General features: G+C 40.1%; 5 protein-coding genes across 16 annotated transcripts in view; 3 read left to right on the top strand and 2 right to left on the bottom strand.

Annotated features, from left to right (window-relative positions):
- Positions 1-6,745, bottom strand: part of LOC308390605 (myosin-4-like) — a gene marked incomplete at both ends in the record, with an annotated part of 15,062 nt that extends 8,317 nt beyond the window's left edge. Inside the window, 18 exons of the mRNA XM_080872795.1 lie at positions 278-401; positions 473-590; positions 686-773; positions 858-940; positions 1,032-1,338; positions 1,408-1,578; positions 1,657-1,806; positions 3,203-3,321; positions 3,515-3,653; positions 3,734-3,837; positions 3,933-4,031; positions 4,111-4,174; positions 4,254-4,346; positions 4,431-4,545; positions 4,628-4,655; positions 4,748-4,904; positions 6,225-6,368; positions 6,542-6,745. Coding sequence (XP_080728921.1) covers positions 278-401; positions 473-590; positions 686-773; positions 858-940; positions 1,032-1,338; positions 1,408-1,578; positions 1,657-1,806; positions 3,203-3,321; positions 3,515-3,653; positions 3,734-3,837; positions 3,933-4,031; positions 4,111-4,174; positions 4,254-4,346; positions 4,431-4,545; positions 4,628-4,655; positions 4,748-4,904; positions 6,225-6,368; positions 6,542-6,745 — 2,307 coding nt within the window. The remainder of the gene's footprint in view (positions 1-277; positions 402-472; positions 591-685; positions 774-857; positions 941-1,031; positions 1,339-1,407; positions 1,579-1,656; positions 1,807-3,202; positions 3,322-3,514; positions 3,654-3,733; positions 3,838-3,932; positions 4,032-4,110; positions 4,175-4,253; positions 4,347-4,430; positions 4,546-4,627; positions 4,656-4,747; positions 4,905-6,224; positions 6,369-6,541) is intronic.
- A 5,108-nt stretch (positions 6,746-11,853) lies between these two features.
- rsph1 (radial spoke head component 1) lies at positions 11,854-16,538 on the top strand. Of its 2 annotated transcripts, none has more exons than XM_080873583.1 (7): positions 11,854-12,020; positions 12,113-12,226; positions 12,517-12,622; positions 12,775-12,865; positions 13,167-13,302; positions 14,275-14,346; positions 15,301-16,538. In XM_080873583.1, exons 1-7 carry the CDS (start codon positions 11,970-11,972, stop codon positions 15,421-15,423), a joined length of 693 nt encoding a protein of 230 aa, XP_080729709.1. In that variant the 5' UTR covers positions 11,854-11,969; the 3' UTR covers positions 15,424-16,538. The 2 variants fall into 2 exon arrangements, with proteins under 2 accessions (XP_080729709.1, XP_080729710.1); XM_080873584.1 differs by having other exon boundaries at positions 15,278-16,538.
- Positions 16,539-17,220: 682 nt separating this feature from the next.
- adprm (ADP-ribose/CDP-alcohol diphosphatase, manganese-dependent) lies at positions 17,221-20,539 on the top strand. Its single transcript, XM_080873427.1, has 3 exons — positions 17,221-17,958; positions 18,293-18,415; positions 19,667-20,539. Exons 1-3 carry the CDS (start codon positions 17,385-17,387, stop codon positions 19,984-19,986), a joined length of 1,017 nt encoding a protein of 338 aa, XP_080729553.1. The 5' UTR covers positions 17,221-17,384; the 3' UTR covers positions 19,987-20,539.
- Positions 20,540-22,045: 1,506 nt separating this feature from the next.
- On the top strand, positions 22,046-33,668 carry map2k4b (mitogen-activated protein kinase kinase 4b). 5 transcript variants are annotated; one of them, XM_080872209.1, is made up of 13 exons: positions 22,046-22,265; positions 24,410-24,445; positions 26,000-26,032; positions 27,174-27,234; positions 28,003-28,177; positions 28,960-29,079; positions 29,194-29,313; positions 29,408-29,459; positions 29,552-29,679; positions 30,461-30,538; positions 30,630-30,778; positions 30,874-30,919; positions 31,099-33,668. In XM_080872209.1, the coding sequence occupies exons 1-13, from the start codon at positions 22,154-22,156 to the stop codon at positions 31,210-31,212; spliced, it is 1,224 nt and encodes a 407-aa protein (XP_080728335.1). In that variant the 5' UTR covers positions 22,046-22,153; the 3' UTR covers positions 31,213-33,668. The 5 variants fall into 5 exon arrangements, with proteins under 5 accessions (XP_080728335.1, XP_080728333.1, XP_080728337.1 ...); XM_080872207.1 differs by having other exon boundaries at positions 27,132-27,234; XM_080872211.1 differs by lacking the exon at positions 26,000-26,032 and having other exon boundaries at positions 22,047-22,265.
- Positions 33,669-33,945: 277 nt separating this feature from the next.
- On the bottom strand, positions 33,946-59,497 carry myocd (myocardin). 7 transcript variants are annotated; one of them, XM_080871926.1, is made up of 13 exons: positions 59,078-59,497; positions 52,735-52,800; positions 46,673-46,828; positions 43,194-43,378; positions 42,185-42,289; positions 41,458-41,795; positions 40,884-41,040; positions 40,244-40,786; positions 39,335-39,838; positions 38,440-38,586; positions 37,980-38,087; positions 37,258-37,315; positions 33,946-37,128 (listed from the first exon to the last, which is right to left on the bottom strand). In XM_080871926.1, exons 1-13 carry the CDS (start codon positions 59,130-59,132, stop codon positions 36,515-36,517), a joined length of 3,036 nt encoding a protein of 1,011 aa, XP_080728052.1. In that variant the 5' UTR covers positions 59,133-59,497; the 3' UTR covers positions 33,946-36,514. The 7 variants fall into 7 exon arrangements, with proteins under 7 accessions (XP_080728052.1, XP_080728053.1, XP_080728054.1 ...); XM_080871927.1 differs by having other exon boundaries at positions 33,946-37,050; XM_080871928.1 differs by lacking the exon at positions 37,980-38,087.
- Positions 59,498-70,113: the final 10,616 nt, after the last annotated feature.

The raw sequence follows: 70,113 nt of genomic DNA, 5'->3' as shown, positions 1-70,113 counted from the left end.
GTAATTTTTCTTATACAGATGAGGCCTTATTTCTGTACCATTATTTAATTCCAGAGGTTTTTAAGTAATTTTTTTGCACTTGTTGACTTGTAAAAGCCTATATGACATTTTTTATTTCACCATTTATTAACTGCACAGAGAAGGCATTGTTTAAATATGTTAAAAGTTCTTCATGACTGGGCCAAGTGTCCTCTTTTTTGGAAATCAAAATATGGTAACCCTACCATATGTCATTTCGAATATGGCGAAGCCTTCACTTACACTCAAAATGAATTACCTTGGTATGTCCGAACTTATACTGTGTGTGATCTACATCGATAGAGCCCAAGAGCTTCTCGGAAGCTTTCTTGTTGTCAATGAATTGTCCTTCAGGAATCACACTGGCATTCAGTACTTTGTACCTAAACAAAGAAATCTCTTATTACACACAATTTTTAAAGTATTCTCAGAAAAACAGACTTTTGTTGATTACCTTTGCTTGAAATCCCCATACAGGATCCGACTGGGAAAGCCCTTCCTGCAGATCCTGATTCCTTCTAACACACCATTACATCTCAGCTGATGGATGACCAGATGGTGTTCCATAATCCCTACAAGTCAGGTAGAGCCACACTGTCTTTAGGCTGTATTCAGGCTGCCATACATACAGTACAAGTAAAATAGTCTGAAATGTCACGAGGAATACCTGGAGTTTTAGTTTCATTTGGGATCAGGCACCTAACAAAGTGAGGATGGGTGCTCCTCAGGTTTGTCATTAGCTTTCCCAGATTCTCCTGTTAGAAATGATCAGTGATGATTTATTTTTTCAATCAGAATATTTTTTCAGACTATTGTTGATCAGATTTTCAGAAAGTTACCCTAAAGAGGGCTGACACAGTCTGGAACGATGCGCCCTTCTTCTTTGCTGCTTTCTTAACACCACCACTTCCACCTGTGTTTTCTTCAAAATAATCATTGTTTTTATTTATTTAGAATATTAAAAACAGGCCATTTTAATAGAGAATAAAATATTAGGTATTTCATACTCCTACCCTCAGAAGAAGCATAGTTAGAATAGAGGAAAGCCAGTAGTTTCAGGCTGGCTTTCTGGTAGAGTTGGACGACAGTCTCATTCAGCGGGTCCTTGTTTTTGTCTAACCAGCCTGTGATGCTGTAATCCACAGTCCCGGCATAGTGCACCAAAGAGAAATGAGCTTCAGCCTTGCCTTTGACAGACTTGGGCTTCTGAAAGTTGCTTGATTTTCCTAGATGCTGGTCATACAACTTGTTTTTAAAGGTCGTGTCTGAAGCCTTAGGGAACATACACTCCTCTTCAAGGATGGAAAAGATGCCCATTGGCTGTTGAAGATAGTGAGTCAGAAAATCCTGCTGGGATCACAGGGTCATATTGCATCTGAATAAACAAACCTTCTCAATGAGCTCGATACAGGCAGCCAGGTCCATCCCAAAGTCAATGAACTCCCACTCGATGCCTTCCTTTTTATACTCCTCTTGCTCCAGCACAAACATGTGATGGTTGAAAAACTGTTGCAGTTTCTCGTTGGTGAAATTGATGCACAACTGTTCCAGACTGTTATACTGCAAAACATGGAATTTACTGTAGAGCTTATTTATTTTTCTACAAATAATCAGATGGACCGTAGAAAGAAAACTTACATCAAAGATTTCAAATCCAGCAATGTCCAGGACTCCAATAAAGAACTGCCGAGGTTGCTTCGTGTCAAGCATCTGATTAATGCGGAGGACCATCCAGAGAAACATCTTCTCATACACTGATTTGGCCAAAGCGCCAATAGAATTGTAGACCTGTACATAATGACATTTTGTAGATTTCAACAGCAACTTTAATATCATCATGTTGTAAGGTTGTTGTGTGCAACACACTTCAAGACAATATCTATACACAGAGCAAGATTACTGTTAATTTGATAAAACTATGTTTGCTAGATGTTTAACTTATTTCACATGCCATTTTTAGTCCAGACGACACGTGCCTGCCGTCCTCTTTGATTAACACAAACTCCAACCCTGAGCTCTCCAAATACATACAGTTGTCATTTCAGAATGATCTACCAGGTCATAACAATCAGGGAACCAGAAAAAAGTAATTCTAGCACACATCAAAAACAATTAACCCACATTTTTCCAAGATGTTATTTTCCCCCCAAAGTACAGGATTAGATGTCAGAGTTCTCAGGACTGTAAGGTTAGAGTTTCTTGCTATATTCTTTTTTTTGGCCTTTTTTCAGCTTTATTTGATAGACACAGTGAAGAAATGACAGGAAAGCGGGGACAGAGAGAACGGGAAAGACATGTGGCTAAGGGCCAAGGGGTGGACTCGAACCCAGGCCAGGCACTCTCAGTCATATGGCATGTGGTTGCCCACTCAATGTACTGAGCTAAGCTATATTCTAGCATCAACACAACTGATGGATTCAAAGACATTAAGTGTTTGACAAGGCTTTCCTGTCATTTAACAATAAAAATGATCAATACACAATATGAACCTCACAACGCTGATTAAGTTAGTGCCAATAGTTTTTCAAAAACCTGTACCAAGGCAAACACTGAAGATAAAGCAGATAAGAGGATGAGACTGAACATATAACACCTGTTCTTAAACAGCTCCATTAGCTTCAAGTTCACCTCCGTGTCAATTTCAAGATCCTGCTTCTTAACGTCAAACCGCTTCATAACCACGCTCCCCCATATTTATTTGATCTTCTCCATATGCCCTCAGTCCCTCGTACACTCCGCTCTTCTTCAGCTTCCCTTTTGTTTGTTCCACCTGCTCGTCTGACTTCCATACGACTCAGAGCCTTTAGCTGTTCAGCCACCAGATCTCCGGACTACAAACTCTCTCTCCACTTTTATAATTGCACCTTAAAACCCTTCTATTCACAATTGCACACACTTCATCATGATTCCGTCTTAGTCTATTTTTACCTTGTTGAGTTTTTATACTTGTTTTTTTTTTTTTATACTAATGTAAGGTGACCTTGAAGGTCTTTAAAGGTGCCTATAAATAAAATGTATTATTATTATTATTATTATTATTATTATTATTATTATTATTATTATTATTATTATTATTATTATTATTATTATTATTATTATTATTATTATTATAGGATGAATTTCCACTTGTGCACCTGATATGAACTTTTCTATGTGTCCGTTAACACTAAAATTTGCAAGTTACCTGCTGAACAGTCTGCCCTTTGGTCACATACTCATTGCCAACCTTTACTCTTGGATAACACAAAGCTTTCAGCAGGTCTGCAGAGTTCAGACCCATCAGGTAAGCTGCTTTGTCAGCCACTTGTCAAAGAAAAAGAGAAGAGAAGAAAAAATAAAGGCAGAGTGTGATAAAAGAGGCTGAGATTCTAAGGTTTGAAAAGATTAAAATCTATATTTGCACATACCAAAAACAAACGATAATGAGCACAAGAGATATATATTTATATCAAGATAAATAAAATCATTAAGGTGGAACATTATGAATAACAATTACCCTCCGTGCCGTCTGGCTCTGCCTGCTCCTCTCTCTGCTTCTGCTTGAACTTCATATTCCCATAATGCATCACGGCACCTATCAGCTTATAGATGCCAATCTTCTCCTCTCCAGTGAAGCCCAGGATGTCGATAGCACTCTGAATGCACATGAAAGTAGAGCTGATCTAAGAGCAAAGTTAGCAGTGATGGAAAAGCAGGAAATGTTCATCTGACTTACATCAGTGGCCATCAATTCTTCACTGTCATCAATACTCGCCACGCTGATCTCCCCCTGGCTGACAAATGGGTAGTCATAGGGGTTGGTGGTAATGAGGAGAGTTTCTGGAAAGAACATAACAAGCCCTCAATTTGGTGCCTTGCACCATACACACATTGTGTATATGACTTTGTTGCAATGCTGTCGTTTCTTGTGTCACCTATGAGCTCAGGCCTCTTGTTGGACATTATCTGGTAGAAAATATGGTAACTCCTCTCTGCGGCCAGTTGAAACGTTACTCTGGATTTTTCCAGTAAATCTACCAAAAACACACAAAATTGGCTTAAATAAAGAATACAACAAATTCTGACAAGATTGTATTACTTATTAATACCCACAAGTCTCAATATCAGCAGAAGCCAGCTTTCCTGTGGTTCCAAAGTGGATCCTGATAAATTTGCCCTGAAAAATGAAAGAAACGTTATCTATGGAGAGCAAAAGAAGACTTGGAATTAAAATAAATAAAAAAGTCTTCACTTACAAAGCGTGAAGAGTTATCATTTCTGACAGTCTTGGCATTTCCAAAGGCTTCCAACAAAGGGTTAGCAGAGATGATTTGATCCTCCAGATTCCCCTTAAGTAAGACAATGAACAATGTAAAATATTAAAAATACAGACAAGGCAGCTGATGAATAGTCCATATATATTTAAATATTACCTGTAATTTTCCAGTGGCAGCAGCATCTTTTTTCCTGTCCCCGGAGCCTGCGATTGTCGCAAAGTACTGGATGACACGCTTGGTGTTGACAGTCTTTCCTGCGCCGGATTCTCCACTACAGTACATAAAGTACAATCAGAAATCTTTAATCAAGTAACAAATACAGGCTGTTGTACAATCTTTTAAATGCAGCTTACGTGATGAGGATGGACTGGTTTTCTCTATCTAAAAACAAACAAACAAACAAAAAAGCAAACAGTCATGTTAGAGAGGTGCACGGGATTACATAAAAATGGTAATATAACTTTTAAGCTTACCAGTAAGCATCGACTGATATGCATTGTCGGAAATGGAGAAGATGTGTGGTGGAGCCTCCTGGCGCTTCTTACCCCTGTAGGCTACCACCACTTCCTGGTTGTACACTGGGAGCCACTTGTAAGGGTTCACAGTGACACAGAACAAGCCAGAGTAGGTCTACAACCAAAAGCAACATCTGTGGTCAATATAAGCTTATTAGCTTTATCTGACAGAATAACTATTGCTTTTTAATTAGTCAGCCTGGTGAATTTAGTCTCAAAGGACACCATATATTTATGTTGTTGACCAGGCAGCTTAGGACACAGGTGACACTGATTCTCACGACACAGGCTGTGATGGATTATAAGGACAGGCGAGTAAGTGGTAACTATGAAGTCTTAACTCCAAAGTCAGAAGCAGTATATAAACAACATTTTAATTTAATTGGATTTTCTCTTTTTGTGTTGTTCTGTTTATGGTTCAAATGTATTGTTTTCTTTTTTCTGGTAAATAACACTGGATAGTGGGTTTTAGAATATGAGATGCTTTAATTCACACAGTGATCTGTCATCATTCATTAGATGACTTTAGGTCACGAGCAGTTGTCCAAGCATTTCACTACATATCGTACTGTGTATGACTGTGTACGTGACAAATAAAATTTGAATTTGAATTTGAATTTGATTTGACTTAAGTAATGTAATTTTTATATTTAAACATATATTTTACCTGGATGTTGGACTGGCTGCTATTTTGTAAAATTCCATCACTTAAAACTATGAGTATTGGACAAAATTAGGCCAAAACTGGGCCATATTATTTAAACGCTGAGGCTAACTATATTTATACAGGTGTTTTCACCTGTATTTTTGTCATGATCCTGGGCCTAACTTTGTGTTTTTGAGCTTTTTGAAGTTCATTTCTTTGTTTTCCAGGTGTTCATAGTTTTGTTTACTGTTCTTTATTTATTCTTGAGCATTCTGGGAACTTGTAGTTCTTGTTATATGTTACTCTTAATTTAGAGTCTAATTTGTTCCCTCATTGTTTATTGTTGTTGTCCTGTTGTGTGTTCCTGCATGGTGCAAGTCTGGACTCTGAGATCAGCCCGAATGAAGTTTGCTTTTTGCTTGAGTCTGTCTGCCAGTGAACTTGCATTTGGCCTGCAAATCATGAAAATTTCAGTGAATTTGTAAGACTTTGTTATTAGTTTGAAGAACATTTTAACATTAATTTATGTTTAGTTTCATTTATAACACTTCCTGAAAAAGAGAATAGGCTCACTTGTCCAGGAAGATACTCGAGGATCGATTTGGATATACACTTCTCTAGACTTTTTCTATAACCTCAAAGCATTAAAAAAAAAAAAAAAGACAAAAAGAAAAGAAAAAGTAGCTACTGTCAGACCAAATAAACCCTCAGCTGACTGCACCTCTGCTGTTGGTCTGCATGCTTCAGTTGAGCAGCAGCTTGTCAGGCATTATCTGGTGCAGTACTCACATAGATCATCCAAGCTGCGTAACGCTCTTTGAGGTTAAACAGCACAGCCGCCTCATTAAGGTGTGTCATCATGGCCATGTCCTCAATCTTATCAAACTTGGGTGGGTTCATAGGGAAGATTTCATCTTCCTTCACTGTTACAACCTGTGACGGTAAGAAAGACATCTTCATTAAGAAATATATGAAGTTAGAGCCTGCTCTCTATATTGCTTCTACAATGTAAAGTACATTAAAAAGCTCATCAGTGGACAATCTAAATAAAATGTGCCAACGATGCCTATAAATCTCCAGTATAGAGATACATGGAGCAGATGTACCTGTCCTGACTGAGTTTTAACAGTCGCCTTGCCACCCTCTTTGCTTTGAAATGTGCCTTTAACAAAGAGCTCCTTTGGATCCACCACAAACACTGCAGTTTTGGCATCAAAGGGCCTGTTCTGAGCTTCAATCCTCTCTCGTTCGGGTCTCCTCAGATATGGAGCGGCCTCCCCCAAAACAGCCATGTCAGCGTCTGAACTCATCTCTGCAGTGTACACCCCAGGGGACTAAAACATCCAGGGTTAATGTTAGAATTCATCTATTAATGAATTTGATCATCATCCTGATCAAATCTTACCCCAGAAAGTCAGCGTATGGCTCCTTCTAGAGACACCTGAATCAAAGCTCCTGCTGGTTAAGTCAGTAGCCGTCACAGCCAGAAGACAATGAAGCAGAAAAATGTACGAAGCGTTGGCGCTTACTGCTTTTATAAGATGCATTAGCATAGACAGCAAACAACTATATTTAGGTCAAATCCCCCATTGAACGTGGGTGGAGGAAAGTGATTAGCTTGGCATGTGATGTCATGCAGATGGTGCTGAGCTTTTGTTATAAATCCGTGCCGTGGAGCAACTGCAGCTCAAGAAAAGAATGAATGCCAAAGGAGGGTGACCTCTGCCAGAGATACAGCTCACACAGATGATAAACTTTCCAAGTGTTTGTTATCTTGGGCACTGATCTCCAAGATTATAACTGGATTTGACATTAAGGATGTGTCTAGACTTAAAAGCAGCTATTGAACAATTTAAGCTCAAAGAATGCATTTGTAAGCCAGTAATAGTTGGTGGTACACAAAGTTATTAAACGCAAAGCAGTCACTGCTCAAGTCTAATCTCATTACTGAAAATCATGTGAATTTTGATTTTATTTTACAACTGGAATGTCTATGTGCAATACACTACAATAATGCAAAGAAACCCCAACAATCAAATGACCCCTATGAGCAAGCACTTGGTGACAGCAGGAAAGAAAACCTCCAGCAGAACCAGGCTCAAGCCGCAATCTGCAAGTATAAGCATCGCCTGCTACTTACTACTACTCTTTATTCTTCTTAATTCATATGGAAGCAGTGAGGGTTACTTTTTTTAAATTAAATAAATAATGAGATGGTGTAAAATGTTTTGCTAATCTGAGGTTGTATTTATCTAATATTAAGACGTGATAAGGACCAAATGATTTTATTATGTCCTTATGAATAAAAAAAAGATGGTGTCGTTTTTTTTTTTTCTGTATCCAATTCAAGACATTAAGAGTAAAATACTGTAAGCTAACTTTTTACTTATGTGAAATTTTAAAATGGATTTGGCACTGCTCATTAGAACGCATAGCTGACTGAAAGATCTGTCATTTTCTACGGTTTCTATTGTGTGTGTGTGTGTGTTTGTGTGTGTATTAATTTTCCAGTTTCAGATGAACATGAATGTGGTATCACAAATATTCTCACAAATAAAGTCATGAAACAATTACATAAAAAATGTGAAACTGTGTTTTACAGGGTTTTATTTTATGTCCTGATTTACTTACATTCCTACATATTTCAAAAATTCATATGGTGAATACACTTCATATGTCATGGCAAGGATTTCTGTCTTCACAGCAATGTAACAAAATGCATTTTTCACTTATCTCCAAAGCTTATTGTTTTGAAATGTACCATTAATGGTGCGCGGTGACACTTCTGATAGTCATGACAGGCTTATAAATAAAGTCATAGCTGATAAAGCCCTCAATAGAAATTCCTCCAGGATCCTTCTGGGATGGCTTTAGAGATCACAGTGGACTAGCGGTCACATTAGAGAATCTGAGGCTTCTTTTTTTCCTGTCCCAAAGAATCTTGTCTGAGGGACACTTGATGACAGATGCAACAGAAACAAAAAAAACCAACCCAATGTCACTTTAGTGCAGAAAGAGGTTGCCTTAGCTTTAAAACGTTTTTGTTAAACCTTGATAGTACATTAAAAAATGCAAAAAAGTTTTCAATGACATTTTATTGGCTATTAAAAAAACCTCATGAAAAATATGTCAATTCTGGCTGAGATCAGAGGGCATACAGTGGAGGATATAATTCTTCAATCTCCTGCTAAATTTCTGCTTTTGCTCACAAAGAAATGAATAGTCTCTCATTTTTATGGTAGTTTCATTTTAATGGAGAGAGACAGGATAGCAAGCACAATTGAGAAAAAACACATGACATAAATGTTATAAACTACATGAAGAACTACAAGTTCTTTGTCATCAACTTGACCCGCTGTGTTTGGGGGAAGAGAAATGCTGAGTATGACCTAAAGAACAATATCCCCACAGTCAAGCACGGAGGTGGAAACTTCCTTTGAGTCTTTTTTCTGTTAAAGATACAGGATGATTTCATCGCATCAATCTTACAGAGAATCTATGGAGGGAGCTCCCAAGAGGCAACCAAGAAAACTAAAAGATTTAGAGTTTCTGTAAAGAGAAGTTGCTGTTTCCGTAGCGATTGGAGTTTTTACAGGGTGGGGTTGCTAGCCCCACGCCCAACCCTCCTCCTTTCTCATCCGGGCTTGGGACCGGCAATGGCAGAGTTCAGACTACTGAACTCTATCGTCTTCCCTACTGCACTTTACGCTAGTGAAACCTGGCGCTCAACAAGTGCAACTATTCAACACCTGAACGTGCTTCAACAACGTGGCTTGCGGCGAATCCTGAGAATTTCCTACCGGGACCGAATAACAAATGAGGAGGTCCTACGAAGAGCAGGCACCCGCCCATTAGCCGATGTTGTTGCAGGTACATTCCTGCTGTCAGCATGCCAATTGCACGCTCCCTCATTGCTTGTGGCATCTGTGGCATTTTGCTGTGAGACAAAACTGCACATTCCAGGGTGGCCTTTTGTTGTGGGCAGTCTGAGGTACACCTGTGCACTACTCATGATGTCAGATCAGCATCCTGATGTGGCACACCTGTGAGGTGGGATGGATTATCTCAATATAGCAGATGTGCCCACTACCACACATTTGGACTGATTTGTGACCACTGTTTGGGAGGGATGGTTATATTGTGTATCTGGAATGAATTTTAGGTCTCTACGTCCATCCCATGGGGAATGGGAGCAGTAACAAAGGTGTTGCGTTTATATTTTTGTTGAGTGTATTTTACGCCTACCCCCTCATCGCCCAGCTAAGATTGCCATGACATGGCGTCCACGAACTGGCAAGCGAAAGCAAGGCCGACCAAAGACCACATGGCGTCGAACATTTATGGACGACCTGAGAACTGTCGACATTGCCTGGGACGAAGCTGAAGCAGTCGCTGCTGACCGACATCGATGGAGATCACTAGCTGCCCGATGCGCCGCTCGGCGTAGGAGGAACTAAGTACTAAGTAAGTAAGTAAAGAGAAGTGTCCCAAAACCCCTCATGAGATGTGCACCAATCTAGTGACAAACTACCGCTGTGCTTGCCAACAAGGATTTCTCCACAAGTCATCTTTTGCTTGGGCATGCAAATCAATGTATAACTTTTATTTTTAACTAAGTTGTGCTGGGCAACTTTATCTACATCAGATATGTCAACATTTTAACATTATTGGTATAATGTTTCTGTATGCAGGCAGATGGTGCCAGGTGTTTAATCATGCCCAGGAAACAGGTCATAATAGGCTGTTAAACTGTCACTTATTTTAAAAACCAGTGACAGCGTCATGAGAGAGAGATTAGATGGATATAAATTGACAAGTGAGGTGCTAAATCTCGAACAAGCAGCCAGTGAACCCAGGTATTAGCTGCCCCTTTCTTAAATATGCACTGTTTCAGGAATTAATCAGGAGTGAGATATTCTTAGGAACTGTCCTCAAAGGGACAATGATGCCACAGAGATTATCACCACGGCCACAAACTGCCGTTCATTTATCTTTATTATGTATGTTATTGAATACCTGCTTCAGAAATTTTAAACGGCACCTTATGTTGAGTCACAGAGGGAACAGCTGAACACAGTGGATTACAACCAGAGTTCATTCTAATCTTTAATGCAACAGATGGCAAAATCTCAGGGCTTATGAGTTAATGTCAAAACAAGTTCAAGTTGTCTAAATAAAGAGCTGCAAAGGAGAGGTCATTAAGTTTATTATGTTGGTGTCATTTGATGGACATACTGATTTGCCAAGATATCAAGAAAAATGTTTTTTCATGAATCATTTATTGGAATGCTGTGAATTTTTTTTTTGATTGTGTGGTCATAAAAAAGCCCTTTGGAGCTTTGAAGCAGATTTTAAAAGAGCAAAACTGAACTAAGTTTGACACAATTTATTAAAATGTTAAACAAATTTCTTCCAGTCAGAGAATGCTGCATATAATTGAATTTTTGCTTGATGCATAAAGTTAAAAGATTAAAACTATTAAAACTAGTTTTATTAGATTTATTCAGGTTGTAAATCATGTTTTTAAAAAGTAACTAAGTAATTAGTAATCAGTAAAGCAACGGGATTGCTTTTGGGGGGAAGTAATCGGTAATTAGTTACTGATTACTTTTTCAAGTAACTTGACCAACACTGGTAGTTTGTAATACCTCATACCCTTCCACTGAGATTATTGTTGACGAATAGCTTTCAGTGCAGTAGCTCTCACATGCTGTGTCAAGCCCTTTTTCTGTCACTTTACAACATGACTGTCACACACTGTTGATGTTCTGTAGTTTTTTAGGCCTGCCACTTCTTCTTTCGTCCAGTTTTTAAGGTATATTTGTTGGCTAATAGCCCCTTGGGAATTACCTTGCTCATACAAAAATACTATATATATCTGTCAAGGTGTGATCTTTGACATTTTTCATAGATTCAATTAAATGGGTCCCAGTCATGTATTTTTGCCACAAGTAACAAAGTACCTGAATACATCATTTAAAAATGGTTCTTTGCGAAGTTATCTGTTAACTGACTTGAAAACTCTTCAAACCAATTAAAGGAAGAAAGTCCAATCCTGTGGAATTAAAATATAAAGAAATGAGGGGTGGCTCACCATGTTTACTGCTAGAATAACACCCTCCAAAATAGACTGAACTACATTGAATACACTCGTTGCTTTTCATTATGGAGAAGTGGGGAACTTGGCTTTAAAGTTTAATAGAGTAGAGATAAAAAGCTACTATCACATTTTAAAAAACCCATAGTAACTTACAACGTATTCTCCAAAATAAACATTTTTAGCTTGGAAAAAAAAATCGGAGTCAGACGGGCGCCCTCTTGTGGCTGCGTCCGTCCAGTACACAAATGAACATCAATACTGCGCAAGAGTCTTCTCAGGCAAGAGCGCGCCTGGGTCTTTAGCTCGCGTGACCGACGGTTGTCATAGCAACTGTAAACTAGTAGGCTAAAAGAGCAGGTGCAGGATTTTCCCCGTTTTTGGCGCTTCTGTTTCAACTAAAACTACAACACAGTCGTTCAGAAACTGACAGAAACATGTCGGACGTAGGATCTGAGGAGTTCGAGGATGAACAAAATAAACTCGGGGTGAGAGAATATAATTATCGTGTTAAGTTTGTTTGCTGCCGACGATGAACTAAAGCTAATGGTAAAACCCTATTTTGTTTTTACCCGAGCAGGAGTATGAAGGAGGCAGAAATGAAGCTGGAGAAAGGCACGGATTCGGGAAAGCTATTCTGCCCAACGGAGACATTTATCAGGGAGACTATCAGAACGGGAGAAGACACGGACAGGTAGGACGTTTGAGCTGGACCCCTGCAGTCCAAAGCACACAACATTCTGCATGTATGTGCATATCAGCACATAAAGACATTATCCTTTAGATATAGAAAAAGCTGCTAAATTAGATAACAGTGTGGACAGTGCGTGAGAACATTAAGCAGTTTAAAGCAGTCTTACCCTCTAATTACAATTTTATTTAAATATTTAGTCCCAAAGAAAATTCTTAATATTTCACGCTTTTCCCTGATGCTACTCGGGTAAGGACTAATATATATTTAAATATAACTGCTTTCTCCACTAGGGGACATATCGCTTCAAGAATGGGGCGAGATATGTAGGGAACTACCAGCAGAACATGAAACATGGACAGGGAACCTTCTACTATCCCGATGGGTCCAAATATGAAGGTATAACAAATGTGCTTTACATGAGTGTGTTGTGTACTTCTACCAATCAAAATTATTTTTATACAGTCCTGAGAACGTTTTTAAAGCCAGCTGAAGCTCTGATGTTGGTTTCTGTAAGCAAAACTCTTACCACTGCCTCTTCTGACTGCCAGGGTCGTGGGTTGAGGGTATGAGACAAGGTCACGGTGTCTACACCTACCCCAACAAAGACACCTATGATGGAGAGTGGCTGCAAAATTTGAGGTATGTCACAAGAAATGCAATCACAATTGCTATAACAACTTGTAATGCCAGAAGGAGTCAGGGTTTATATTATATATACACTTTTTTATGTTAAGATAATTTACTTTGATTCAACAGTATTAATACTCTAGAGAGCAGGACTTTTTTCATGTTGAAATGTAGTCCCAGAAATGCTGTCACATGTCTTTAACTTCTGAGATGTTTGAACTTTTTTTTGCACCAACATGCTTTTACTTTGAAGTTAGCTGTAACTAGATATGTTAAAAGCTACTTGAATCTTTGCTGTTTTTGTGATTTCCAGGCACGGACAGGGCATTTACCACTACCAAGAAACTGGCTCTAAGTTCAAGGGCACTTGGGTGAACGGCAAGATGGAGTCAGCTGGAGAGTACCTCCATACTAACCACAGATTCATGGGCAACTTTATCAACAACTATGTAAGTTTTATTTTTATAACATTCTCACAAATTGGTCAGTGATCGATCAAAATACTGAATATGTTTTAATGTAGCCTGTGCATGGTGTGAAAAGTGACAATAGCCAAAATGATTATCATGATTTTTGTGATCACTGTTAAGTTATGTGTTATTTGTCATCACTATTCATTGTTTTTAGTGACATAAATGTTTTTATGACACCGTCCTCCTTATTCCCCTAAATTCAGAGCATCATTCACTCTTTTCATTGCACCTGTGTGTATATTTATGTGAGGGGACGACATCATTTGTCCAGTGAGTTAACCATTTTCCTGGAGGCTTCATTAGTCACCGTGCTTTGTGGGGATTTTAGTTAGTTTTTTTAGTTAGTTAGTCGGTTTGATGGACTGTACTCTTTTACTGTACTTCTATTTAGCAGAATTAGATTAATATATGTATGTATGTATATATATATAAACTATTAAATTATGGTGTGCTTTAGCTATAGTGAATTATCTCCAGCTATCTCCATGATTTAACCGTTCTATAGAGTTTGAAGTATGTTTTAATGCAGAACATTTGTACTTCAGCGTAAGTCTAATTTTAAAGAATGTATGTATACTGTAGCATTATTACTTTGATATAAGTAGAGGCTTTAGGATAGGTGCGTCTTCTATAGAGCCCTCAGAATCGCTTCATTCATCACATAATCAAAAGGTCAAAGTGTTGTAAAAAGACTTTTTAAGGAAAAACAAAAAACTCATTTTTCTGTTTTTAACCACAAAGAAAGTTACATTATGCGGCTCCATTCTTGCCTTGTGTATTGTTTTGTTTTGTTTTTTGCCCCACTGTTCCAAAATGACATAGATTGGTGTTTTCAGTGTCAATCAACAGAAACAACAATCAGTTCTTATATCATTGTGGTCTGTGTCATTGTAAATGAGGATGAGTCTGTGCCTCTCTCCCTTATTATCTTCGGTTTTAATTTTGTAGCCGCTTGGCCCGGGGAAGTATGTGTTTGACATCGGCTGTGAGCAGCATGGAGAATACCAGAAAGCAGAGCAGGTAAATCCACTCGATTCACTTGAACAGAAACACGGTGATATTAAATATTTGCCCCCTTCCTGAGCTACTATTTTTTTTCACACATTCAGATCATCGAACAAGTATCAGACAAAGCTAGCCCACATACCAACAAAATGCACTTTTTTAATGATTTCATTTATTAAGGGGAAAAAAGTCACAGCTTCTGGTTGTTCTGAGAAGCAGACTAAAGGCGATCGTGGCTCAAGAGTTGGCAGTTCGTCTTGTAATCGGAAGGTTGGTGGTTCGAGCCCCGACTTGGACAGTCTTGGTTGTTGTGTCCTTGGGCAAGACACTTCACCTACTGGTGTTGGCCAGAGGGGCCGATCAGTCTGGCCCAGGGCAGCTGTGGCTACAACTGTAGCTGCCTCCACCAGTGTGTGTGTGAGAGTGAATGAATTGTAAAAGCACTTTGAGGGACTTGAAAAGCGCTATATAAATGCAATCCATTATTATTAAAGCACAGAGGAGATCAGGCCTTTGCTGTAGTTGCACATACACTTTTGAACAGTCTGCCTCTTCAAATCAGGACCTCACCAACACTTCTTTAAATTGTCTTTAAAACCTGCTTGAAGAAGCATATTTACATGCTTGCATTTAAATGTGAATTAGTTTTTGATACTTTTCTTTCACTTTGTTTTTTGTTTGTTTTGTTCTTTCTGGTTTGCTCTGAGTTATTATTTTTAGTCATACAGAAATTTGGTCAGCCCTTGTTGTTTTAAAATCTGCTTATAATCAAATTGACTTGAGTGGCTGTGTGCTGGCTGCAGATGTGCCTTGTGTTTGCAGATGTTGTCATGCTCAGCTCACTCTACAGATAGTCATGCTGCTATTTGTGGAAACACAGAAATATGTCTGCATTCTGACTGAATTACATGCCAAAGTGTGTTCTTAGAGCATTTTCTATCTGTAGGATTCATCCTGTCCTCTCTCCAGCCTTTGCAGGACAGAGCTGAGGGTGAGTGGGATGCCACTGTCCTCAAATGGATTCCCAAATGTGTCACAGGCCTAACAACAGAAACTCCTGGGAAAGAGACTTCAGGTGAAATTCAACAGTGACGTGCAAGCCATGATTGTAAAACTACTGTCTGATAGCAGAACCCCATACAGAAGGTTACTCTTGCAACCCTAGAGATTTTGAATTTGAAAACACTGAAAATGTTCATTAAAACTTTAAAAAATGTTCAGTAAAAGGCTAAAATTTTATAAATAATTGTCAATATACTTGTTTTAGGGCTGCACAATTAATAAAAAGTTAATTTTGATAATGATTTTTGCATGGGCAAGCATGATTGATTGATACTTAAATGTATGCTTCACCAGTTAAAATGCAAAAGCAAAAGCAAATCAGTTGCTCCCTAAATCAGTGCTGGACCATCCGCTTGTGCAGATCATAGTTTTTCCCTGCAGTTTCCTGGACTAATGTAGACGACTAACATTATGTTAAAAGAATTTAAAAATCACCAAAATTGAAATTTCCTCCACATTATGAGCTTGTGCCTCCAAGAGGATCACCTGGAACAGCCTTGTTGATTTTAATTTTGCATTAAGTTTTGGTATATATATATTTTTTCTTGATGCAAATAAGGAAGACGAGTTTTATTTTGATGCAGACACAGATGTGAGCATGTGAAAGCAGTGCTAGAAATAATAAATAATAAATGAATAATCGGGACCAATAAAAATGAAGATGGCTTAACAAACCAAAGGGTGACATCATAAATCATCAAGAACATAGGTCCTTAGAATTGGAGGGGGTCATTTCATGTTTGTGACATTTCTGTTGTGGTAAGCAGATCAAAACTAAACTAAGGGGGCAGCTGTGGTGGAAGGTGTATTGATCCGTTATGCTGTTTAGTAAAAAGTACTAATACCTCACTGAAAATACATCACTGTTTGTAAAAGTCCTCAAATTGAGATTGTTTTAGCTTGATTTAAATTGCCATGAAGGTTTGGCCATAAACCTCAATGGACTGAAACAACGCCGTAAAGAAGAGTGCTTCAGAAAGATGCAAGAGACTAATTAAGTTATACAGAAATCACTTCAAGTTATTGCTGCTAAAAGGTGGTTTTACAAGCTGTTGAATCACAGGATGTATTTAATTTTTTACAACTGCTTCTGTATTTTGGTGTACATTTGTTTAATAAACATTTACACTGTGTAATATATCATATGTTGTTGTTCATCTGAGGTATATTTACTAAGGACTTCCTCATCTATATAGCTTTCAGAAGAATATTTCATTTTTTTATTAATCTTTTGAGTATACTTGCAGTTCTGCTGAAAGACAGAACTGTTCTCTCTAACATTTAAAAGAAAAAAGAATACAAGTTTTTGTCTGTTGTCTTTGCTTTATACTATTTTAGATTAAACCTTCTCCTTCATTATAGTCTTATAGCTATGTCAAATTTGTTGAAAAACAAAACAAACAACACGCCCCAAACTACTGTATAGCCTGTTGGAATAAATACCTGAGTGGAGGTAAGATGGAAAAGATGTTTTTGATTCATGCACTGTCAAGTGAAAGTTAGAGCAAAATTTTAAACATGCTGGGAACTCAAACACTATATATTTTATAATGGAGACCTTTGTTGCAGGGGTAGCATAGGTAAATGAATGTTTCTTTATATTCTCTATAAAATAAATACATTTGTCTTTAAATTTCTCTACAAATCTAGAAAAATAAACCAAAAGAAAAATGTAGTATTCTCACCTATGAAATAAAATATACAATTTATGAGTAGTTTTTAAAGCCAGTTTCCACATTTTCACTTCACGTGTGCTGCGATGAGTCAGTTTCGCTTTCAGCATTATTTCGAAGGATGCCGGAAGTTGTTTTGTTGCCGTCAGTTTCGGTTACGCGCTGGCTGCTGCGCTGTCATTCTAGACAACGGAAGAAATTCTGGCAGGCAGTCAGCATGTGAGGGGGTGGACAGGATACCTGCGTGGAGTCGGTATTTTCATCTTCCTCGGTAGATATAAGGGGCGCACTCAAGCTGATCCGAAGACAACACCAAGAATGGACGACTGTCGTCAGCAAACGCTGCTGTTTACGTTCGGCGTGATAGCTGACATTCAGTACGCAGACATCGACGACGGCTACAATTACACTCGGACTCGTAGGCGATACTACCGAAGCGGTCTCCAGCTCTTGAGAAATGCTCGGAAAAGTTGGTCGGAATCAGCTGTCAAGCCAGCATTTATTCTCCAGCTGGGAGACATTATCGACGGCTTTAACAAGCCCAAGGACGCCTCGGAGCGCGCGCTGGACACCGTGCTGAGAGAGCTGAGCTCCTGCCCCGCGGAGGTGTATCATGTATGGGGAAACCACGAGTTTTATAACTTCAGCAGGAGCGCGCTGCTGCATTCAAAGCTCAACAGCACGCTCCACACTGACAGGAGCATGAGCACTGCCCCGGCCGGCTCCGGCATATATGCTTACAGTTTCAGCCCTTTCCCCGGGTTTACATTTGTTGTCCTGGATGCCTATGATGTGAGCCTGCTGGGAAGAGAGAAGGCCAGTGAACAATATGTCGATGCTATGAATTTGATAAAGCAGTATAACAAAAACGAAGATCTCAACTGCCCTCCAGGTATGCTTTACTGATAATTACAACATTAATAAAACAAATGTAATTACATTAGCCCAGATATCAAGTAACAGGAATCTGCATGTACACAGTATAAAATGCAGTAATATGTATTTAGTTTATTTATTGCCTTCCTTAAACAACTGACAATTCTTAGATGAAAATGTAATTTATACCAGTGAAGGTATCCAGTAGGACAGTTATGTGTTTTAGTAGCATAATTTGTAAATGAGGACCAAAGGATAGAAAACAGGTTTTATGGATTTACACTTGTTATTGACTAAACTAGCTTGCGACCCAACAACTGAGTTGATGATGGTTTGTGTTTTTGTTTCAGCATTTAACAATCTCACGCAGAGATTCACAATGTTCAATGGTGGGTTCAGTAAGGACCAGCTGGACTGGTTAGACTCTCTTCTATCATCAGCTGATGAGAAACAAGAAAAGGTCACAATTGTCAGTAAGTAAAACTTTTAAATACGTTCACTGGACACCTTGCTAGTACAGGACCAAGATTTGCCTTAATTTCTCACGGCATAGGTGCTGAAACCTTCCTACAAGATTTCAGTCCATATTAAGATAAGAGCTTCATGCAGTTGCTGCAGCTTTGTCAGCAAAATGTCTGTGATGGGACTCTCCTGTTCCACCACATCCTGAAAGAGCGAATCTGAGTTCAGTAAACTAACTGGCATGTTCCAGAAAGTAGTTTGAGATGATTTGAGCTTTGTGACATGGTGCATTATCTTGCATTATCTTCTACTGTCCAGTTTTGGTTTTTTTTGCCTGTCCCGTTTGGCTCTTTTGCCATCAGAATTATTGTCTAAAGGCAAAGAAAGATGCCCAACGGATTTACTTTACCAAATTGACCATCCCAGCCTTGCCATAATGGTCCATTTGATTCACCTTTTATTGTTTATTTTATTTTCACTTACTGAATATGGGACAGACTTGACTGGGGGAAAGAAGGGGAGAAAGAAAGAGGGAAAGAGAAACAGCTGAGAAGAGGGACGGGGGAGAAGGGCAAAAACCAAAAACCAACAGAATGAGCAGAAAAAGAAAAAAAAGAAGAAAAAATATGCATATATCAATCACCTGGGTCACCTGCTGAGAAAGAAAAAAGAAAACAATTAATTAATTTCTCACGGCATAGGTGCTGAAACCTTCCTATGAGATTTCAGTCCATATTAAGATAAGAGCTTCTTATCTTAATATGGAGCTTTGTCAGCAAAATGTCTGTGATGGGACTCTCCTGTTCCACCACATCCTGAAAGAGCTATATCTGAGTTCAGTAAACTAACTGGCATGTTCCAGAAAGTAGTTTGAGATGATTTGAGCTTTGTGACATGGCACATTATCTTGCATTATCTTCTACTGTCCAGTTTTAATGAGCTCATGCAAACTGGAGCCCTAGTTTCCTGCTCTTAGCAGGAACGGTTCCTGGTGTGGTCTTCTGCTGCTGCAGTCAGTTTCCTTGGTTCTAGGTTTGCAAACTGCATCCAGCACAGAACCAAGAGCATTACACTGCTAACAAAACACCAGCCCTTTGCAAGCATCTGAACAAACAGCATGCTAACACAAAGGTAGCCAACAACCCAAAGTGAACGTATGCTGATCCCAGCTCAGCTTGATCAGAGCCTGATCTTCAACATTCCAGTGCTTCTAGTACAATTTAAAAGAACACATGTGTTTTTATTTTTCCTCCTTTATCCAGGTCACCTCCCCATCCACCCAGACTGCACAGACACCATTTGCCTCGCATGGAACTTTGAAGAGCTCCTGGCCGTCATACGCTCCCACACCAGTGTGGTGTGTTACATGGCGGGACACGCCCACGACGGTGGATACTGCCAAGACGAAGATACAGGAGTGCACCACCTGACGGTTGATGGGGTGATTGAGACACCACCTGACAGCAATGCATTCGCCACAGTCTCTGTATATGGAGACAGGATGGAGCTGAAAGGATACGGGAGTATCACAGATCGAGTGTTTCTGTTTCCATCCAGACAAAAGGACACATACTGTAATTAAAGAATCACAACTTTATCACTTCTGTCTTGAAAAAGAATTATTGAAGAATTATTTCTTGTGTGAGTCCAGTCCACCAGTTAGTTAGTGATACACCTAGGAACTAATTTAGAAGATTTTTGAAAGTGTGCTTTTGTGTTTAATCACACCTGGAGCTGTGATGGAACTGTTTGGATTTTGAGAAATGTTCTTCAGACTGGGAACTTGAAGGATGTTTCGCTGAGGAAGTGGGAATATTATGAGTACACCTTACAAGAAGATAGTGTTCTCGCTGCTTTCCACTTTACAGCACTGAGCTTTTTAAGTTATTTTCAAATGGAAAAACACTGACAAATTAGGAACTATTTAAGGGATTGTAATATGATAATATGAAAACAGCAGCATACTTTACAAATACAGTAGCTCAGATATTTTATTGACACTTATGTTGTTTTTTTAATTTATGACAGCGTGTGAATGATAACACACCAAATTGGTGACAACACTTGATTGAAAGTGTTTGATTAAGGCTGTATGAAATAAAGTGAAAATAAAAACCTATCTATGCTCAGTGGATACATTAAATGCTACTGTTTCTTGCATTGTGTGATGTGTTCAAGTTAGTGGTAAATTAAAAATTGAGACTTAAGTTATTCATCATGGGGTGGAGTTATATAAATATAATGATGTGATAGCAGGCTCCAGTGTATGGTATGGTATTTCCATATACATTGTCGATTACCTATTTAACCATCTCTTCCTTCACACTGAAAGCCTAAAGAGCCTGATGGTAGAACCAGTTCCATTGTGGAACAAGAGTGCCACCTAGGGGAGAAAAAAAACGACACTTTTATTGCAAAGCAAAGTTTTAATGTGTTTTTTGATTTGACTGCTGGTTCTACATATGCAGTTTTTACCCCTCAGATGTAAAAGGCTAAATCTACCCGACATGTTATGTAGCTACTCATTTTGGCCCTCAGATTTATCCTGAAATTTTACCATGTACAGATGCGTACTAATACTTGTGTTTCTTCATTAGAGCAGTATTTCTTAAAATGGGACACTTTGGAGGACTGCGGCGGCACAAGGATTATTATTTTACGTTTTAGAAATTTGCGTCATGCAGAGTGCCTAAATTATTAATAAATTAGTTTGTTTAATAAGAAAATCGAAGTTAACATGTTTTATAAGTTCTGTATTTGTTATAAGCTCTCCCCAAAGGAGAAAGTAACACATGCAATCAAAAGGAAGGAGCCAGTTTCCCATACTGATCACCGATGATTTGTGGTTAACATGTAGCAGCAGTCCAGAAACAGAAAAAGTAGTGGTGCATTTGTTTTACAAAAAAGGGATGAGAAAAAAGCTTGACCACTACATTTGCCTCACTGCCACAAACACAAGCCCTTGTTTCTTGAGTATCTCATCATAAATACTCAATTTGGCGTAACCATTGTCTCTGTTGTTTTGGTATAAATGTAGTTATGGAGTTGAACATTAAAAGTGTAGCATTTTTAGCTTAGACTGTAATAACAGACTGGCAGACTTTTACCGGTGAGGTTGGAGTGCTAGTTAGCAGCTACTGCTGATTAGCAGGCTACATTCAAAGCACCGATACATATACACATATGTTAATTTGTGCTAAGCAACAGACTAATAAAACACCAGAATTTATTTTACCAAAAATGAAGCATAAACTTCCTGGACAGAAATTTGCGTATCATTTCAAAGGCTGTTTGACATATTATGTGATCCTTGATTATCTTTGATGAGCTGACACATCTAACAGTGTAAATCCAACTATAAAAATCTGAGTAAAATATATTACAAATTAAAAAAGGAAGCTTCATTATTCAACACGAAATAAAAAATGTAATACATTAGATCGTCTTTTGTCCATCATATTGTGTTAAATCGCTTAGAATATAAAACAAAAGTATAGAATTGAGTCGATACAAACTAGCCAGAATGTAGAATATGTTATATACATTTGTTATTTATGCAGGTCAAACGTTCAACTGTGAAGTCGTGATTTGCTATTTCCGATTGTCCATAAAAGCAGCAACAGCAGAGACGTGGCCGTCGTTGCGGCTGTTGCGTTCAAGTGGCGCAGTGTCCCGTCTGGAGGCAGAGCGGGCGAAGTTTCACTCTCTGCATTGCAGCCTGAGCGCTGCTGCTGGAATTCAACACAACAATGGCGACTCCCAGTCCTAACAGCAACTCCACTAGCTCTAGCAACAACAGCAACATCGTAGGATCAACGTTGCACCAACTCCACCAGCAAACACAGAGCAGCAGCATGCAAGGTAGGCGAGAACTGGCTCCAGTTCACAGTTTCATATTTCTACTGGGGACATAAGAGTTTGTAGGAAAGGGTAGCCTTTAGCTTCCTAAAAGCAGAAACACTGTAGCCAAGAGAAACCCAATAAGTAAGTCTTTTCGGTCAGAACTTTCAAAATAAATTATGTTACGCGGCCCATGTCTGGAAACGTGATCAATTTAATGCATCTGTTGCAGATGCTCCGCTTATGTTAATGCAAAATGCACACTTTTGCTAAAACAAGCCAAAATAGTGGCCGAACCGCCTTTTCTTTGAGTAAGGTCAATCTGTGCACTTATTTGGTTAATCATAATTAAAATTAAAATGAGCAGTTAGTGACAAGCATCACACATGTAAGTTTTTACATGTTAAATCAGATTTAAAAAAATATTCACACCATGTAGTTGATTAGCCTAAACTAATCAAAGGCTTTACTGTAGGATCTGAGTAATTGTCTGTTGACAAGCAGCGCTTTTACTTTGACGTCTGACTCGTGAGACTTCCGCTAATTCTGTCTTTCTGCGCTTAGCTTCATCTCCATCTCCCTGAAACTGCACTGCTGCTAGGCTAGCAATGATGCACAAGCTTCAGTTTAATTGTTGTACCAACGGGCCTGTAATGGCATAGTCAAGTGTTTTCATTCCTGAAGTTTGAATCGTACATCTCGACTCTACCTTAAAAGTATTACGTTGTTTAAAAAAATGAGTTCTCCAACTATTTTAACTTTTTCGCCTTTGTTATTAGCAGAGGGCTGCTACAAGTAGCCTCAAGGCCTACACTGAAGTGTACTTCTGTCCCCGGTCAGGCCACTGTTTCAGTGCTTTGCTCCGAGTAGCAAAGAAATGATGGAGCTAATAAAGTTAAAGTTGGGGCTATCAATTCTATTAAGTGTCAACATTAAATTCTGTTGGCTTCAGGCCATACATAACGTTACTTGTCTTCCTTGTGTTGCTAACGGTAGTTCTGTCGGTGGTTTCATAACGTGTTGACACAAATCACCTCGATTTGTAAAATAAATTTAAAGTCTAAGCCTTTATATTTGTTAAGTGTACATCTCTATCTAGTTAATACCTCTAAGCGCACACTGTCATCTCTTATCGGACAGGCAGACCTCGTGACAAAACCTGTAGTCAGCTAAGATTTGTTTTAGTGAGGTCACACATTTTAATAATGTGCTGTGAGGAACAGAAACGTCTACTGAAACTTAATACATAAAATCAAATTTTCTTATTCTACATTAATCCACTGGGCATATAAAAGAGGATGATCGCAAGAGAGTCCTCAACGGATAGGAATAAAATCGCCAAAATAATTATTAACACTTGACAAAAATACTTAACTAAAAAAGGGAGACAACGTATTAGTTTAGTTTTTGCGAATGCAATATCGACATTATGTTAAAATTGAAGTAACAAACAGAACTTTTGTCCGTAGGGTTTTTCTTACAGGAAAAGCACCTTCTTTGACCTGAGGGTTTAGGCCTTGTCTTGCTTACTTCTGTTTACAAATTAGAATTAGATTTCAGAAGCAAAGATAAATCACCACAGAAACTTTTGAATGTGTGTAAGGAGCGGTTGAAGGTGACTGCTGTCAGGAGTAAAGTTGCTCCTGGTGCTGTGGTATATGGAAGACTAACACCCCCCATATAAGTGTAATTACAAGAGGAGGGGGGGGAAGTCAATTTTTGGGCTACAGCTCCATAGGATGCTATTTGTTCTGACTTGCTTGTCACCCCCTATGAAACCCTCAGTCCTCAGAGTAGGAGTTCTCCGCTATAGTTGAAATTCTGCAGATATACAGGGAGTCATGTAGTGACAGCTGATGGGTGTTTTGGGGGGTTAAATAGAATTCTTATTGTCATTCATAAACCTTGATTACACACACATGTAAAGTGCTTCACATACATTAAGCTGTGTTTTCTTCCAAGAGTTGTCATTTCATTGGAAAAAGCCAGCAGAGCAGGTTAGACAGACTTACATGTAATAATGGATGTGCTCATAGTATATCAGGAGGGCTTTACTCTGGATTTTATTGATTATTAAGCGCCTAATCTTAAGCCTCAACAGCCATATCTGACTTTGTAATTTCTTGCTCTGTGGCAGTATCAAATGTTTTATCTAAACCTTGCAGAAACCAACACCTGCTGGAGATGTCAAAATGAAACAGGTATTCAAACTTATTTTATAAGGTTTTAGTCTGATTTGGGGAGATTTCGTTTTTTGTTGAGTTGAAAAAAAAATTATTATTATTATTATTTTTTTTAATTTTTAGGGCCAATCTTGGCAAAGGAATTTATTGAAATGTCCCCATCGCTTCCCTCTGTTGGTCTTTTTCTTTTGTTCGCATAAAGTTATTTTGTTTTCCATTTTTGTAATACCTGTAATTGTATCATCTTTTTTTCTGCATGTTTTCAACTGAGTTTCTATGTTAGAATGACCTGATGTAGACAGACCCCATTTGATGAGACACTGTTAAGTGTGGTTTCCATTGTATGAAAGGTATACCAGTTGAAGTGGCACATGCCAGTTTTTAGTGGCTGGCCACTGTGAAACTGTGGTGTTCTGCTAAGCCAACAAAAAGAGAATATCAGTCTCGTTCCACCGGCAAATACCAGTCATCACTAGTGTGTTCATAGTATTTTACTACTGTCTGTTTATAAAGCTAACAAACATCGTAGCTTTTAGTATTAATTTTATTTACCTCCACCCCACTCCCCATTGTGATTAAATTCAACAGTTGCATGTAATTAACTTTATTACCAAGAATTTGCAGCATGAAATATATTCTTGTAATACAAACTGTTTTTGTTTGGGTTTTTTTTTTTTTTTTTTTTTTTTTGCTAAGACTGTTTTATCAGCTAGCTTTAACGTGTAGCCCTTTGTTTTATTTTTTTTCCCCACAAAAATGTAATTTTCTAAGATATTAGTTTATATACTTACATTTAAGGTACAATGGCAAACAGTGACATTGAGTTCGTTTTAATAAGCTGTATTTTGACTTTGTAGTGCTAAGCATACGTTAGCAAAAAGGGCTAATGCCAAACAAAGTATAGGAAACAATAGTTTATTTTAATTTTACTGTCACTTTTTAATACAATCCACTTATTCTTCTATAGTACTTCATACACTGATGATACAGTATTTAACTTTAATAATAATCTTGGCAATATGGGAAAATTGAACTATTTGCTTTTTTGCCATATGCTTTTAGTACTGCTAACAAGCTAGCAGCCAGCTAACTTAGCTTGGCACAACAATTGCTATCTATCTATTAGAGAGGTCACAGGAAGTAATTGCAAAAGCCTAAAACAGTTTTATATAGGCAGCAGTGACAAATACATGTAATTGATTATTGTTCTGGTGGTAGTATTTGCAAGTGGAACAGCAGAAAGTAGTGCCATATGCACAGTGCCACAAGACTGGCAGAACATTGGTTTTCAAAATTGAAAGTAAGATGGTACTGAAATGACTGTTAAAATTGAACTATTTTGCCAGTAATACAGCAAATACTACATCGGTTATATATGGCAGTGCACTGAGCAAGACCCACCAATATGTGGCACATCTTTTGCCAGCTAAAGCACGTTCTCAGTATCCTGACCTGTTTTCCATTTTCAGCATTGAATCATGCTGGGACGGCACTTATCAAACGTGGCCCATTTAAACTCTTAACAACACATTTCAAGAAAATGTAGTAAAAATGTTTTTTTCTTTACTTCAGGGTTTCAGATAAGCCTGTCTGGAATACCCCAAAGTAAGCATTAGACTTGCACACAAAGCACACGACCTCTACTCTTTGTGGGGACACCTCAGTAGTGTAAAGGAGCATCCTTCCCTCTGTTATTGTAGCCATATTCAAGACTGGGCTCATTCTTGCCTCCTGTTACTGAGCTTCAGTCTTGATTCATGGTTTATACTATTATATACATGCACGTGCGTAATTGGATAACACAGGTGAGAGGATGCCACTGTATACTACTGAAACAGCCTGTGTGGTGCTCTGGTAGTGGGAGTCTGTCCACTGTTCACTGCTGTTAATTGTCACAAATATATTTATTGCCATGAAAGATTCATTTGCACTGGGGCTTAAAAGGCTAAGGGATCTGTTTGCATTCAGGAGCTGGTTGGACAGGGCATGGCAGAGACAACTTAACACTTGAACTCAGCACTTTCAACAATGCCTAAACTTAATTACCAACTCTATTTGGGTGATGCATTCATATACTCACATGCACCTAACAGTTAATTCAACCTATGTGTCCTCAGTCTGAACGAAGTGCTGTCTTGAGTGTTGGGTCGCTTTCACATGTCAGTGGGAACTGTTTAGTGTTGACATGCACATTTATAAAGATTATTGATGGAAACATTCTGAACACGGATTCCCAATGTTAGCACCCTGCTTAGTGCACAGCATACTAGCCTGATAGCTTGCACACATGCTGCATGCCATTTGTTCAGAAGGTTCTAGCTAAAAGGGCTTGTGCAGTACACCTATCTGAACACTGGGAACCCCTGTACATTTTTGCTTGTGTTCAAAACTTTTTGCTTTCTCGAAGCTTGAGAAGAGCTTGAGAACTCCAAAACTTCATGCCACAGATTTTTTTTCCCACCCTTCCCTCATAGTCATATTTTTCAAATGCAACTGCATAATGCATATGAATGTGTTTATACTTGGATTATATTAAGTTGCTGTGGCATATTGAGACTTATCTCAAGTGTAGAAAGACAATACTGAGGTAAGAAAGGCATTTTATCACACCATGTGTATCCTCTGTCTTCACCAGTTGGTTGAACCCACAGACTGGTGTGCATGTGGTGGCACTGTGCATCTGTTTCTCTCTTTGTCCTACCAGGTAAACGCAAAGCTCTGAAACTGAATTTTGCCAACCCTCCAGTGAAACCGGCTTCCAGGCTCCCACTCAATCCAACAGTTCCCTCTTTCCAGAACCCTCACATGTGAGTAAAGATAGTTGGGACATGATGTCACTGGAACTAGATAAGAGGTTGTATATAGAAATTGAACATAGCCTCTGGACCTGATAACAGTAGAGTGAATTTGTCAGGCCAGCAGGGGGCAGTGCCTGGTTGCAAAAAGTAGTCCTGTTGTGTAGACGTTTACAGAGAAACAACACTGCTCATTTGCTTCATAACCTCAGGAAGTACGTTTTGATTATTAAGTTTCTTTGTGAGCAATTTTCCAAAATCTCTTCAAGTTACTATGACAACAGAAATGCACTGACTACATTTGCTTCTGTGTAAAACATTTGTAGAGTTGGTTTTTATGCTAACCACCTTAGCTTGCTAGCAGTTTGTTTTTGTTTTTTTGTTTTTTTTAAGTTGACATGTTGCTACATTTCCTGGCAATTTGTTGAGTGCTGTGCAATGGCACAAAATCACTGACACGACTGTTTTTCAGCACATGTTCATATTTCTGGTTGCACAACATGCAGTCTAAGTTGGGGCATATCCTTAGAAATACTGCTTAATAGCACTAATGGTGGTCTAATCTTTATGCATCCTGCACCTTTAATATCATGAGGGGATTTTTTTAATGATAAAAATATTACAAATACTATGTTCATATTTTGCCATCTTGTCAAATCCCACATACCCGATCAGATTTTAAAGCCGGTTCATGGAAACTTTACAGTTCACATAGAATTAATTTCTGATTAAAATATAAGTGATTAAATCTAAATGCTGTCATCGTCCCACATTCAACAGAGAGCGCCTACGGACACACAGTATTGAGTCATCTGGGAAGCTGAAGATCTCCCCTGAGCAGCACTGTGACTTCACTGCAGAGGATCTGAGAGACCTTGGTGAGATCGGCCGTGGGGCGTATGGCTCCGTCAACAAGATGGTCCACAAACCCACAGGCCAGATCATGGCTGTCAAGGTAGCCCAATAATAGACTATTAGTGATCTGGAGAAGTTTGTGGAATCAACCAATTCCAGTCTCTGGCCAGTCTCTAGGTGCTTCTCTACTTTTTGTTAAGCTGATGCAGAGCTGCTGTATTGAGGTCATATATTGTAGTGTACTGCATGAAAATGTCACGTCACCAGAGGCCAGTCTTTACTGATCAACAGGCATCTGAACTCAGTTTTGCAAAGACGTCCCAACCAACTAATATTTTAGTCGATTGTACTAAAACGAGTCTGACAGTAAACGTCTCTCAAAGTGTGACTAACATTAGCCGTGCAAGCAGCAGCAGTCTGCCCACACACCTGGATGGCATGCAGTGTGCACTGCAGGTGGTTACATGTTAGCTTATTCTGACAGCCTTTTTAGAAGCATGCGTTGTTGAATTTTGAATAACATGATAACGAGCTCATTGGAATTAGTTTCGCCGATGCATTTTAGGGTCGAACAGTTTCATTTCTGACTGAAACAAAGGTTTACTGAACTAGCATCAGTGTTGTGGTCAAATGACCTCTCACTGTTAAGTGGATGTGGATGGCTTGAGTGGTTTATGTGCATTACTTTTATTGAACCCAGCATGCACACGGTGATAGCAGGTGAACTTGCAAGGTATAATAAATAACAAAAATGAAGGCTGTTCAATTCATGTCCATTGCTCTCTCAGAAATGAATTCTCTTGTTAATGCTGCTAAAGTTAGAAATGTGATTAAAAGTGTGAGGCTGAAACATGCATGTCTGTTTTCTGATGTGTCCCTCAGAGGATTCGCTCCACTGTGGATGAGAAGGAGCAGAAGCAGCTGCTGATGGACCTTGATGTAGTGATGAGGAGTAGTGACTGTCCCTACATTGTGCAGTTCTACGGCGCCCTCTTCAGGGAGGTCTGAAAAACACACCCACCTGTCTTTTTTTATGTTACCGAAACAAAATATACCTGATTCATTCAGTTGATTGCAAATTCTTGAAGGAGTCTAACCTTTATGTCTTTGTTTCAGGGGGACTGTTGGATTTGTATGGAACTTATGTCTACCTCATTAGACAAATTCTACAAATATGTATATTGTGCATTAGATGACGTCATTCCAGAGGAAATATTAGGCAAAATAACATTAGCAGTAAGCAACGATTTCATATTCATGTAATGTAATTTTCCTGTAATGGCATGCATAGCATCAAATAATTAACCAAAGATTTTTTTCTCTTTAACAGACTGTTAAAGCACTGAACCACTTAAAAGAAAACTTGAAAATAATTCACAGAGGTAAGTTTTCTCATTTTATTCTGATCAGCTATTACTAATTAACTCTCGTCCCAGTTACATTATAGTTAGGTCGTCCTTTACTGTGTTTGCAGACATCAAACCTTCCAACATTCTTATGGACCGAAAGGGGAATATCAAACTGTGCGATTTTGGCATCAGCGGCCAGCTGGTGGACTCCATAGCCAAGACCAGAGATGCAGGCTGCAGGCCTTACATGGCAGTAAGTAATCAACTGCACTGATTAAGAAATATGCATCAGTTACATGTGAAGGAGTAAAAACGGGTTGATGTTATTATCATATTTATTAAGAACCTTCATTTGAGTTGTTCATACCTTGCAGAGTGCACCCCAAGCAGCCAAAACATTTAAATCTTCTGCTTAATATTGCATGGGTTACCCTTGTGTTCAGTTCTGACCAATGGGGGCACAGACCTGTGCTGTCGAGCAACTGATCCTTTGGATTGTAATAAATCAGGCTTGCTGAAAAGAGGTTGGAGACCAGTTCAGTACCTATAGCCAGGGGTGTGCAATTAATTTTCCCAAGCGGCCACATGAGAAGTGGAACTGTTGTGGAGAGATCAAATTAATACTGAGCAGAATTGAGTTCAGCTTATTAACATCGCCCTCTGCAACAGTCCAGCTTCTCGTGTGACTCTTTGGGAAAATTAATTGTCTGCCCCTGGCTTAAGCTGTGTGTCAAGTCATTCCTCGGTAGTTTTCACTGCACAGAGGGTGTTGCAGTTGGGAGCGAGTCTATGAAGGATTTCTGACAGTGTTTAGGTCGGCAGTACACCTTAAAGTAATTCCATATATGCCATTTATATGGGCATCCTCAGTAGAACTTTGCATTTAATGACAAGTTCACTTCACGTGTCATTGGATTTAAAATTGTTGTGACTGACATGTATTTTGCATTTGTATGATAGAGTGAAATACTGTCGTATGGGGTCTAGTGAATTATCTGTGTATCACAGAATATTTCCATTTGTGCATTTTGCAGCCTGAAAGGATAGACCCCAGTGCTTCTAGACAAGGCTATGATGTCCGGTCTGATGTATGGAGTTTGGGAATCACCCTGGTAAGACTCAAGGGTTTTATTAAGTTAAGCTGTTGCGATAAGGATAAATCCACAGTGTTAGACAATCACAGTTCTTTCTGTTTGTTATCAGTATGAGCTGGCAACAGGAAGATTCCCCTACCCTAAGTGGAATAGTGTTTTCGATCAGCTGACGCAGGTGGTAAAAGGTGAGCCTCCCCAGCTCAGCAACTCAGAGGAGAGGCAGTTCTCCCCCAAGTTCACCAACTTTGTTAACCTATGGTAAGCACAATCACGTAAAAATTGATTGGGGAACATTTTTATGCCCACTACATTTGGCACATTGCCTCTGATTTGTTCTTTTTTTGCCTGTCCAGCCTTACAAAGGATGAATCAAAAAGGCCAAAGTACAAGGAGCTTCTGGTGAGTTTCAATACTACTTAAAATTGAAATGTAAAAGTCATTTTTATTTGCTGCAGTAAATACAATTTTACCCCAACTCCTAGCTCTGTGATATTTGAGGATTTAGGCTAAACCAACTTTAAATTAGCTGCCTCATACAGGATGAATTGTCACTTCAGCTTTGTGTATCTCTCCTGTAGAAACACCCTTTCATTCTGATGTATGAGGAGCGTTTTGTGGACGTTGCCAGCTATGTGTGTCGCATTCTGGATCAGATCCCTGCCTCTCCTATCTCGCCCATGTATGTCGACTGACAGTTAGTCCAGGGAGGGTGGGGTGAGGGTTGGGGGAGGGGGGTCGTTAGCCAACAGTGGGTTGGACACCAAGTTTTGTGACGCGACGTTTGACATCTTAGCCCTAAGAGTTAGGTGGGATCACCAGTTTTTTCTCGTGTTCCAAAGAACAAAGGAAGTCTAAATTGCTCAGTGCAATGAGACAAATATCCTTAAGCAAACCTTTCAACCTCCCATCACCTCATTTTAAAATCCCATAATATTGTCATTTATCTTCAGTCAGAAAAACTTGAAGCGAGAACATTGTCTTAGTAAAATGCAATGTATCTGTGTATGTGAGGGGGAAAAAGGAATAGTGTGTATATAGATATAGATATATATCTCATATGTACTTGAATTTGTACACAAATACAGAATTTACCAAATAAAGTGGTGAGCAGTGACGCTCTTGATGTATGAACAAAAATAGCCACCCAGTGGATTGTACATTGTGGACTGTATGTTTGCATATGTGTGTTCACCTCTGAACTGTTGACATGTACAAATGTATGCAGATAGGTCTGCTGTCTCAACAGTCTTTTCATGCATTTGGTTGAGAGCACCTTTACTCACAGCAAATGGTTGAGTATGCAAGAGTGTTTCTGTGTGGAACACTCGTGGATTTGGTAGCGCAGCTTTCTTTTTCTTTTCTTTTTCACTTTCCCCCAATATGCAATCTGTGAGAAGCTGTCTTGATAGAAACATAAGACAACTGCCATTTCTCACAAACTGGCCTCAGTTCATCTCTTTTGTTATCATTGTGTTTGAGTTATAAAACTAAGCATCTCTTTTTGATTGAGAATTTCCTGTGTTAGTCTTGTTGAACAGAGCTGGTGGTAGAAACTCCTAATTAGAAGTAATATCAAATGGCAACACCTGGTTTAATGCAACTGGATTTTTGTCATTCAAAGAGGTAGCTACAGCTAAAGACAACTGATAGGTTAAAACAAAAAACAACGCATGCTTCCAAATATCCTTTATAGGTTTTTGTTAATAAAAAAAGACAAAGGACAAGATGATGTAACAATAGCTAGCTAAGATGAGAAGCAGACTAGCAAAATATATGTTAAATAATTCTGTCCAAAAAAAAAAAGGTTAAGATTGGTAAAGTAAGGTATACTAACTCAATAGAAATGTATATTTTTCTACTATATAGTTCTAGTCAAATGGATGAGGAAATAGAAAAGACTGTTACGCTATTATCATGCTAATAAATTCAAGTTTAACATCTAGCTAACCGTATTTTTTTTTTTTTTTTTTTATAAATGCCTTCACCTGCATTTTAAATGCAATCAGTTTGCATTAAGGCATACTGTCGTTCTTTCAGGACCACCCAGAAGTCTCCCAGGCTACACACTTTTTGTCCCACAAAAACATCCTCGTTTCCTTGCGAGTAGTGGAAGATGCCCTCTACCCTGGTGTAAAGTTAGTTTGGGACATTATGTCCACTGTAAATGTGTATGTACATAGAACACCTAACCTGCTGTTACTGGCAGGTTCTGCTCAACAGTTAAGGCTGATTCCTAAACACAGATCCAAGCACCAAGATAGGTGTCAGGTGCAAATTCTTTTAGTTTAGGAATGAGCCTTAATTCCACCTGTCATAGTGCTGTACAGTTAAACTTCTCATCCACACTGATCACAGATCCACCGTGCTGCCATATAGCAGCAGTAACTACAAGTTTAAAAGTCTAGGCATGGGAGTTCTGTCAAAAAATAAATAAAAACTGTAAACGCTGCTAAATCACAAACTATTGACTTCCATACCAACTACCGAACTGTCGGGAGAAGAGGAATCTCACTCAACACAGTTACACGTTTTCGTCCTTAAGTTCACCACGGACTCGGCATGCTTCTCCATGACTTAGTATGTCTTTCTGGCTTGCACTGATGATAGAATATTACCATGCATTAAACTCGGATGCATCTCCATAATCCAAAATGCCTCATCTGTCTTCCTTTGTCAGTTATAGTAATATTCTGGAGTTTTACATAATTGTGTGGCAGAAGGTCAATGGGAGGCCACAATTTTGAGACTATTGAGATGCACCCGTTGTCATTTCTTTTCAGAAAGCCACATTTACCAGGCGGGGCCTCTTATCCACAGAATGGCGAGACAAATATCACATTACTTGGCGATAGCTATTAACCAAACTGTATGGATGATGGTCCTTTAAGTGTGGGACACTGTAGGGACTTTTACATGCGTCTCCCAGAAACTACCACCATTGTTGGAGTGGGTTGGGGACGTTTCAGTGTGGCTTGTTTAAATGTTGAATACTTTTGGCCTGTTTGGGAGGGCAACACATTACAACCGCATAGGTGGCGACGTTGTAGAACCCACACGATTCTTTTGGTAAGCGACTTTCCATTTCTGTCTAACACGAAATGGTGCAGACCCCAGAGAAAGCCCACAGATGGAGCCGTTTAACTTCAAACTGTCTCTAGAGCTGTTGTAGTCTGTCATGTGTTTCCAGGAAGCTAACTTGACGCTGGTGAATCTCCAGGGTACATGTTGTATAAATTGCAAAATTACTAGAATGTTCATATTAGATTATAAGATATTATTAAGGGCAATGAATATTATATTGTATCTTCATTGATCGTTACAAATAAAGTTCCCACGGAAAAGATTGGAAACCTGTATTGTGTGTTTCTTGTAATTTAGACACGAAAAAAAACTGCCAAAATAATTTTGATAAGTGATAAGTTTATTGCTGTCTTTTTTTTGTAGTATACAGGGACTTGGGCAAGTCAGTGGCCAAGCAACATGGAAGCTTCTGTCAGATTACTTTTCTCTTAATTAGGGAAAATTATTTAAAAATTTGTCAAAAATAATTAAAAGGACAGTAATTGTTCTGACAACAGAAGACAGGAAATAAAGTATTAGCTTTGACATATACTGAAGCTGGGTAATAGCTAACATGTAACCAGAGAAGCCACTCAAGTGCAACACTTCATTTTAACAAACAAACAAACAAAACAAAAAACAACAATTTGGTCAACATGACATGAGAACCATGGTTACAGAGGACACGAATAATTGGACGAGGTTTATTAGCCAAGGAACTGAAGTCATAATTTTATATTACTGGAAATGACATACATCTTTCTAAGATCAAAACCATTTACATCTGTCTGTAAAATAGCTAGGTGGTAATGTTAGCATAAAGACTGGAATAAGGTAGAAACACTTTATGTAGCTAACGCCTACCAGCACTTCTGGTTCAAGTGTAAAAGCAAGCGGACTGCCGTTAAAAATTTGCTCAAGCATAGAACATGAATGAAGAGAAAATACATATTAGTAAAGTTTTCTGTCTCCTCGGGTGTTCTGAGTGGGAAAAAAAAAACATACAAACAAAATCTAGACTGCTAGTTCTGCTAGTATTAATTTTACTGCATGAAAAAAGTACTTTATTTTAGCATTTTGCTAATAAAACTTGTATTATGTCTAATACTCACATTAAATAGAACAAGTTTATGTGGAGTAAAGTTAATATCATATTTTCAAGTTAATGACCAATGAGCTAGCTAAGATAATGCTAATTTGGAAAAGACGGTGAGTACTGTGAACAATGAATGAAGCTTACTGGGTCTTTTGAGAATGAATGAACAGATGTAACTAGGAACATAAAACAGAAGTGCTGGTAGGCTGATTCTGTGATTTGAAGACAAAGCCACTTCGGTCTGTCCCCATCTGTCAGTCTTTATGCAATTTAGGCTAACAAACTGCTAGCCGTAGCTTTACAGTCAGCGGACAGATATAAAGGAGGTATGCAAGAAATTATACTTATTTATTAATTTTTAATCTAAGTTTTTAGGTGCATAAAAATGCATTTACTAATCAAAACTAAAACCTTATTTGGTTCTGAGTTTGTCATTCTCACCTATAACTACTGTGCATAATAGGTTTATCTCGGCTGGCTTTTGTGAAAGTCTATTCTTTATTAATATCCAGTATTCACAGTAAAAATTTGATTATATTACATCATCCTATTAAGTGCTAAGAATTGTCAATTACAAATCTTTTTTTTTTTTTTTTTAAAGTAAGTTAGGAAAACATGGCTTTTCAAAGTGGTTCTTTTACTTTGTATCACATTCTTAAGAGAACTAATAATGAAGAAATGTCAGTGATCGATAATGGTACTTTTTTCATACATCATATAGAGCCCCAATCTGTTTTAAAGGAATGTATAAATACAGGATCAACTATAAATACAAAAGCACAAAATAAATAAATGTAAATGGGAACAGAAATGCTGGCATTTTAATGACCAAAAAAGAGAGAGAAAAAACTAGATGTGAGCTTTACATGGGTGGAGCCATCTAAATCACATCAGTCAACAACTTCCAGGGGAGCAGTCATTTGATATTAAAATTTGGGAATAAAAAGCTTTTGCAAATAAGGCAGCATTTGGCTGCTGATATAAACTGATAAGATAATTCTTTTAAAGGTGTCATCCTGTGGATAATAGTGGAAAACAAATAAGTACAAAAAGATTCCTTCAAATGACCTAACCTATACACATATACTAAGCTCAAGCAAACTGTGACAAGTGTTTATTAAGCTAGAGGTGCACAGTGAATTAAAAAAAATCATATTTACATCAAATAATGAAGTGATTACAGAAAGCATTTGATTTGTTGTTTGTATGTTCTTCCACACCTCTGACATAATATGTAGACGGCAACTTATCTCTGTCAGTTTTGATATTTACAGTATGGCCATTACTAAGCAATCCAATTCACCTGTTAAGTCCTCTCTGGGGGTTTTTTCCAGTACAAATATATAACTCAAAGTACACAATGAAAGTCAAACTGTGTCTTCAAGTCAAAGCACTGATACTGTATTAAATGTTGGCGTAAAGTACTGTAATCAGGTTTTTAAGTTACATTAACGTTTCTTCTGACACTATGTCCGCTGTCATAAGTACTTGGTAGTTGTGCACATCAAGATCATGCCAAAAAGCACAAGGGCTTTAGTTTTTGAGTATGACGACAACATAAGAACCACATTTCAGTGAAGTGGAAAGGTTGGGATATGACAATTGTTCAATTTTCTGGCTTAGATTTCAGCTTTTGCATATCTGCTAATGGTTATACATTCCACTGGATCATAGCAAGGAGCAACACGTGAACATTTAAAGCTGTTAAGAACAGAATTAAATAGGTCTTTGGTATTGTCATAGCTAATATCAGAAGTCCGTGCAGCTAGTTGCAAGCTGGTGTCTTGAGTTCGATGGCTGGTATGCTGCTAACCAGCACTTTAGGGACAGTGTTGTTTTTACCAGTGCTCCAGGTGAAGGTCTGTGGCAGAGTTCAAATTAATGTCTGTTACATCCAGGAACTCGGCATTAAAAATGCTTGGTGCACTGGGTGGAGCAATGCTGAAGGCAGTGGCAGAACTGGGTGGTGTCAGGTCGAGCCATTCCATTGTCTCCCAAGCCGTCTCACTAAAGGTCATGCTGACCATTCCCTGCACCTCGGGGTTGGCGGATGCCTTACTGCCGATGGCCGAGAGAGACGTGTCCATCAGATCTCGGTTGCTCAGAAGTTTGTCCTGTTGTGGATGATGAGAGTGATGATGATTCTGAGGGCTGCTGTACCGATCAACCTCTCGCTTCCCTTCATCTTCCTGGCCCCCATCCTCTGCTGCCATTTTAAGAAGAGGTACCTCCCCTCCGCGGCCGACGGGACTGCCAAGCAGAGTGTCTGGGTGGCTCTCAGTGACGTGATTGGCTGCGTGGTCGTAAGGGAGCTGGTTGGGGGAGAGGTGCTCGTAATGTCGGTGAAACCACGGGATGAGGAGGCCGGGACACCCTGGGGACACAGTAATGTGAGGCATAACTTTGGTTACAGAGGACCTCTCCCTCTCTTCTCTGGCGTTAGCTGGCATCTCTTGAAGAGAAAGAGGAGAGGAGGGAGGGTCACAGCAGGTTCAATGTGTCAGGTAAGACTGTGAACAACGGGTAGTGATTTCAAATGCTTTCGTCTTCAGCCAATAGGATCTATAGAATGAATCCTTACCTCCACTCTCTATGAGCACATCCAAAAGCTCATCCATCTGCTGACTTCGGGTCAGTTGCTGTAACAGTAACAAAAAGCTGAAATTTTAAACACTTAAAAAACTGAATTGAATTTGTTGATTTTTTTTTAAAACTTTCTAGCTCCTAAAACGGGACTTGGCCCCTTTTACTAGCTTTAAAAGATAGAGGGTTTTTTTTGCTTGTTTCAGAGAAACAGAAATATTTTAATTGGCTTTAAAAAATTTAGATGTGCTTTATTTTGCTTTGCTGGCAAAATTAAGAAGGTAACAGAAATTTAGTTTTGCTCATAGTCAAAAATGTAGAGCTACAACAAGTGTTCTAATAATTATTAATTATTCACTAACCTTTTTATGTCTAAGGGGGAAAATCCCTTTTATGTGCAAACAAAACAATACATTTCACAACACTGTAGGCATTTTTTTTTACAGTTTAATATAATGAATAAAATATTTTGTCAACTGTAACAAATTTTTACATAATTATGATGGTTAAAAATAAAATCACTATAACGCTGTTGTCTATAAAAGTGCAGTGAACAAAGCGATGGATGAAAACAAAAACTACAACACAGATAAAAATAGAAGAAAGAAAAAACAAGACAGACCACAGGAGGAAGAGTGGAATGAGAGCAACGCCAAAAAAAGGTCAAATAAATTTCTGGCCAGCCATCTCTACTGAATTTTATCATGGATTTGAGTTTACCTGTTTGACTGCATCCTCATAGCATGGGGGCTGTCTTAAGTCAGATGCATCTGAATCTGAGCTACTGAAGGCAGGGGGAGGGACCTGGCACTTTGGCAAAACTGACATCTATATGGGAAATAGGTGAAAAGTGATATTAGTATATTATAGGGGGATTTACCCAAATTAGGCCCTCACGTTTAAAAAATCTCATCACAGTGAAAAGTTTACTCTAAAAAATGATTTGGCGTTGTCGTCTTGTAAAGGAAATGTCACTGACATGTCAAGGAATATATGATGAAAACTGATATGAAGTTATGACAAAATGAACTTCACAACAAAAGACAATAATACACAGAGACAGGCCACAAATGGAGAGAAGAAAGGAAAACAGTAACATACATGTGAGATGATTCAGCTGAAGTAAATGATGCTGATGTGACGATGCTGTAAAATGCTGGTCATGTGGATAGAAAATTACCTTTGGTTGCATGTTCTGGCTCTCAGCCTTAGCAGGGCTGCTGTTGTTGAGGCCACAGTCAGCTGAGCTGGGATAGACTCCCTGAAGACCTCTTTGGTTGGAAGGATAGGAGCAGTTTATAGGCGGACCGCCACTCTTTTGCTGCATCTAGTTAGCCAAAAATAAAATGCCCCAAACACGTTAGAAATCAACAAAAGAAGAAAAGACTAAAAAAACCCACCTAAACTAAAGAGAGCATATTTTGTATATGAAATAAATATTTACATATACTGTTTTGAACATGTTTTCAGAGATGCAGATGATGGGAAATTGTAAAAGCTAATGCTAGTTACATATGTTTCTGTGCTAGTTGGTGGCTGCCCACATTTAAAAATGTAGATAAGTATTATGTCGGTTTTCTTTAACTTTTATACTATAATATACATTTACTTATGCAGCCCACTGATGATGATGATGCCTAATGATTTTGGTGATCTCATGACAGCAAATACAGGAATATATAAATGCTAAAAGAAATCACAATAAAAATCAGAATATCCATAGAAAATAAAGAAATAGCAATATAAAGCTAAACAAACCTTGATTAGGTTATGTTTTTGGTAGCGTTTGTTTGCGTCCATATCATTCTTTCTGTCTCTAAACAGGATAGTTTGATAAAACTTCGTAGGGGTGTAAAGTGGGGTCATGTTAAAACATTGGTTAAATTATTGTCTCAAATCCACCATGGTCTTCAAGGTAAACATCTCAAAGTACATTAGAAGAGAACAAAGAAAACTAAATAAATATATATAAAATACAATACTATTCCCTTAAAAGTAAATACTGCTTCTTGTTTTAATTATATTATCTAATAGAAGTCAGTAAAATGGTCATTCTAAATATAAAGGCATCATACCTGCATGTTGCATGCTCTGTTGTTTCCCTGGGTGTGGGGGTGACTACAGCCATCCCTCCCCAGTTGAGGAGACAGCAGGTAGGGGTTGTTAGGAGATGAAGGCTGTGGGCTGCTGGAAGATTTTCTGATAGGAGAGTCTTGCGGTGAGCACTGTGGGCTGAGGAAGGTGGACATAGCGGTGGGGCTGCCAGAGGCAGGGCCTGTATCCATACACTGTGGTCCCCCGGGGACCCCCATGTTGGTAATGGAGGAACCGCAGTGTCCCATATCCTCTCTGCAGCTACCAGGAGGGCACTTAGGCTGTTTAGGGGAGGACAGAGGGCAGCTGGAGGACAAAGACAAAGGCTCCTGCTTGATAGTCACCCCAAAAAAATGCTGCCCCATCATGGCTGGTGTCTGGTGCTGCTGGTGGTGCATGGGAGGATGAGATGCAGGAGGGACCGTATCCTGTGTTGCTCCATAGCAACGTTTTCTCTTGTGGAGTTGCATCTTTAGCTCTTCAACCTAATAAGCATGATCACAGAGCATTCAATTTACAACTCAATACTTTATAAATAATAACATGATTGATTGTTGCATTAGTATTAGATGCTGCAGTTTCATGGCTGCCTATGACATAGACTTGATAAATGAAAATTAGCCTTCTTAACATCTCTACTTTACATCCACCTGTTGACTAGCAAAGCATGTAGTGGTAGGTTTAAGAGCTTGAAAAAAAGCAGACTTTTCACCTCTCATTCAAGAAGCACTGACCTATTAATTAGTGTGTAATCACATGGCCCAAGTTGTGAAAAAAGTCATGGGTCCAGCTTTTGGTTTTAGACCTGAGGAACCTCGGATGAGAGGTGAAATGCCTTCATTCTCTTAAGATCCACCATGAAGTGTTAGGAAGCAGAAACAGATCATCACCTGTCTCTGCTCCTGGTGCAATTTCCACGTCAGCTCCTCGATCACCTTCTGCTTTTCCACCAGCATCTTGTCTTTTTCGGCTTCTACACCATCCATACCACCAACCTCCCCCATCCTCTGACCTGCCCCACCCATGCTGCCACCTCCTCCTCCCCCAAAGCCATCCTCCACGCCGAGCTGGGCAGGAGATGGATGAAGGGCAAACTGTGTTGGCGAAGACATGGGCACATCGCTGAAGCTGTCGGGGAGTGAACCGCTGAGGGACAGCTCAGAGGAGGCCGGCGAGATGGGTGGGGTGGAGGAGGTGCTGGGGTACTGGTAATAGCCTCCCTGGGACAGAGCACTGGAGGAGGATGGGGACTGGTAGGAGGACAAGGACCCTGTGGGTGTGACAGGAAAGGTCATGGTGGTGATATCAGAGGATCCCGAGGGCGAGGAGCCGGTGTTGGAGTCTTTGAAGGGCCGGAGTCGCTCGATGAGGGCAGTCTTGGTGCCTGAGACAGGCATGCCACGAATACGCAGGTGCTGCCTCAGCTCTGAAACCTTGCAGGGCAAAAGAAAAAAAAGGAGAATAAAAAGGATTACATATGTATGTTAAGGAGAGAAGATTGTCAGAATGTTCCTCTCTAGTATCACCTACTTTTAGGTCATCCAGATTAGATGGCAGGGGCCCAGGTTTGACTTGTGCGATGTTGCTTTGGTTGGGGAATGTGTTCTTGACTGGAGAGGATGAGTTACTGTTGGCTGTGCTCGACGGGGCACTGGAACTACAAGCCGATAGTTGCTCACTGACTCCTCTGGAATGGAGCAATTGAAGAAGATTACCCAAAAGTAAATATATATATATATATTGATGAGCCAAAACATTCTGACTGCTTACATTGGTGGGTGCACCACATGTTACATGGGTCTGCAGTATGTAAGATGGTAAATTAAAAACTGGATCTCATATTTACTGATGCAGATGTAAGGAGTTTATTATTGTTCTGACATTAACCATGGCTCAAACCTACAGAAAGTAATCAGATCCCAGATTTCTTCCCTAATCTACATCATTTTAAAGTCTTTCAGTTCATGTTTTTTGTGCTATTTACTGTTTTGGATCACACTTAAGAGTAAGATGTAGCATTACTTTTATTAACCCCCCCCCCCCCCCTACACAAGTTTGCAGTAGATAATTTGAGGAGATTTCGTCAGATATGTTCTCTACTTACTTCTGGGTGTGAGCTGGTGTGTGGGGTTGATAGCTGAAAGTGGGCTGCCTCTGCTGAGCCTGAGACTGGGCTTGGGCCTGCGTCTGCGGAGTGTGGGTATGCGGATGTTGCGACTGCTGTGTCTGCGATTGCGCATGAGTGTGTTTCTGCTGGCTGAGAATCTGCAGCTGCAGGAAGAGCTGCTGCTGCTGGAGGAGTCGGGCGTAGGCCGAATCCATGGGTGGAGGGGACTTCTCTGCCTTCTGGTCTGGAGGAATGTACTGGTGGTACTTGAGCTTTTTGACTTTAGGCTTCACATCTTTGGGCTTCTTGTGACGGTTCTTGTCGGAAGATTTAGACTGGTGGTAGAGAGGACGAGAAAGTCTGAGTTAGGGTTAGAAATTCATTTGTTAAAGTTAAGAATGTAAATGGCCTGCATTTGTATAGCGCTTTACTTAGTCCCTAAGGACCCCAAAGCAGTCATTCACCCATTGGTGATGGCAAGCTACATTGTAGCCACAGCTGCCCTGGGGCGCACTGACAGAGGCGAGGCTGCCGGACACTGGCGCCACCGGGCCCTCTAACCACCACCAGTAGGCAAACATTGGGTTAGTATCTTACCCAAGTTCGATCCCAGGCTGCTCCAGGCTGGGATCGAACCACCAACCTTATGGTTAGTGGCTGACCTGCTCTGCCACCTGAGCTACAGCCAGGTGGCAGATGATAGTGAGTTTAATGACAAACTGACCTTGACGATAGCAGGAACAGGTATTGGGGGAGTAGTCTGGCTGTTGTTAGCACCAGAAAGCCCCTCATCCTGGCTTTGATCAGGGGGGTCTCTGCTTACACCACCCTATCCACAAATAAAAACAAAGTACATTTACTTTTCCATGCTGAAGTTAAAGAAATAATTACTAAAGTATAAAGTGTTTCAGTTTAGACGTAAAGAATAGTTTTCTTCTCGCTTCATTTGATAAACTGGTCTGTTGAGCTCAGTTTCACTCAAAGAGGTTTAACCTTGGAGTTGTTTTATCGTATCCACTCTACTGACAGACATCTGGTTCCAAACAATACTAAACAAGCACATGGCAGGATGTAATAAAAGTGAACGACTGTATTTACGCAGCTATTTTATAGTCTTTGGCAACTTTTTTGCTATTGTTGCCTTAGATTTCATGCATTTTGCTCTGACTGTATCTGTTTTCTTCTCATTTCTTCTTCATGATTATAAAGGTAAATTGAACAGACAGGGAGACTGCTTGACAGTTTATAATCCAAATAGAATAATTATCCCTAAAATGCTCATGTATTGATGTTTCCTCCGCAAAAGTATTCCAAAAAGCTTTAAACAAACCTTTGGGACTGACATGACGCACAGAGGGATGATGATTCAGTTGGAACATTTAAGAGGCAGAGGTCTAAGAGATATAAACAATTGTGTTCTGGCACAAATTTCAGTTGAGGGACCGTTTCTGTTGGTGACCGTTGGAATGAGGTCACCGTGAGTGAAAGGTAAGCAGCAAACATATAAAGGCAGCTGTGCCGCCAGCATGGCTCAGCATGCAGGAATGTGACACCTGCCTATGTCAACTCAGTCCAACAGTGGAAAACAGAGGATGTGCAGCTCACTCTGCTACCACAGGAGGGCAGCAGAAATAAACTGGTGGTAATCATAGCTGCTCAGTGTGGGAGCTTGAGTGAAAGAAATGGATAGAACAAAGGAGAGGAGAGGAGGCGTGTTTGTGTGTTTTTTTGACCTGTCGTTCACTGGTGAGGGCAGGTGAGGACGAGGAGGAGGCCGTACTGCCGACAGCCTCAGATGAAGGGCAGGCCGAACCCTGCGACTCATCACTGTGGTGCTGCTCTGGAGACAGACTCTCGCTGCTGCTGTCCTCCTCAAATGCATAGGAGTCCTCTTGCTTAGGGAGCTTACCATGGTTTACTGCAAGAAGAACAAAAACAGAGATACGTGGGGGTGTCAGCGATGTAATATCTATCAGCCTAGACCCCTTTTACACCTAGAAACAAAACAAAACAAAAACTGTAAGTGCACACAGAATGCATTCGGATCGTCTTCAATCTGCCAGGCGTGCGTTGTTATCAGACATAACAGAAATCTGCACAGTGTGACTACAGCCTAAAGGAAATGATCCACATAGAAACTTTAAAGATCACCTAACCTAACAGTGTCTAGCAGCATTGCTACAATTGACATGGGATGTACCATCTAACTCATTTGCATACTGAGACACACATCAGGGCTGTTACAATATTACTATGCTCAAAAAAATTCCACATAACATTAGTACAATCTGTGAAGAAAATTTGGAAAAATGTAGATAGGTGAATTAAACTAAAGTGCAAAATCTAACCAGAACTAAAAGCAAAGCAAGTATAAACTGTCACAGTCATCATCGATATACAATTATCACAAGACCTATGATTCAAGACGCTAAGAGCACATTTTAATAACCGAGCATGCTTCAATATGTTCCTTCCAGTTTTTTATAGCCTGGATATTACAGTTATTGAAACAGCCAATCAGTACTGCTGCCTCCAGCCGGCTGACAGTCAGACTTTACCACCAAACTACTTCATCTGCAATCTGAAACAGCAAATGACCAGTCGCAAGACGATTGTGTTCAACCTCAACCTGTTGTTTTAGTGGAAACGGTTCTCAGTTTAACACGCTGTTATGTTACTCCAGCACTGTATCTGTGGAGGTTCAATCATTCTGTGCTCTGTAGTTTTAAATACACCAGGCTTTAGTTACACGTGCTGCTGATAGGGTAAGACCTTTGTCCCACAAACCAAATGACAGCAGAATTTGTCCAAAGCGCCTTGAACACCATTTCAAGAAAACATTTCATTCAATCCACAAACCACTGGACCCTTTTCACATCTGTTTTTGTGAAACATTTTTTTTACCTGCTCCTTGGCTGATTGGATGCATACTGCATGCTGCACACAATGTATGTGAGCAGAGGTATTCACACACTGCCTGTCACTCACACCTAGTACAGCACTCAGCTCGGAGGTGTTACGCTGTGTGGGTAAGACACTCACACAACCACTTTACCTCTAGAACGCTCCTGATTGGCTGGCCCGATAGGGAACTCAGCTTTGATTGGGGTAGTTAAGAGCAACTATCTAATGGAGCTGAAGGGACAGAGCCAGGGAAGGAGGTGGTAAAGGCTGGAGTGTGTGTGTGTGTGTGTGTGTGTGTGTGTGTGTGTGTGTGTGTGTGTGTGTGTGTGTGTGTGTGTGTGTGTGTGTGTGTGTGTGTGTGTGCGCGCTGAGAGGTATAAGATTCTCTTTTTGTATCCAAACATGTGACAACCAGGAACAGATTCTGGTTTCCATCACAGTACCAGGTCCATTCTGTGCAACTCTATGACCTTGCAGTACACACAAACACACACTCGGCGAGCTTACTGCACAGCTTAGTAAATAGCATTGTCCTAAATGCCATTTCCTCCCACCTGTTCATGTTTAAGTCTGTAGGGAAAAACACCAACACGGTCTGTGTGTGAATTTACTCGGTGCATTTTCGCTCTGCTGCACAGTCCAGGACTCTTTAAGATAATTTGTTGTCACCGGGAGATTGAGTTGGCAGAATTACAGGAAATCTGCACGCCACGTACGCTTCCTCTTTTCACATGGCTGGTTTACAAGCTATGGCGGGTCAGGCAGTTTCCAAAATTACCGGACAGAGGTTGAAACAATCACTGGGAGTGTTATGTAGGGAGATATAGAGCTTTAAGGTGAGGGGTTAATGCTGCAGGCAAAGGGGGCGGGGTGGGGGTCACAACAGCCTGGTCCTGTCACGTAGTTTTGTAGGTGGCTGATTGGAGCCAGTCAGAGCACAGACAAAAGAGGGGGGGGGAGGATGAGCAGATAGGTCCAAACATACAGGCAGGTACGCCCACACATGTGGCAAAGGATGCACTCTACACGCACACACATCGCAGACTTCTAAAGAAAAAGGGTGGACCCAAATACAGCTGCTGTTCATCTCGATAAACGGAGATCCCCTTCTCCGGCAGAGGTATTATAAACCAGCTGACCGCAGCCTGCCGGCTCCTTTGTGCAACATGTTTACTGGAAGCTTAAGGAGGCAAACATAAAACCGCTAAAACACTAGAGTCGAAAGAAAACTCGCTGCACTGCTAAGAACAGAGAGAGTGAGTAACATGTTGGACCCAAACAGTGTGAGATGTGAGCGGCGTGGTGGGACAGCTCCGGCCCTGCGCTTCACGCAGTGCTAAATCTTTGTTTAAGCATACACGATGCACCGAAGAGCACTCCTCAAACACTTGAGTCCATAATAGACATTTGTAAATGCTGATTGCTAAGCACCTTTTTTTTTTTTTACATGGATTTTCTTTCTTTCTTTCTGGCTACAAACACAAATGTTCATTTTAACAGCCCTCATCCCTGTTAAGGCATTCAAATTTAATGTACAAAGAAGAATACTTTGATGCATAGGTGGTCCACTAATCAAGACCAGAATTCAAATTTTGACTTGAATAATGCATTTTGATATGCCTTACAAAGCTTGACTGATCAGAAAGATAAACAAGAACACATGGGCAGGTTGTGAAAAATGCTTGTTCAGATGGTTTATATCCCTCATATTTTGTGGTAATACCAGTGTTTTATTAATAGAAATAAGGAATAGTGATAGTAATTAATAGTTTTAGTAATTTTAGTGTTTAAAACAATTCCTCTAAAATTCCTGTGTTTCCTGAAACACTGTAATATTTTCCCAAAATAGACTTTGCTGGAGAGTGCAACATTAGCGTGGTTCACATATGCAAAAATAGACCAGGTTAAAATAAAGAGAAATATCATTGCTCATACCTATAAACTTGACTTTAGCACATGACTCTCCAGCACGAGAGAAAAACAAAAGGGGTTGTGATGCATTGAAGACTCTGATCTGTGCAGACCCTTTGAAGGTCTTATCATTTGGAATAATCCGTTTCTCCTGTTAGAAGACTAAACGATGTGACCGACGTAGCAGTGCAGTCCACTCAAGTACAATGCTCGTTTGAGTAGCTTACAGTCTGCCTCATTAATGAGTACACACAGTCTGTCAGTTAGAAGGGCCCTTTTACACAAAACAAACTCTACACCTAAACTTTAGTTCCAAACACACAAGCATATAAACGCACAGGCTAAGGCGGGTGTTAAAGTCGGGTTACACCACGTGGCGGCGTCTCTCCACTGATACCTGTCATCGTGATGGCAGAGTCTAGGGGAATGATATTCTTTTGCACCAGCTCCATGGGCCCTGGCCTGAGAGCCAACTTCTTATTCAAGTCCTCGGCGAGCTGGGCTCGCTTTAGCCTCAGCTGGGCTTCCAGATTGGAGCCGCCTGAGGCCGGGTCTGGATAACACAGAGCAGGACCACAACATCAACGACATGGGACACACCAGGGAAACACTACACTAAAGGAGTGGAGAGTAATGAAGTACATGCTTAAAAGTATATTTTTATGTTTGCAGTTGAAAGTATACTTTGATATAATGCACTTTAGCCGTGATCACAAAGATCCTTAATCCATTTGTTTGACAGTGACTCTTATTACTTTTAAAGATTTAGATGGTCTATGTTGTCCAGAATAACTTACACCGATCATGCATAACATTATGACCACCTGCGTAATATTGCCCGGTCTGCCTTAGCCTGGTAAAACAGCCCTGACCTATTGAGGCATGGACTCCACTAGACCCCTGAAGGTGTGCTGTGGTATCTGGTACCAAGTTGTTAGCAACAGAATTTGGAGGTCAAGTCAACTCAAACTTGTGCTCCTCAAACCATTTTGCTTTGTGGCAGGGCGAATTACCAAAGTTTTCCCAGCAGGACATTTTCCAAAGCATCACACTGCGTCCGCTGGCTTCCCTTCTTCCCATAGTGCATCCTGGTGTTCAGCTAATCAATGCACACTCCAGACTGGGAGCCTCCCACAGGAGATGCTCTGACCCAGTCGTCTAGCCGTCACAATTCGTTCCTTCTCAGACACACTCAAATCCATACACTTGTACATTTTTCCTGCTTCTAACCAATCAACTTTGAGGACAAAATGTTCACTCGCTCCCTAATATATCCACCCCAGTAACAGGCGCCATGATAAAGAGATCATCAAAATGTTATTTACTTCACCTGTCAGAGCGAATTATGGTATGCCTGATCAGTGTATAATGACTCCATAAGCTAGTTAATAATGGCTCCACCTTACCCTGATACTACATGCTAACATGAAAAGATCTCTGATAAGTATGCAGTAACGATTTTGAGCATCTTCCAGATATAACTTTCAAACAATTCTGAACTAATGTTGAAATTCATTTAAAAACAAACCATATAACCCGATCCTTCAATACACCGTTACTGCGGTCATTTCTTAGAGGATTCAGGTAACTGACAGTGTCACTGGTGATCTATAAGTGGGATAATGTCCTGCAATTAATGAGCGTGGGCTCTGTGTCTGCATTTTTATGCAATCCTTCTCCTCCTCTCCACCGTTCGGTGTGTCTGTTCTACGACTATAAACACAGATGATTTCTTCGCGTCTCAAGAGCAAGCTGTGAGAAAGCACAACTTGGCGGTTAAGCTGGCACACTTCCACTGCCCTACTTGAAAGACAAGTTGAGGTCACAAGGCTGTTTTTCAGTAGCAAAAAGAAAACGTTGCATTTTAGGAATGCACCTGCAGCACACCACGAATTCATAACAGCAGATCTGCTTTTCCTGTACGCAGAGAGATTCTGCTCATAATATTTCTACACTTTTCCTTCTTTCCTTACAGAACATTTACCTGTAACTTGATTGGGGTATTTTTATAACCACGTATGGATGACAACTGTGATATTTAAAAATATTATATCAATAATGTCAGTAATTATAAGAATATGGCAAATAACTCTTTGTGTATGCTTTGTTAATACAGACTTTAGTTTTTCGTCTTATTGTGAATGTTGTCGTTACAACACCCACAGTAACCAAAGTTATAGATGATGTTTAGAAGTAACAAACTACAATAATTTTGAAGTGATATCAGGGCTTTTTCCTCATCTGTTTATTAAATTCCAGAGTAAAATGGTCTTCCATTTAAACCTCTGTTCCCTTTTTAATCATATCATTATTAATCTACACACTTCTGCATTCAGCTGCTATCTCCACACTTCTTTTATCCTTCAATAATCAATATTTACATTTTGGATCAGCTGTAATATCAGTCCAGCTGCTTTTACTCCTAGTACAGTCTGAATACTAGAAAAATAAATGGAGAGGCTCTAATTAAAGGGTTGCAGTGGGTAAGATTTTCAACTTTCTACAATCTATCTCTGTTAAATCCTGGATAAATAATCAGGGCCAGAGCTAACCTGGCTTGGCCTACAATCTGTCCGCAGCACTTGCAGGACTGATTACCAAGCAGTGCGGAGAGCGCACCAGATCAGTTTGATTATCTGAGTCCAAGAAAGAGCAACAGCACTTATTTGGTCAAATATAATTTTAGTGGGATATTTCAGAGGGATGACATAGGATCCAGCGCCAACAAAGAAATGAATGATACTGAGCTTTGTGCTGGACAAGTTAGAGAGAGTATTAGTGTCTGATGAAAAACGGATCTGAAATGTAATGCTTCAGAGGAAAAATGGGTTTCATCAAAATCAAGATTAATGTTCAAATATTAGGCATTTTTAAACTTTAGATGAAGCAAATATTATGCTAAAGATCTCAGTCAAAATAGACATCTATCAATCTCTGACAAAAGAAGACGAAAAAAAGGAAGAGGCAGACGTTACTAAAACAGGATGAATGAGAAAGGAAAACACAGAAAGAAGGAAGGAGCAGCATCAGGAGGTAGAGAATAAAATCTCTGGCTCTCTTCCACAGCATGTCTTTATCCTGTCTTCCTTCTCTCACCCCAACTGGTCATGGCAGATGGCCCCGCCCCTCCCTGAGCCTGGTTCTGCCGGAGGTCTCTTCCTGTTAAAAGGGAGTTTTTCCTTCCCACTATCGCCAAAGTGCTTGCTCATAGAGGGTCATATGATTGTTGGGTTTTTCTCTGTATGTATTATTCTACGGTCTACCGTACAAATATATAAAGCGTCTTGAGGCGACTGTTGTTGTGATCTGGCGCTGTATAAATATAAATAAAATTGAATTGACTTGAAAATAAGAAAGAAATATGTTAAAAGAGAGGACAATGAAGTAGATTAAGAATGATTATCATTGTATGTTAGAAGTTTTGATACTTCCAGAAAATGAAGAACATAAAGAGCAAAAAAAAGAAAAATATTCAACACAGACAAATTCTGAACTCAAAAAGGGGAGGGACAGGAAAAAAGGTAAATTTAATTCAATTTAATTATATTTGTATAGGACCGAATCACAACACAGTTCTGTATAATTGTAAGGCAAAGACCCTACAATAATACAGAGAAACTCCCACAATCAGATGACCCCTTATGAGTAAGCACTTGGCGACAGTGGGAAGGAAAAACTCCCTTTTAACAGGAAGAAAGCTCTGGCAGATCCAGACTCATCTGCAGTGGGGGTTGGGGGTGAAGGGATGTTAAAATAAAAAAACAAAAAAACAAAAACAATGTTGGGAGCATGAAAAGGAGCAGAAAAGAAGAAAAAAGAGATTCGATTTGAGTAGAAGGAAAAACACTGAGGTGGGTAATACAGATGATCCGCTGTGGCTGCACGCCCCATTCCTCTGAGAGAGAGTGGAGAAGCATCAGCTGCTGTCATGGTCACGTCGGCGTTATCGTCTGTTTAGAACTTGGCCTGATGCGACTGCGCTGGTCTAATGTAACATGATCGGGTGAGTCTGAAGCTCACTTTTAAACATACAGTGCTCTTTAAACCTACTGCAGTACATTTAACTGCTGACTGTCATGCGTAAACACTACACAGAGAGGTTTGGTGCATTAGCTGGAATGATTCCTTTTGTGGTTCCATCCACTGAGGATTAAAGTCCTTCTGCTGTGGAAATGAACATTTTAAAGCAACAGAGAGCACAGTAAACCTGCAGCTACGGGCCTGTTATCTTTATGGGGAAATATTAGATTGTATGTGTGTGTCAAGTCAGACCTGTGGCCAGCAGGCAGACAGTGTGTGCTCCCATGCAGGCCACACGCCAGTCGGGCCCGAGAGGCCGTGGCGGATTCTTGAATAGTCTAATAAACACCAGATGTTCCCTGGGTAATATATACACAGACCCTGTGCCGTGTCCATCTCCCCCGAGCAGGAATAACACAGCCAGGCAGAGTCAACCAGCATCTGAGGGATCACATCGACAGCAGCAGAAGCGGCAGTCGCAGGAGGAGGAGGACGTTGTGCCCTCCTCAGAAATGCCGGATTTTTTTTTGGGAGGACGGATGATGTTTTGAAGAACGATAAGACATCTAGTGTGTGGGTGTATGACAAACAGCACAAATACGAGTCCTTGCAACGTCTCTCAGATCTGCACCACCGCCTGCAATCAAGAGATAAACAGCCAATTGAAATTTCTTTTTTAAAAGAGTGCTTGGAGCCCTGCTGGCCAATTGTGTTTCTCGTTGCTGCCTTATCTGTGACAGACTCCTAGAAACTGATAGGGGCTCGCCGGGCCCCTGGATTCCGTTCCCCCGCACACTTACCAGAGGTTTATCTTGAGGCTGGAGCCTCTGTGAAATGGCGAACGGTGCCAGAGATATCATTCAACAAATCCCCAGCCTGTAGTCCAGGTCACCCGGTCCCCTTGTTGTTTCTACATGCAAGGAATCGAGGGGGGGACAAAACCAGCTTGCTTGCATGGCTCACTAATTCCATGTTTCCCGAGATGACTTACGAGATGCTTTAAAGTAACAGGAATAGATAAAAATCTCGATTTTATGAGTAGCTGTCTGCTGTGTTGTAATGTCGCACACTAAACAAACTACTTTCTCATGAATATTTGAAATTTATCTCTCGCGTGGCGTGTGTTGGCAGTCACAGCTAACCCGAAAAGCTGCAAACATCCACTAAGCTGACCTGAAGAAAAGGAGGGAACATCAATCGCAGCAAGGGTGAAGATTTAAGAGGTTGCTCAGTACAGTCAGGTCTATGTGTTCTCATCACTATGACTGACGTGCTCTTAAAAGCACAAAGCCTCTTTATTGTAAATGCGGCCTGCACGCTCAGTTGTTGTGTTTGGGCATGCCTCTCAGCGCCGGGCTGTAAACAGGTGCCACCTCTTGTGAATCTGGCCTCCTAAGCTGTTTCTTCTGAGGCCGAATGTCCTCTTCCAGCACAAGAGCATTCCTCGGCGGTCACTTACAATCTTGTCTGCCTGTTCTCGGGCTGCAGCCACTATCTGGCCGTCTCTTTCTCCTCTGCTCTGTAGCATAAAGCCACCTGCTTTCCTTGGTTCTGGATTTATTCATCTCCACTATCTAGATATGTGCTTTGTTGTGTTTTTGCTGCCTGTTTCATTTTGCTTTCTCTCTTTAATACGGCTGGATTCATGTTACACGTCCATCAGTAACATATATGTACTGTGAAAAATTGTCCATGAGACTGTGGATCTCTTTCTTTTTGTCTCTCTTTTGACTAACAGCTGGTATCTGTTTTTATAGTTTTCATTTCAGGCCTACATCTAACTATTTTTTTTCCCTTTTCTCTTTAAATGTCAAGCAGTATGTCAGACTCAAGGATCCGATGCATGTGAAACTCGGGCAGTTGGTGCTTCTCACAACCTCATTCCTGGATTTTCAAAATAATACTGATTGAGCCAAGGGGACCTAGGGCAAATTTGAAAAATGCAGTAACTGCTCATATTTCCCACAGTGAACTGCGCCATCCACCACACACCCGAGGACAAAGCACACAATATTTGTTTTTTCACTGCTCTAAATTATTGAAAAAAAAACCCCCAAATTAATTAAAAACAGTTTTAAAGCTCACTAATATTTTTGTTGGTAATGGAACAAGTCTAATGTTAAAGGAGTGCCTCACATAAATGAATGTAAAAAATTCAGTTACCTATCAACCTCGTATTTGCATGGAAGCAGAACACTCATTTATCTTTTGGACAGATAAAACCTACATTATTTTAACAGCTAGACAGTCAGGGGAACTGACCTTTCACCTCTGTATCTAATTGCTAATTGGGACAAGTGTGATAAGTTGACATGCTTGAGTTTCTCACACTTTTTCCCTCTGACTGTCTGACTCACACTTAAGTCTGAAAGCATGTAAGTACATGTGTGTGTGTGTGTTTGGATGTGCAGCAGCTCCATGTTGGAAGGTGTTACTCACGAGGCATGATGCCTTGGTCTGCCAGCTGCTCTCGTGTCCTCCTCTGCTGAAGTCTTAACTGTAGGACTAAAGTTGGGGGTAGGAGGAGGAAGAGGAGGACAGATAAAGAGCGAAGGTGAGAAAGAGGTATGGAGAGACAGGAGAGGGACAGAGAAAAAGCAGGAAGAGGCTGAGAATACAAGCCATTTAAATCGGTATTTCAGAATGAAACTTAAAGTCGAATTAGCATAGTTTTAGTCTGTCTGTGGGCTGGAATGAAAAGCTACCAGCATTCAATTTGTAGTCATTGAACAGATGCACATGGACACATACGTATGTGCACATATGCATACAGAAAACACACACAAAACAGCGCAGCTTGCTCACAAATATTTCTGTGAGCAGGATGTAGGGAATGATAAACACAGCTCCTGGCTTTTAAACAGATCTGCTCTGCAGTGTGTGGTCCACAGCATGTGCACACGTTTCACTGTGCCCTGCATGTGTGTGTGTGTGTGTGTGGGGGGGGGGGGGGGGGGGGGGGAGTCTAGGTGGGAGTTTAAGGTCATAAACATAGAAACTCCTCAATGTCTGTTGGTTGAGTGCGTCTGTGATTTTGTTGCTTTCTCTTTCTTTCTTTGTCTGTGTGTGTTTTCCCTCCCCAGTATTATCTGAAGGTCTCCCGGTCAGATCCTGGATCCGACACATAAGTATGAAATGTTCCCTTTTCCCTGCACGGTCCTAATCATTTTCTGTCTCCCCTATTGTTAATTATCTCACTCAGGTGGTTTATATTCACGCAGCTCTGGCTGCAATCACACGTTTTATGAATTTCTTCCAGCCTTCCAGCTTTGATGTCATGTAACAACTTTCTTAACAGTTTGACTGTGTGTCAGCGAGCTCAGGCGCCACATCACAGGTCTCTCATGGGAGAGCACCTCAATTATGTAATATCAGGCCCTTCCCTTCATCTGACATCTGCTTTCGTTTACAGCGAGGGGGTCGTGACCTGCCGGTCGCGACATCCCAAAGAGCAAATGAAGGCATTAGTTGCCGATTGGAAGCTTACCAAAACATGTAACCGATACAATTTCTGACAAGGAAAAATGAGCACTTTCCTGCATGCAAATGTTGTCTCTTCTTTTTTAAGACCAGGTGACAGATGGAATGTAACTATAGCTAAATGATTTTTTATTCAACAAGCTTGCACTCATTTGAATCTAAAAATAACAGTTTAAGTTGAACAGTACTGAGGGTAGCTAAGTCCTTGTAAAAGCAACATTTTCGTTTTAAAATTTAGCACCGCCAGTAAGCCAGTAATGTAACAGTAACCCTTAAAGCATTCATTTATACTTATGCTATGAATCTATGTAGTTAAATGTAGCCTACGCAAGTAGCTGATAGCATTGCCAGAATTTACCAAAAACACGTGACATAAAAGTTACAAATGGACGTTGTATTTTGAGTCAAAAAAGTATTTGTTCCCCAAGGAAAACATGGCTGAGGAGGGATTTTGGCCCACTCCTTTTTATAGAAACTCTTTTTTTTCTTGGCTGCTGCACGGCAGCTCAAAGCTTCAGCTCCCTCTACAGAATTTCGGTAGGATTGAGGTTTGGAGACTCCACGAACATTATCAGAGTTATGGCTGAGGGAAGGACGTTCTTGTCTAAGATTTTGTGATACACGGCCATCGGTTGGCCCTTCAATGTGTTGAAGTTGTCCTCCACCCTTAGCAGAACAAGAGCCCCAGAACATAATGCTTCCACCTCCATGCTCGACTGTGGGGATGATGTTCTTTCTGTTATCCTCTCATCCTCCAAACACAGCAGGTACAGTTGATGCTAAAAAAAAAGAGCTTGACTGTAGTTTCATCTGACCACAGCGCTGTCTCCCACGCCTTCTTTGCATCATTTAGGCGTTCACAGGCCTGTGCATGCGTGTTCTTGAGCAGGGGCCCCTTGCAGACGCTGCAAGATTTCAGCCCATTATGCCGTAGTGTGTTACTAATAGTATTTTTTGGTGACTGTGGTCCAACCGTCTTCATATTATTAACAAGCTTCTCCTGTGCAGCTTCACCTCATGAGACAAGATCCTGCATGGAGCTTCAGACTGAGGGTGACTGATGATGTTTTTATATTTCTTCCAACAGTTGCCACCATCTCATCAAGCTTCTTGGTGATGGTCTTGTAGCCCATTCCACCCATGTGTCCCTGTCTAGGGACCCTGTCCAGGGACACGTGGTAGCTCTTTGGTCTTGACCATGGTGGTGGAGAGGTTAGAATGGAAGAAATTGATTCTGTGACAAGTGTAATCTATACACGTAATGCGCTGAGATCAGACTGATTACAATCTGTGGGAACCAGAATTCTGTCTAGATCGTAGGGGATCAAATACTTATTTCACTCAGTAACTTGCTATTTTTATGCATTGTGTTTTTTCTGGATTTTTGGTTGATATTCTGTCTCGATTAAAATGACAGTCGTGAAAATTAAAGACTGTCCATTTGTTTGTAGGAAACTTACAAATTTAGTAAGGGATCAAATAATTATTCCCCCTTCTATATATGCTTTAGAAAAAGGGCTTTAAAAAATAAAATAATTTCATTGTCAGACAAAAGACAGAATAACTGTTATTGTGAGCTGAAGAAACTTCCTCTTTGATTTTTTCTCTTCAAAAGCAGATAACCTGTGAAACTTTTAGGAGAGAGTTATACGCCTGAAACATTTGTCAGAGATCAAATATGAACAAATTTGATTTAAACACAGCATTATATGTATTCATAAAAATTAACAACAAACAAAATGAACAATGAACAAAATGACTTACGGAAATCAATGCGCTATCCAAACATCATGTCATGATACCGGGCTAACGTAACAATCAGCCTGAACAGCCTGAATCTGGTCGTACGTGCAAATTTTGTCTCTAATTTTCTTGGAAAAAGCCAGGTGAAACATCAGCTGCTCTTTATTATGTTCACTGACAGGTTATCAATAATTGTGCTTGGAAAAGCACAGCAGCTGCCATGTAATCTGCTCTTTCTCCCCAAAAGCTTTGCTGAGACCAAAGACTCGCTTGTCCTGATTGCAGAGTATACATGTTATAGAAAGTGGGCCAGAGCCAAGCTATGTAATCACAGATCACTGAACCATACTACGCCTCTCTGAATGTTGACTTTGAAACTGAAGACACTTGTTTTAACTTGGGCTTTCTTGACAATAAAGGACAGACAAACCCAATTTTTCAGATTTATAGTGCAAATAAATTGTCATTTGGCTTTGGTTTGCACCAGTGAAGTGCTGATAATTGCACAAGCCAGTTGAGTGATACTGTGATTTATTGTTCTGTGCCTCACACACTCACAGCCACCGCACTGAAGAAAGAACAAAAAAACAAAACAAGATAATAATAACACCTCACTTTTACACTTAAGCTCCAACACTGGTTGCATTTGTTACATGAATCCTCCTGAACTTTCCCTTAGTGCAATCAGGAATGTGTTCACGACAGATATATGGGTGTAACTGTATAACTTGTAATAAACAGGTATTCCTAAATGAAGTATTACGTTTATTTTAGTCTAATACCTCTGCATAAAGTGAAAATCCACCTTAAAACACAACTGGCATATTTTATTTCTACGGTCTTGGACAGTTGGAGTCAGGTTTGCGAATGCGAGCCAGGACCTGTGTGGAGGAGAGCCAACGCTCCACCATTAAGGTACAGTTTCTGGAGCGGCTCCATTGACAGTGAGTCATAGTGAAGAGTGGGGTAATAAGGACATTTGGATGTATGTTGAAGAAGGCGAAAAAAAATCTCACTTGCGTTCAGAAACACAGGTAAGTGCTTTTATGTGTCGCCAGACTGCAAATCATCGTCAGCAGAGCGTGTTGTGGGGTAGTCTCTCATTTCGTAACTTATTACCAGCTTTGTCAGAAGAGACAAGAATTCTGCTGCAATTTTACCTGGTGACACGTTCGTTATAGCACAGCATTATAAATGCAAGATGAGACTAATTTAGTGCTAGTGTAGTGCAGCATTTAACATTAGAGATTTACTAAAAGAGAAGCAAAAGTGTTTTTTTCTACAAAAAAAGTAAAAGTGTTTTTTAAAATGTTATTGTAGGTTATTATAGCAAATTGTTGTTTTTTTTTATATCATTTAACTAGTGATTCTTACTTACAGCCTATTCTGATCACTTATTGAATAATACTTCAAAATAACTGTTGCAATTAGCGCCTGGAGGAGTCTCATGAAGGCTCTAGAACAGCGATAATTTCTTCAGTACGGACTTTCCTAAACAAAGAATAAACCCACAAATTTTGTCATGTGACTGCCTGCATGGTATGCTTATCCATTTAGTGCAGACTGCTGGTTCCTCCTGTTTTTTTTAAGCTAAGTTAATAATTTCTTTTTTGTTGTTGTTTATTTTGTTCTTTTTTTTTGCTGTGGGTCAGATGGATTTTTTTATTTTTTATAGATGACACCGGTGGAGTGAAAGGCTTATTCTGCTTTTAACTGATAAACTCACAGATCATATTTCAAACGTGACAAATACCACATCAAATGTTTGCCAGCTCAGAAAAGAACATCAAACTAAGTTTCCTGTTTTACTATTTCGATTTTCTCGGTGATCCAGGTTGAAAACATCCAGCGTGTTTATGTTTTATACATTTGGGATCAGAAGTGAAAATGGGTCTGAAATAGTTATATATTAAAGACAGCACATGTATGCACTGCTGATTTACATATGGTTAACATGTGGCACTGCATTTGACGTCTCTGTCATAATATTATGCAATGGCCTTGAGCTTAAGAGCATGGACTGTGGTCATTTGAGCTCTAAATCAAATCAGCATGAGAACTCGTCAGTACCTCACACACTCAGATTCGGCGCTCCGTGGGGAGCACTTAAATGAGATCTTTATCTTTCCTTTTAGCTTCAACCATGCGGTAGCAGTTCCCATGGCTTTGATTAGTTTGATTGTCATTTAAGCATGGTGCATAGGAGTGACAATTGCTGTGTAGTGTAAGTCAACGTACTTCATGTTAAAGAAACTGTAAATCCTTGACAGCAGATCATCTTCGACTTCCCCCTGCCATCAGCAGTTATCACAGAGACATTTACGGGCAATTTTACTTTGCTTACGCACAACATTTCACTCATGCGCTCATAAATGAGCTCAAGCAGTCGCTTTTATCAGGCGGCATTAACTCCTGTGACTGTAATATCAAGCAAACTTTGGCATAAGGACAATATCTCTACATCTGTGTTGTATTATAACAAGCTATAGCACAAGGGTTAGAGCAACACAGACCCTGAGCAACCTTCATGAAAAGCCTTATGCTGCTTTTGAATCCAGCCTCTCATGCTCCCCAGAGCACCGGGGGTCATTTCCCACCCTACTGATGTGCTCTAAACAAATCAAAGGAAAAGCATCATTTAGCCTGCCATTTCTGGAACGCAATTACAGCTCACAGGCACACTGGAGGTAGCAACCAGAGTCACTACAGCCACCGCTTTGAAGCAGCTGCTTTTTGAGTGTAGAACAAGCTGAACAGCTACGATCAGTTGCAATTTCCTCAGGGAGGTGGCAGTGTTGCTCAGACTACAAACACACTGAAAACACACACGTGCGAGCTTAGACAAAGTATGTTCAAACTAAGGAAAGTGCGTGTGGGAATAAGAAAGTGACGGAATTAAGGAGTCTGTGTACGTGAAGGAAACAGATGGATACAAATCCCCAACAGCTGATGTGTATTAGAAGGAGTTTAAGTCAGTGCTGTAGTCCAGACCCTTCCTCCCGCTTTGATATACTCAGGTACACGCAGCTTCCAATGCAGCCATATTTAGATAACCTTTGACCTCTAATCTCTTTTTATCAAAGCCTGAAAACGACAGTGTCTGACTGGCTTTCCTCAGCAGCAGCAGAGGGTTAGTGACTGGGACTGAACAAGTGCACTAACCTGTCTGAAACATCATTCTCTCTCGTGTCATTTACAAGGAGTTTGATGGACATCACGTCTGTAAATCCATCATACTGTGACAGAGTGACGGGAAGCTTTCTGACTCACGCCGACCGAGCTCTGCTATTCCTTGTGCCATCACATGCCAGCACTGTGTATTACACACACCTGTCACTCGGCTGCTGTTACTGAGGAGCACATTCTGAGTATCAACACAACTCATCCGCGAAGACAGACGAATGACACAACGTACGGAGAATTGTTTTCAAATGCTGTTGGCAGACAAACTGTTTGTGCGGCTTCTGAGAATAAACACAGCTGTACACAGAAAGTGTTCATAAGTTGTGACAGAACAGAGAAGCAATAAAAGTCACGTTTCAGTCATCACTGGACTTACCCGATCTAAACTTGCTTCGTATTAGTATGGAGTGTTCAGAGCCCAGGAGAGTCATAATGCTTACAGTACAGTTCCAGTGTTCAAAAGTTGCAAAATAGCCACGCACACTCAAGAAGCAGTGACACTTTGACCCCGACCTCTGAACCCCACACTGAGACGAGACCCAGAGCTGACCCAGCCTGGCTCATCAACAGATCTAGAGGAAAAGTGGCACAGCAAAAAACAAAACCAAAACAAAACAAACACTGGCTTTCTTGTCTTTCTCTCAGCCAGCGTGCACACCACCAGCAGCAGCCTTCCACTCTGCCTGCTGCTTTCTCTTCTCCGCTCACTCTCCCCCCGGTAGCTGATGTGGGAGTGTGTCTGTGAGTCTGTGGGCCTGAGAAAGCTTTGGTCCCATCTAGCTGTGAGATCTGAGCAGGGCCAGGGACAGCAGAGAGAGATATGCCCTGCTCTGGGAGTGGCTAGGCGGCCAGGGTTTCCTCCAAGCCCCGCCTGTCAGAGCCCAGGGGCAGGACAGGGTTTGGCTGATGATTTCTTCCTCCCTTGCCACCAGTGTAAATATATCAGCCTATCAGCCTTGTTGACTGTCATTAGAGAGGAGAGAGGGGGAGTTAGATGGGGAGGGAAATATCAAGATAGAGGAGCAGATAACGAAGTAGCAGTACAGCCAGGAGGAAGAAAGCGAGAAAAGCAGGAGTGGCAACAAGTTTCACTGGAGTATTCAATTCTTGTGTAATAAATAGAATGCATAAAAGCAATATTCAATAAACTTGTGATACAAATGTAGCAGTATAATCAGACTGGAAACACACGCTAGAAGACCAAGTGGGCTTTACACACACAGAGGAAACAAACAATGTGGACAATGTACAATAAATAAAAGTATTAATGGCTGCCACATTTTTTTAAAAACTTTAAACAGATATTGTCTGAAAACCTGATTACTTATCATTTATTTTCCTCACAGTGACTGAACTGCAGAAAGTAGCAAGTAGTTCTTGTACTAAGCCTCACTGAACTTTATTTTAAGGTGATGGTTAACAATTGTTTGGCAAGAAATGAGTGACTCGTAAGACAGAAGTCTAACATAACTCGAGATTCTCTTCCAAATATGTTTACATTTTTTCAGCAAACACAGCCTCAATAAACCAACATGTAGGTAAATAAAAGACAAATTTAGCTTAATTAAATCCATTATCCAACAATCTGTTAGGCCCAGAAACACTGACCACACCACACAACCAATGCTACAATGGAAACACAAAAATATGTAGGAATGTTTCCTATTTAAATCCAAGAAAGTGGAAAGAAATCCTTCATTTCTTAACAGGGCTTTTATTGTGAAACATTTTCAGGAAGCTGGTAAATAATCGTTTGTGGCAACTTTGACTACAACTCCATCTGAAATGCTGGGTTTCAACTGAATACTCGTTTATACTTTAAAAAATACTGTATATGTCAGTTGTGAAAACACTTTGATTTGAAGTCCAGAGTGTATGACTTTCCAGTCACATTCAAGCCAAATTACTTCACACAGTGCTAATTAGGCTAATCAAGCACAGACAGACCAGTATCGATACATTTTATGCCCAGTAATGATGACTGATTTGCCAGAGCAGCGTAGGGGAGGGACTGAACAGCATGAATATGACAGCTGCAAAAGTTTATGGTGTCACTGTGACTTTAAGTATTTAAAGAAGTGTGTCGTACAGCTTTCTCTGTCTCCTTTCAGATTTTTTTCAAGGTGAACTTTGACCTCGGGCACTAACAATAGTAGTATATTATTGTGACATTTGAAAATTACCCATAACAACTGCTGGTAATATAAAGTTTTACCGATTTTCACATTTGCTTTGGCCTGGACGTTAACCCAGCTAACATTAAATCATCTACAACTACACAAAATTTGAAAATTGTGGACACTAAACAGACAAACAAACATAACCAATTACTTACATCCTCTCTTAAGGGGGGAAAATAATACCACTGTAATGCAAAAGTCGCTATTTACAGTATGTGAAGGAGCAGACTCTGAGGAGGATTTAAAGCATGTTCTGAGTAACATTATTTATTTTGCAGCTTTAAATTTGAATAATTTTCAGACTTCTGAAACCATGAGATATACAAACAGGCGTCCCTTGTAAATGAGACATGCCTGCCTCAACAACAGCAACACTGATGACCACTGAAACTGTCTAGCATTTAAAATAAACCTCTCTGAGCTACTTGTCTTGACTTTTTGTACAATCACTGAGTTTGCTCAGTCACACAGCAGTTTATATTATATTCTCCTGTCCTCAACATGTGATCCCCACCACATAGCACGTTCTCCTCTGAGGGCAGCCTTCGCCAACTGCTGCCCCACCGGGTGCAGAGCCTCCTAAACCTCTGTCGACATTGGACGTCGGCTGGACACATCGAGGATTTCACCGTTGCTGTTTATCCTTAGATTTGAATGGAAAGTTATATGGAATATGATCCGGAGCATGAAAAGAAAAACACCAGGAGCAGTGAAGGTGTGCAAGGGTCCAGAAAATATACTCTTTCATTTCTTAACAGGGATTTTATTGTAAAATATTAACAAGCATTGTCATTTTAGTTTGTTTATTACTAGCAAATTATTCTGTATTATAATATGATGATTCAAAAGAATTCGTTTTTAAGAAAACTCTCGCCTCCTTTTGACCCTTTCTCTTTGTATCCCCCTATTTATAGGCTTTTCTCCACCTCAACTTTGGCTAGAAAGTTATTTTTCCATTAATTTCCCACCCTGCCCGTTTTCAGTTTGCTAAATAGAGAGAATACCAAAGACAAGTGTGTGATTACTACAGGCCTTTTCTCCACACTGTGTAAAAACTGCAGCGAAAGAGGGCTAATCAGTCATTGAAAGCTTTTTTCCAGCAACAGCTCAGTGCTTCTGCCTCGCTACTATCCATTTTAATCTCTTCACACCATAAACACTGCTTGGTTTTTGTTGCCGAAGAGCCCCTGCACACACCAGTGAGATGCGCACACCAAAACACGCAATAATTTAAGGTAATAAATGATACGGTCTATCTGTTTGCTGTTAGCCCATGTGCCTGACGTGTGCTGGAGTGAGCTCCAAGAAAGCCATAGGATTCTCAAGTCAAATATTTACATAGAAGCTCCTCGGGCTGTAAATCTATCCCCGACATTCGCAGGTACATTTGTCTTGCGAGTACGCTGAATGAACACAGGTGCACGCACACCGACACGCACACACGAACCGGTCCCGTCTTAATTAGCAGGTGAAAGTGCTTAAAGGGAAGTTCTGTCAGAGGGTTTGACAGTGTACACACAGTGTCTCAGACAGATTCCTGAGGAGGTCACCCAGCCCTGGCTTAATCCTCCCCTTTAATTGGGGCCTATGTCAGCGGATGTGACAAGTCTCATCTGAACTGTCTGGAAGCGCACGTGTGTTTGTGTGTGTTTCAGCGTGTGCGATAAAAGCACTAAGAGAGCAGATGATCACACTCATACAGCCGTGAGACAGTTCTGAGTGCATATTTTTTACATTATATACAATAAGAATGCAGCAGAGTGTGTGTTGATGGTCGGCTTTTTCTTTTCTGTGATGCATATTTCAACAATGTTTCTCTGATGCAATTACTCAAATGTCTGTGCCTGGAGCATAAGGCAAGAGAAACTGTTTATTGGCCAACTGTGCAGACATGTAGATCAAAAAATGACTGTTAGTGTTTTGGGTGATTTCTTGTGTTTTAGATAACGCAGATGTGACTCGCAAAAATGGCCAAACTGGACACAATGTAATAAAAATTACATCTAGTACAAACAGTTATTACACACGACGTGTCTGGACATTTTTTAACGACATCGTCACATTGTCTTTTCCACCAGTTCCAGTAAATGATGAATCAGTGGTCTGTAGGAGCCCCTTCTGCTGATAGGAGCAGTCGCATCGTATTTTAAATGCTTGGAATATCTCCTGTCAAATGCCATCTGTGGAATCCAGCTGTCCTGCAGCCATTTGCCTGACAGAATGTCACAGGAGGAAGTGTACTAGAATGCGCTGTCCAGTGTGAATGCAACATGTGCTGGACATTGTGTGGCCTTGTAGAGCATGCAGCAGCTGTTACATGACACCCGACTTCAGAGAAAAATTGAAAACTTATCTCCTTCATCCCTCTATCTTCAACCATCCTGTCTCGTCTATCTTCCATCACTTAGGTCTCATAATGAGGTGGAATTATGACAGACTGACTCACAAAGCTTAAAATACTACAAAACCACATGTCATTTGGTAATTTATGCCCAAACTTGTCTACTAGAATACACCAGGTCATGGGCTAGAGCTTTGATTACGTGATTGTCCAGCAGGGTTCTGAAGGGTGTCACTTGAGCCACCAGGTGATGTGAGCATGCACAGAGATAAGCTTGATCTGTCAGGGTTGAGGCTGAGCTTAATTATGTGGTTTATCTGAACTATCACTGTTTTAAATTCTGTGTGTGTCTGGTAGCTAGCCAGGAAACTAGTTATGGCCATGACTCATTTCATCTTATATCAGCCAATTTGTTAGAATATTTTAGAATTTAAAACACACACATATATAAAGTCTGCATTTATATAGCTACATCTATCTATATATCAAATAGATATGTTAAGCTAATAGATAAACAACTATGGCTTGTGTACTTGTGTAGTAGGTTGTTAGTCCATTGTTTACTTCAGCTGTCAATATGTAGTCCTGTCTCTTTATTCTAGAGGAGTAAATAGATGTGGATAAGAACTGACGAGCCAGAAAAACCCACTTCTGTCCACTGACAGTGATACCGAGATGAGTTATTGAGGATATCCATAACCTTTCTCCCTGGATGCACTGCTGTTTTTATGCTGCTGTTGGGGTTCATTTCTGTTAGCTGCTGTTAGTCAATGTTACTAAAACTTTGAAGTTGATCTATTATTTGGACTGTAACAGTAAATAAACTCCCACATGAGAGTTTATATAAGGCAGTGGTTCCCAAACTTTTTTTGCTAGGCCCCCCTTTGTTTTACAAGAAAAATGTTATAAAGAGCTAACATCTCTAAATGTCAGGAGTAGTTGGTCATTACAACAAGTGTTTGTGAACTAAAAATCAAGAATGTAGGATACTGTTTGTCTGTGATGTCCGAAACGCAGTTATGCAGGGGAGACCTACCTCGGCACTTGTGCAGGTGAAGCCAAAGGGAAGATATGCTTCACCATATTTTCTAGTCTTTGGCTTAGAATGAAGTTGGTTTGGAAACATATTCAGCGATGCTTCATCTCCTGCTTTGCGTTTGTGTGGGCGCCCCGTGCTAGCAGTGTCCAAGCGTTTTTTTTTTCTTCCTTTTCACACCACGCCCCCCCTGCAATGGCTCTTCGCCCCCCTAGGGGGCAGGCCCCACACTTTGGGAAGCTCTGATATAAGGTATGTTAATCAGAGTAAAAGTGTGATTTTTAGGCTACTCAAGCCTAACATTATTTGGCATAATGCATATAACCAACAGTTTTTGTTGTTTAGCGGGGTTGTTGTCTCACTCCTTCATGTTTTTGCTTGCACGATATCTGAGCAGTGCTGATGAGTAAAAATACTTCAGAAAAAAAATTCTGATTGAGGTTGTCATAATTCATGCATGAAAGGGTTAAATAACAATAATTACAATGAAACACGTAATACATCTATGGTAACATTAAAAAACAGTGCGTGGCAGGGTATGTAGTGACACATCAGTGTCCAATGTAGTGGTTTATATGCAAGGATACCATCAACAGTGACACAAATACAGGAAAACAGTGTTTGAATAGCTGTCCACTGTAGGGTGCCGACAAAATATTAAAAATTAAAAGAAATTTACCCCCACGACAAACGAATGCCTAATTCTCTTCTCCTCCACCTCTGGTGTACTATGTACAGTGTGACCACTTTCTAACCACATATATAAAATGTGATTAGAGGAACAGCAATGTCTCTCTCAGCCACTGGATTCAATATGTTGGCTTCCACAAACTGGCACCGCTCCGATATATTTTTGTTTAGGTATTTTTCTCATTTTAGTTTATGAAAATGCCTCAATTTCCTGGGAAACATAATTATGTTTTTTACATGCCCCATGATCAAAGCTGTAGGATATGTCTTTGATGTTAAGTATTTAAAAGGATTCATCACTTGTTAATGCAATGATCACACACAAGACTCAATTTTGGTCATGTTGTGAGATCATATGAACCCCATTCATCACAGATGAACAAATCTGTGCTCAAACTGCATTTTAACGTTTCATGAGCATCCATGATTCGATTGTATTCTATAAAATAATGCCTCGTGAAAATTCAAGCTTAGATTCTTTTATAAAGGTCTGTTTTGATCTTCTACCAAAGATATCCTAGCAAACAAGACAAGTCCTGTTTCATTTACAAAGACATGAAGCCAATCCTGGTGTGTCTTAATTGACTAACTGAAAAAGGAGGCATTTTCATTGGACCACATTATATCCAAACTGGCAAATAGTAAATCTGACCTGAACTAAAAACAGCTATAATACAGAAAAGATGAATATATTGTTGGAATTTCTTTTACTTATGTATTAATCACATTATTTTATTGTATGAAGCCTTGGTGCCACTGGATTTTAACATGTCTCACACTCATACAGTAAGACAAATGGTGGGGGTGTAGTAAGGAACTTGGGGGGAAGCAGACCACGCCGCAGGAAGAATCTTTGTCTCTTCGAGGACTCTGGGAGTAGCAAGGCAGTGTGAATCTTAAGGTGTGAAACAGCTGTGTACTGCCTTTTGTTCCTGAAGAAGGTATTTAACTGACAGCCATGTTAGGCTCGAGAGACTCTGCTGACCGTTTGCCCCGCGATCATGCAGGCTCTCCACCAACTTGGTTTTCTGTTCTTTGTGTTTTGATTAAAGAATGTTAGCTACCGCTCACCGCTCGTCTGCAGGCTTTGTTTAAATGGAAAACTTCCACAACAATTGAAAACTTGGATGTTCACTACCTGAACACCAGGTTCTATGGCCAATTATTTTGGTAGGTGTGTATGTGTTTGTTAAAGAGTCTCAGCGGCCTTGGTGGCAGCAGCTGTGTCCTATCAGTGTGAATGCCTTTGTGCTGGTCTACCTCAGACAGCAGCTCTTGGTCCACTGTCTCTGTGGTGGTTGGCTCTCGGGTAAATACTGACATTTAAATAAGCGGTTAGAGAGATATATTAGAGTCCTGCACTCATACAGCCAAGCAGGTTTAAAATAAGTCTCACCCATCCCAACAAGAAAAGATGAATCAGTTTAAACAAGTCCCCGTTGGGACTTGACAGCAAGTATCTTTTTCATGTTGTGCCTCGGTCAAAACAAGCAGCAAGCATTTTTATCACTGATGATATCCAACTACTATTTTCAGGTCACTATCATGTATATTTTATTTTACTTATTAAAGTTTAGCCAAAGTATAATTAAATATAGTATCAACTTGTGATGTAGTCAGTGTTGGGAAGGTTACTTTTAAAATGTATTCCATTACAGAATACATGCCCCAAAATGTATTCTGTAACGTATTCCGTTACGTTACTCGATGACAGTAAGGTATTCTGAATACTTTGGATTACTTAATATATTATCATGCTTTTTACAACAACGTGAATGTACTATTGCTGTGTGATTTATTACTATTACTGAAGGTCCGCAACTCCGAACTGTAGTAAAGGGACCTTTGACTAATACGGCGGGGTCCCTGTCGGCTCGTAGCCGAAAAATAGCTTTACTTTGTTGTGTGGGTCAACTTTTCTTGCGAGAGACAGAGAGAGGCGTTGAAAGACTGCTCCAACGGAACTTATTGTTTTCGGAGGAAAACACGAACACGGTGTACAGTCGAGTCTTAATAGCTTACTTACAACTGGGCTCGTCAGGCACTCTTCTTGGCTGAAGTGGTTATTATTATATTTACATGCTTCCAGCTCCCGTTTTTCCTCGATGACAACTCGTACCTTTCCACGCCCCTTTTTCTCCCTCCTCGCACTCACAGACCCATGACGTGTATGGCAGTCCATTCTCCCTGCAGCACGGACTACACTGCCCATGATGCTACATTCTTTAGAGCTATGCTTGTAGCATTCTGCCTGTTAGCTTAGCACAACAACAACAACAACGAAAAGGCGCTCTCTCACCCAGGAAACACACAGTCACAGAGAGAGAGCGTCACCCTGTAACCATGGCAACCGTAACGCTGCCGCCTGGAACAACAGAACGTAGCTGTCAAACAAAACCCAAACAGTCCTGACCCGCCACAATATGAAACAGGAAAGTACCGCAGTGTAATCCATTTATTTCAACAAAGTAACTGTATTCTGAATACCACCTTTTTAAACGGTAACTGTAACGGAATACAGTTACTCATATTTTGTATTTTAAATATGTAACGGCGGTACATGTATTCCGTTACTCCCCAACACTGGATGTAGTGGAATTTGGATAGTTAAGAAAGCTGTGAGTAACATGTTTACATGTACCTTTGCTACATACATTAGCTTGCTAAGCCCTAGCTAGCATTTCTGTTCAAAAACCCAAATAGACAGGGGCTACTGAAATATTGCCTAATACAGTATTTCAGCCTTCCACAGCATGTTGTAGGGCTGATGCCTAACATGGGTGCACTCTTGTTTGTGTCTCTTTGAGGTTTAACTGACAGATGCTGCGATGCAAGCTACACTTGTTAGCATTCTTACTTAACTAGCTTACTTTATATAAATATATAGTTGTTTTTTGTTTCCACTATAAAACATGAGAAAGCCAATGGGGTAATATAAGGTTAGATGATGGCAGTTGGATAAGTTATCAGAAAGTCTTGAGAGTGATTCAGTACTTTATCAGCAACCAATCAGCCTTATCAGAAAGCTGAGGGGTTTCTCACGACACAAGCAGACCAACTAAAAAGAAAAAGAGGACTGAAAAAGGAGGCGACTGTGAAATGCAAACAGAGTCGCCGAAATATAAAGAGTATAAGAGAAAAGGGCATAAAGTAAAGAATGAGATTGGAGGAGACAGAAATATAGGGAGAGGCAAGAAAAAGAGTTGGGGGAGGCTGGGAAAGAAAGAGCAAGATGTGGACCGGGCCAGACGAGGAGTCAGGTTCAGCGTTTCCCTCCGTCTCTGAGCTGCGGTTATAATGAAGTTCCAGTCAGAGTGGGCTGAATTCAAAACCAGAAGTGACAGAAAGATGAGGCTGAGCCAGCACTCTCCCCTCCTGTCTCCCTTCAAATCCCTCATCTCTGCTCTCTCTCCATCTTTATCTGGTCTGCGCGTCGGTCACCTTCACTCTGCGTTCTCTCCTCGGGCCTCACGGGGTCCGAGCGGCGCATGTCTGCCGCCAGGTTGGAAATGTCAACATGTGTGAGAGGCACTGGCGCTGCGAGCAATCTGAATGTAATCCCAAAACACAACAACAGCGTGAGGGAAATAGATTTTCTCCACATTATGTAAAAAGCTGAGGGGACGTAGTGTTTTGTACTTTTGTGGTTGTTTAGATTTCGCCAATTGACTTTGCCTCCGCTGTAGTCTGCAGGCGCTGGCGTGCAGCCAAGCTGGGAGGAGGTGGGTGTATGTCTGCGAGGCTTCAACAGAGAGACGGGCCTGCATCACTAAAGCTTAACTGTAACTCCTGCCTATTACCAAGGCCTATATGTGCTGGCTTTATGTGGTATTCCCAAAACTTCACTATCAGAAATTTAATAACTCAAAGTCTGCTTTGTTGTTGTTAATGTGTGTGTCCGTGACTAACAGGCCAGATGAAAGGCCCATCAAGAGGAACCACCGGGTATGCCACGCAAATGTCTTTCATCAAGCTTGACGGAGCCACAACGAGAAACCTATTAAGTAAAAATTTGTGAAGATGAAGTAGCATGTTTGATTATTAGCTGAAATAATTTCAGGACAAACTGTTTTGTCACAGCGTTCGGTGGAGAGACGATCAGCTGTGTTGACACAAGGCAGAGAGCCACTGCCTCAAAGCTTTCCAAATAGGAACTTTACTTTCTACAAACAAATATGTGAACTCAGTACACTGCAGTGTGAAAAAATAAATGAAGTAAGATGGTGAGAGCTCAGGCATGGCGCTTAGTTAAAAAACTAAAAGAGATACACTATTTTTGTTTTTCTACATCTCATTTTTAATGAGAGTTCACACAGAAGAGAAAAGAATTAATTTGTACATATTTGTAGAGCACGTTTAGTCCCCACATATTCAAATATCAGAACATTATTAACTTCTGTCTACTTTCAGCCTTTCTGTATTTTGAATCCTCTTTTTGGACTTCCCTTTGGCTTCACCCACTAACAATCACGGCAGAAGGCCTCCTGTCACCACGTACTTAGTCATACTAAGGCATCTTTTCATGTGGATTCCCACACTTTGAGAAAACTGTTATTGGAAACTATTTAAATAAAGCTGAGATGATAAGTATTTCAAATATAAATAGTAAAACATTTTGAGGCTTGATAAATAAAAATAGTAAGAAATACCAAAATACTGGGAAAAGTATTCATCATGTAGAAAGAAATTTATTCAATCATTACTTCTGATGATGTTCATAGTTTATAAAAATATTCTTTTACATGAGGTATGAGATATGAGGTCAGCAACTTGAGTAATTGATGGCGCAGTTGATCAAGAACGGAAGATAGATAGATAGATAGATAGATAGATAGATAGATAGATAGATAGATAGATAGATAGATAGATAGATAGATAGATAGATAGATAGATAGATAGATAGATAGAGGGGAGTATTGTACAAGCCTTTAAATATGAGGATTGAGAAAAAACTCCCATGGTTTAAACATTTAAAAATGTCATCCTTGATCCACATCTCCATCACCTGACTGTGACAGGGAGACACCCTGATGTAGACCCACCGCAGAATCATTGCAGAACTAGTAACAACTCCTGGTAAGAAAAGACTCACTAGTGCAAATATTTAGCTATCTAGATCTTCCGAGCTGGTCCAGCACTTCCTAAACAGCCTGGCTGAAATGACC

This window comes from Rhamphochromis sp. 'chilingali' (assembly GCF_963969265.1).
Source record: "Rhamphochromis sp. 'chilingali' genome assembly, chromosome: 22".
NCBI classification, from domain to species: Eukaryota; Metazoa; Chordata; class Actinopteri; order Cichliformes; family Cichlidae; genus Rhamphochromis; species Rhamphochromis sp. 'chilingali'.
Note: the sequence above shows the minus strand (reverse complement) of the source record. Positions and strands in the feature narration are given on the sequence as shown.

Excerpts from the sequence above, each read along its gene's own strand:
- rsph1 (XM_080873583.1), top strand. The coding sequence starts at position 11,970 with ATGTCGGACGTAGGATCTGAGGAGTTCGAGGATGAACAAAATAAACTC. Across the intron at positions 12,866-13,166 it reads GAGTGGCTGCAAAATTTGAG|GCACGGACAGGGCATTTACC; the intron begins GTATGTCACAAG and ends TGTGATTTCCAG. Across the intron at positions 14,347-15,300 it reads AATACCAGAAAGCAGAGCAG|CCTTTGCAGGACAGAGCTGA; the intron begins GTAAATCCACTC and ends TCCTCTCTCCAG.
- adprm (XM_080873427.1), top strand. The coding sequence starts at position 17,385 with ATGGACGACTGTCGTCAGCAAACGCTGCTGTTTACGTTCGGCGTGATA. Across the intron at positions 17,959-18,292 it reads AGATCTCAACTGCCCTCCAG|CATTTAACAATCTCACGCAG; the intron begins GTATGCTTTACT and ends TTTTTGTTTCAG. Across the intron at positions 18,416-19,666 it reads AGAAAAGGTCACAATTGTCA|GTCACCTCCCCATCCACCCA; the intron begins GTAAGTAAAACT and ends TCCTTTATCCAG.
- map2k4b (XM_080872207.1), top strand. The coding sequence starts at position 22,154 with ATGGCGACTCCCAGTCCTAACAGCAACTCCACTAGCTCTAGCAACAAC. Across the intron at positions 27,235-28,002 it reads TCTTTCCAGAACCCTCACAT|AGAGCGCCTACGGACACACA; the intron begins GTGAGTAAAGAT and ends CACATTCAACAG. Across the intron at positions 30,779-30,873 it reads ACCAACTTTGTTAACCTATG|CCTTACAAAGGATGAATCAA; the intron begins GTAAGCACAATC and ends TTGCCTGTCCAG.
- myocd (XM_080871926.1), bottom strand. The coding sequence starts at position 59,132 with ATGACTCTCCTGGGCTCTGAACACTCCATACTAATACGAAGCAAGTTT. Across the intron at positions 41,796-42,184 it reads CTGTTCCTGCTATCGTCAAG|TCTAAATCTTCCGACAAGAA; the intron begins GTCAGTTTGTCA and ends CTCTACCACCAG. Across the intron at positions 39,839-40,243 it reads TGCACCAGGAGCAGAGACAG|GTTGAAGAGCTAAAGATGCA; the intron begins GTGATGATCTGT and ends CATGCTTATTAG.